The sequence below is a fragment of the Gracilinanus agilis genome, chromosome 2 (assembly GCF_016433145.1).
Source record: "Gracilinanus agilis isolate LMUSP501 chromosome 2, AgileGrace, whole genome shotgun sequence".
Classification (NCBI taxonomy): Eukaryota; Metazoa; Chordata; class Mammalia; order Didelphimorphia; family Didelphidae; genus Gracilinanus; species Gracilinanus agilis.
The window spans coordinates 335,161,006-335,233,094 of NC_058131.1; the positions used below are offsets into that span (position 1 = coordinate 335,161,006).

A 72,089-nucleotide genomic window follows, 5' to 3' on the forward strand; every position below is an offset into this window, starting at 1 on the left:
AGGCAAAAGATTTCCTTGATGGAGACTGGTACAGGGCCACCAACAATAATAAACCCAAGCAGGGCTCTGCAAACTTGACTTTGAATTTCAGATTTCCAACTTCAGGCTTTCTCTTTCTTGCTCTGCCACCAAAGGCTTAGGCTGAGGTCAGCCACAGGCTCTGAGCTAGAAGGGAATCCAAAAGTCATCAAGCACAAACTACAATGAACAAGAAGGTCCTCTACCCTACAACCCCTGGCAAGTAGTCACCCAGCCTCTGCTTGACATCCGTCTGTAAGGAGGCACCCACTACCTCCAAAAGCATCTTCTTCAGACCTTGAGTTCAGGGCCCTTCTCTAGCCCAGCAATCCTCTCCTGGATACCCTCCAGCTTGCCAATGTTCTTTCTAAAATGACACCTAGATGTATATGTAACAGACTGAGATCATATTTGTAAAAAGCACTTAGCATGGGCACCTGGTATGTACATCATAAGCACTTAAATGTTTATTCTCTTCCCTCCCCTCCCACAAATAGTTCATATGTGGTTTGACCAGTGTAGAGGGCAGAGAGACTCGGTGATTTAACTCTAAACTCTATGCCTCCTAAAGAAGCCTAAGATTTCACATTTCTCCATCTTGTCCATGAGAGTAATATAAGACTGTTAAGTGTTTTCCCAAAAATCTTCAGTAAACTGTATCTGTGACAATCCTCAGCTGTTAGTAGTCTAGTCTGTGAGAGACTAGCCTTTTGTCATTCAGTCATATCCAACTCTTTATGATCCCATTGTGGGGTTTACTTGGTAAAGGGACTGAAGTAGTTTGCCATTTCCTTCTTTAGTGGACCAAGGCAAACAGGTTAAGTGACTTGCTCAGGGACACATAGCTAATAAGTATCTTTAGACTAGATATGAATTCAGGTCTTCTTGACTCGGCCTGCTGCTCTATCCACCGAGTCACCTCACTACCATACTAGGAGCTAAATCCATTCCAGTTCCTGAAAAAATTTATTCTCTGGTGTGAAGTAAATAAGCTTTTCTGTCACTTCCCTCCTGGATGGTCAGGGGTGGTTGGACTGGAAACCCTTTGCAAAGCTTCTAGCTCTGAAAGTCCATGACATTTCCATTATGTCATAAACTGTTCATCTTTCAAGAGAAGAAGGAAAAAAAGAATAAAGGTTGCCTTGACATTGTCTGGAGGTGCAAATCAGAACCATTTGAGGATCTAAAGAAGACTGGATTGGATTCAGAAGGCCTGGATTCAAATCCTAACTTTGCAAGTACCTTGAGTAAGACATTTAAGATAAAATTAACTTCTCTTGCTCCTTTCTAGCTCTAAATCCTAAATCTTTGCATAGAAACAATCAATCAACCAGCAATTGTTAAGCACTTACAATGTGCCAGGCACTGTGCTAAGTTCTGGAAATATCAAAGAAAGATAAAAAAAAAAAAAAACAGTCCCAACTCTATAAAGAGCTCGTGGTCTAATGGAGGAGATGACAACAACTAAAACGCTATGTACTATATACTAACTATACAGAATAAAGTGGGGATAGTCTCAGAAGAAAGGCGCGATGATTAAGGAATGCTGGGAAAGGCTTCCTGCAGAAAATGGTACTTTAGTTCTGAGACTTAAAAGAAGCCAGGGAAGTTAGGGGGGCAGAGATGAAAAGGAAAGGTATTGTAGATATAATGGGACAGCCAATGAAAATGCTATTACTTGGAAGTTGGAGTTCAAGAAATAGCCAACAGACCAGGATCCCAGTGTGTGTGTAAGACTGGAGGAGCCAGGTTGTAAAAGACTTTTAAAAGCCAGAGGACTTTATATTTGACCCTAGAGGTAATCAGAAGCCACTGGAGTTTACTAAATAAAGGGCTGAGTTTTAGGAAGATCAGTTTGGCAGCATGGTGGAGAGAGAACAGAGCCAGAGATCAATCCGCAGGATATTACAGTAGTTCAGATGGGAAGTGAAAGAGCCCGCACCAAGAGAGTGGCAGTGGCAGAGGAAAGAAGCAAGGATGTACAGGAGACGTTAACAGATTCGAAATTATAGGACTTGGAAAGCAGATTGGATATGAGTGGTAAGAGAGTTCAGAGTCTAGGATGCTACCTAGGCTGGAGCTGGTACCCTTGTCGGTAATAGGGAAGTTAGAAAGAAGAGAGTATGCGGTAAAAAATGAGTTCCATTTTGGACATATTGAGTTTAAGATTCCCGTTGGACATCCACTTCAAGATGTCTGAAAATCAGCTAGAGATGCAAAACTGGAGATCAGGAGAGAGGTTAGAGACTAGGAAGTAGACTCCAAACCATGAGAGCTGAAAAGCCCCCCCAGTTGGGTCTCCATTTGATGGTGCTTTTTCAATTTTGTGGTTGGGATTCTGACTCCACTACTGAGTAATTGTGTGACCCTGGGCAACTTGATATGATGATGACTGACATTAACATAGTGCCTTAGGGTTTATATATACCTTATGGACATTTTTGCATTTGAACCATTGGACCCTGTGAGATGGCATTACAAGTAGCCCTATTTACAGGGAAGGAAACTAAGGTTCATAGGATCAACTTAAATGTCTTGGCTAGCAGTTGTTAGAAAAAATGTTCATAGCCAGGTTTCTCCTGACTAAGATCTACATTCTTTCCATTTCAACCTCTCTGGACCTGTTTCCTCCTCAGTCAAATGAGGGAGTTGTTTGTTTCTAAAGATGAGGGACCCTGAAAAGACTGAGCTCTGATAAACTCAGGGATCAATCATGATTCAAGAAGATTCATGATGAAGCCACCCTCTTCCTGACATGACAGAGGTGACAGACTCAAGATGCAGAATACATTTTTTTTTTTTGGACATGGCCAATGCTAAAATTTCTTTTCCTTGACTATGCATATTTGCTACCAGGTCTCTTCCTACCTTGTGCCAATTGGAGAGGAAATAAATTTTTGTTCCAAGATAATACCAGAGATTTGTGTTGAAACATACTTTATCTGTTCCCTGAGAAAGAACTGATGGAGTCTGAGTGTAGACTGAAACATCCTCTATGTCACTTTCTACCTTTTTTTTTCTTCTTTCATTTGAGATCTCTTCCACAAAATAATTAATAGGGAAAACTGTTTTGCATGATTGCACATGTAAAATCTATATCAGATTACTTGCCATCTCAGGATGAGGGGAGAGGAAGGAAGGGAGAGAATTTGGAATTGAAAACTTTTTTTTTAATGAATGTTGAAGTGTTTTCATATGTAATTGAGAAAAGATAAAATTTTATTTTCTTAAGACAAAGAAGAAAAAAGATTAAATCAAAGCAAGGCTATTGGACACATGATTTCTATCCATGGTCTCTTCTGGATTTACATCTTATGAGTTTTGCTAACTTCTTTTCTATTTCTTGGGTGTAGCCAAAGGAGAAAATAGTAATGAATATTTTAAAAGTAAATAAATAACAGGCAGTTTGGAGTGGTTTTCAAAAAAAACCAGGTATAATAATGAAACTGCTAATTTAATATAGCAGCCTGGTACTTGTCAAGCTTCAGTTTCAAATGCACCACTCACATTGCATGGAGGCTAGTGCTTCCTAGCTTGTATGCTCTTAGAAATACTGTATATTGTTTATTGTTTTCTTTTGAGGTTAATTTAGGTGGTACAAGTATTATTTTCCTAGTTTAACAGATATGGAAAACCAAGGCTCACAAACTTGCCAACGTTGTAGCCAGGACTTCAAACTGTTTCCTGGCTGTAAATTCCATGTTCTCTTTTATTCCACTAGACCCATGGTGGTGAACCTATGGCACATGTACCAGAAGGGGCTGTTCTCTTTCCACAGGCATCTGAGAACATTTCTCACATGACCTGCCCCTATGCCTAGAAACCCAATGTGAGCTCTTTCTCCCTCCTGTTTGGGGTAAGGCAGGGGGCTCATATGTAGCGTGACAGTTGCAATTTGGGTACTCAAGTCTCTAAAAGGTTCTCCATCACTGCTCTAGGCGATCTTTGACTTTCTTCGTTCTTCAGCAGTGGTGGTAAAGGATTGCTGACTCCCTAAGATCCTAATCAGATCAGAAACAGGCCTATAAAAATCATGGACAGTGTTCAAAAGGATCTTACAGATCTCTGGTCCAACTCTCCTGTTTTTATAAATAAACTAAGGCTCCAGAGAGGTGACATTGTCTTAGCACTTAAGTAGTAAGAGGCAAAAGGGGGATTTGAACTCAGATCTTCTGACTCTCAATTCAGTACCTTTTCCATCGTACTGCACACTACCTTGTGACTTTTTACCCTCATTTTCACCACCCTTTGAGTTCCTTACCTCAAAAAAAATTTTTTTTTTAATTTTTTTTTAACCCCTTGCCTTCTATCTTAGAATTGATACAGTTATCAGTTCAAAGGCAGAAGAGCAGTAAAGACTAAGCAACTGAGATTAAGCTACTTGCCCAGGGTCCCACAGCTAGGAAGCATCTGAGACCAGATTTAAACTCCAGGATTTTCCATCTCTAGGCCACTGGCTGCCGCTTTTACATCAAGCTGTAATCAGCATTCTTTCCTGTAGGCCCACCATAAACTTGGAGGAGTTAGAAACAAGGCTTTTGGTAATCCCTGAAGTTATGAGATCTGTTCAGAGGAGAACTCAAAGTCCTCAGTGCCAGGTAAATGTTTAGCTTTTAAGCTGAAGGATGGAACCAAGCTGTGACCCTCCCCTTCATTTCAGTACTGAAGACACAGGCTTTGAGGAAAATAGTAAAGTCCCACTCTATTGTCCTAATCAAGGCTTGTCTCTGCTGATTACAGTACAGACTACAACTTCTTTACGAACTTTTCTCAGATTTATAAGAACCGGTACAAAGTTCTTTCCCTGACCTAACCTTCATTATTAGTACATTAGCAAACAGGCAAAAAAAAAGTGAGTTTGTGGTCTCAGGAAGAGCAGGGAAAAGCTTCTCAAATTGGAAGAATCTGGTGAAAAGGATTAAAAACCCACCTTTGTAGAGTCTAAGGGATCATTCTATTCTCATACAAATCCATTTTATAGATAAGAACTTGAAAGGACCTCAGAAAACAAAACATCCAAAAAGAAGGAATCTTGGTTAGAACTGTCAGAGCTGGATTAGGCCTGAATGTAGAATTTCAAAGATGCTAGGGATCTTAGAACACAACATTAATATAAGCATTGAAAGGAGCACAGGGCCAAATAATACAAGAACTTGAAGGGACATCAGAATGTAGAATATGGAATAATAGAATTAGAAAACATTGAACATATTATTAGAAATGGAAAGAAACCTAAGAATATCTGACCAGAAAGGAACTTTGGAGATAATCTCATCCAAGGACTCCATCAGGGGGTCAATGTATCCATGAATTTGGGGTGGGGGTGGGAATTACATTTTATTTTCATTAATCTGGTCATTGAAATTTGGTGGTCTCTTTAATTATGATTTCTTGTTTAAAGAAAACCACATTATTCTGAAGGGTACATAGCTTCATCAAAATACCAATAAGTCCCTTACACATAAAAAGTTAGGAACTCCGGGGCAGCTGGGTAGCTCAGTGGAGTGAGAGTCAGGCCTAGAGACAGGAGGTCCTAGGTTCAAACCCGGCCTCAGCCACTTCCCAGCTGTGTGACCCTGGGCAAGTCACTTGACCCTCATTGCCCACCCTTACCAATCTTCCACCTATGAGACAATGCACCGAAGTACAAGGGTTAAAAAAAAAAAAAAAAAAAGTTAGGAACTCCAACCCCCTTATTTTACAGATGAGGAAACTGATTGAGGTCAAGAATTTTAAGCAAATTGTCAAGGTCACACAGTAAGTCCATAAAAGCCAGGTCTTCAATACCGGTGTAGCTATGGCCTGACAATCTATGTTGAAAACTGTATGAGAACAGAATCCAATTCTGGGTCCTGGCTGGGCTAGTTTCCAAAAGATTCCCCATTCCTCTCACTAACCAATTATTCAAAATACTCAATTCCTCATTTTCTGAAGTTAAACAGCAAACATTACTCTGCCCCCAAATAAAATTCTATATATAACTGTGCAAGTCTGCTCACTACACCTTAAGAAAGACATAACAGAGCCATAAATCTACCAATAAGGCAATCAAAACGAACAAAGGAATGAACAAAGGGGAGGGAGCAGGATGGTAACTCATATTTTTACTTTACCTATGTTATTTCATTTGATCGGCAGAATCCTCTTGAAGCAAGCCATAAAAACATTGCTTCCCACTTTGCATGTAAGGAAATTGAATTTTAGAAAGATGGAGTGTCCCAAAAGTATATAATTAAGTAATGAAGGAGAGGGCTTAAATGCCCTGTGTTCTTTTCATTAACTGTTGCATGAGGGCAGACTAAAAGGACTGGGACTCTTCAGCCCAGAAAAGTGAAGTCTGATGGGGTTTAAAACAAAGTCTATAAATAAAAGTCTAAAGAGTTCAACTTGAAAGTTTGGACATGAACATCATCTTCCAACAAATGCCCTTCTTGAAGCTAGGAAGAGCTCACTTTAGGATAAATGGGCTTTAAAGAAGTGGGGGGAAAAGCTTAGTGAAAGACTGACAAGCCATCTCCCAACCCTTCTCAAGAAGTAGTACCCTAGAACCCTACCCACATTTAGAGGAAGAACTACAGGAGTGGAAACACAGAAGAAAAGCAGCTACTTGAACACATGGGTTGAGGCAGGCATGATTAGGGATTTTGATTCGAAACTACCACACCAATGCAACGATCAACAATTTGGAAATAGGTCTTGATCAATGACATGTTAAAACCAGTGGAAATGCTCATCGGCCATGGGTGGGGGGAGGTCGAGGGGTGAAAGGGAAAGTAGGAGTATGAATCATGTAACCATGTTAACTTTTCTAAAAAATGAATATTAATAAATGTTTAAAAAAAAGAGAGAGAGAAGAAAGAAGTAGTACCCAGCTGAAAATACAGTAAAGTTCAAGAAGAGCTTAGATAAATTCCTAAAGGGCAAAACAATAATGGCTCTTTAGGGGCCATAACTGCTGTTCAAATATATAATCTTACATATTAGCTAACATGTTATGCTTTAAGATTTGGAAAAGTGAAACAGATGGATGGATGAGTAGATGGATAGATTTTACGTGATCCCCACAACTCCAGGGTAGGTGCTATAATCACCCCCTTTTTACAAGGTGAAAAAAATGAACCTCAGCCACACCGTCAGTATTTGAGACAGGCTTTGAATTCAAGTGTGACTCCAAGGTCAACACTCTATCCACTAAGCCATCTAGTCACTTCTCTTAACATGTAGAAGAGGGCATGGTAGGTAAAATGGCAAGATCTCTAGTCTTGGAATCAGAACTGGGTTCAAATATAAGCACTACTAGTTATCACTTGTGAGATCCTGGTCAAAATCCCTTAACTTATCTGGACTTAAACTTTCTTCATGTGTAAAATTAGACAATTGGATTGGTTTCTACAGTCCCCTTAATCCTATGATGCTCCAACTTGTTCTATGTGGCCCGCAAAGACAAACCTAGGATCTACCTAGGGAGAAACACAGAAACCAATTTTAGATCATTATGAGGTAAGACTGTTCATGAATGGAATGGGTGGCCTCATGAGGCAAAGTTCCCAGGCACCAAGAAACTTCAAGTGAATTCTAAATGACCACTTCTTAGGGGTGCTATTAAAAGGTATTTCTCAGGTAGGAGTTGAAATAGACAACCCTTAAGGCTCCAACTCTGAGATTCTGTGAATTAGTTATGAAGGAAGCTCATTTGTGCCCCTCTTTAACCTTAGATGTTAACCCTGGGAACAATCCTTGAGGTTCAGATTTTATAACTTTGGATTCCAATGAACAATAGATTATAACTATATATATTATTTTTCTGCCTTTTCCTTGAACCAATTGTCTCAATCGTCAAGAACTGCTTACCCAACAATACTACTACTAGGTCTATCCCTCAACGAAATCAAGAGAAAAAGGAAAAGGACATATATGTACCCAAAATATTTGTATCAGCTTTCTGGGGGAGCAAAGATTTCAAAACTGAGGGAATGCCTCAAAAATGGAATGACAATGGTATATGAATGTGATGAAATGCTATTGTGCTGTAAGAAATAAAGAGGTTTCAGAGAAACCTTCGAAGATTTACATGAACAGATGCAGTGAAAAACCAGAACAATCGTACATAATAATAGCAATGTTGTAAAGATAATCAATTGTGACTTAGCAACTCTGATCAATAAAATGATCTATGACAATTCCAAAATATTCATTTATGAAAAATACTATCCTTATTTTCTTCTTTTTGCAAAATGGCTGTGGAAATGTTTTGCATGACTCCATATGTATAATAGCTATCATATTTCATCTTTTCAATGGGTGGGGAAAAATTTAAAAATAAATTCAAAAAGAAGAAAGTGACATTCTTTAAATTTGTACTCCTGGTCTCCATTCCTTCCTAGATCACTACAGTTCTAAGGTCTGACATATGATATAGTTAGCTTCATTTGCCATGCCTCAATGTGCTGGAAATAGATAAAGTAGTAAGATCACAAGATTTTCACATTGGAAGAAACCTTAGAAATCATCTAGTTCAACCTCTTCATTTTACAAATAAGCACCTTGCCCAAGGTCACATGAATAAAGCAGCAGAACTTGGGACTGGAATCAAACTATCCATCCCAACTCTGAATTCTGTGCTTTTATTACCCTACAACCTGCCTTTTTCATGTAGACAGAGACCAAACTTCTGATGCTCCTGGACCAACCCAAACTATCCTTAGCTCACAGAATCATGGATACTAGAACTGAAAGTGGTCTTAAAAGGTTAGTGAGCTTACGCTCGTTTTATAGATGAGGAAACCGAGGTCTAAAGTTGTCCAAGGTTATAGAAGTGGTAATTAACATTAGCCAGAATCTGAACTCAGGTCTGTGATTTCAAGTTTATTGTTCTTTCCACTGCACATCTCAATAATTCTTGAATGGCTCTAGCAATTTGGGTAGTCTTTCCTCGGAGATGTTTAGATTCAAATTATTCATGTGAATTCCCATGTTCACAAGATCCACTTCCATCAGAACACAGTGTAGATGCAACCATGTGTTAGTGAATATGTCCTGAATCCTATACATAAAGGTCAGTATTACATCACAAATAAGGTGAGAATCAAAGATCTTTCATATTTCCTCAGCAGCTTTACGAGTTATGGTACTTTAATTTCCTTTGGCCCAACCCCTTCATTTTATAATAGAAACTGGTAATGCTGGGAAGGGAAGTGACTGCCCAGTTCTGAACAAAGTAAAGAAGGTCTAGGATTAGTGTTTAAAGTGACTAAAGTTTCAGCTACTGTGTCATCCCAAAGCTAGTGACTGCTTTGTCTAGGATTATAGACTGCACTTAGGAGAGCAATACATTTGCAGACTGAAATGGATTGCAGAATAAGCAAAGCCTTCACATTCACTCTAAGTGGCTCCTGGTACAATGAGTTTGTTGGTGGTATCTATCTGGGTAACAACTCTCATTTCTATGGTAGTGTAAGGCTGACAAAACCTTCCTCCTAAACCTTTGAGGGAGGCAATACAGTACCCATTTCGCAGATTCAAAGTGATTTTACCCAGTCATATAAATGATACATCTTTGAAGCCAAAACTTGAACAGAGTTCCAAGTCCACCTGACAGCATAATCTAGGGCTTTAAGCCCAACAACTTGGGTATTTCATAAGGTTAAGAGTTGGAAAGAATCTTAAAGATCATTTAATCCAACCTGTGAACTTTAGATGATAAAATGAAGGCTGTGAAAGGTTGGGTGACTCCTCCGACGTTACCAGGAGTAATCAGCTATGCTGGAATTTACCCCAGGTTTTGACTCCAAATCCAGAAATCTCCACTAGGCCATGGTGCTCCTCCACCATGTCACTTACCCACACTCACTCCTCTGCTTGGCTGATTGAGAGATCAGCTTGTGGGTTCAGGTGAGAGGTTCCAACTCTTTTCAAGTGTCTCTCCAACCCTTTCCCCAATCAGAGGCTGACAACTTCCAAACACATCATTCAAAGGTTTTTAATAAACAACTTCATTATAAAAACTTTCTTCTTGAAAATGTAATTCTGTAAAACATTGAAAAATCTAATTTAACAAAGATACGCCCTGTGCATTTTCTAATGGCACTTAATATTTTACAATTAAAAACCTTGTTTTATATAAAGCCAAAAATACTCCAATAAAAAGAGGTTATTCACTGTGTATACAAAGTGCTAGAAAGTTTTTCTTGTTTTTTTTTTTCCTTTTTTCTTTTTAAATAGTCCGGCCTTACAAATGGGCAGCTCTGTGGCCTTAACAGCCGGGGGAGTAGGGCTATGAAAGGGGAGTTTGTGCTAGAAGTGGAGAGGGTGTCAAACAACATCCAGATACCAGTGGCAGCCTAAGGAAGGTTTGCTGCCTGTAAAACTCCACTGTTAAACCCCACTTTTCTTTTTTTCCCTGCCCCAGGCCCTTGAAAAGTCTTCTGGGCATCTGGGAGACCCTACTTGCTTGCTCCTCTTGGGGAATACCACCCTCCAGCTGTGAAGGTCACTGGCAGTGTTCCTCCCACAGCAGATTCAGAGCTCAACTAGTTTCAGGAGAGGCCGGGGTGGGGGCTCCAGAGACTCTGGACTTCGCTGGTCACCACCTGCCTAAGGCAAAGTTTCTTATTACATAAATATCCTTGTTAAAAAGCAAAATATTGATCCTGTACAATATAAACTGTTACCAAAAAAAAAAAATCGTGCTAAAAACAGCTCCTAGATATGGGAAAAAAAACAACTACCAAAAAAATGGGGAAAGGGATTTTAATGAGGCACTAAGGAAAGATTGGGAGTGAGGGGGATTTCATAAACTTAGGGCAATATCTACGAGCAAAAGTAATCAAACCTGCTCTGCAGATTTCCACTTTTAACAAAAATGCCATTAGTCAAAGGCTGAAAAAGTTCACTGAAGGGCCTCTCTCTGCCTCTCCATCTCCTGTGGCTATAGGCAGCATTCACTGAGGTACTCAGCTCACACCACAGATCACTCCCCCACCTCTCAAACAGAAACAGGGAACAGCAGGTTACAAAGAAGCCAAACTGACTGAAGTTCCGGTAGCAACAGAATGGCCAGCTCTGCTGCAGAAGGGAGGCAAAACCAGGTTAGTCAAAAGCTGCCATTGTTGAAGTGGGAAATTATTTGGGAATAGGGGTAGAGGCAGAAAAGGTACACTAGGACTAGAATTTGCTCTGCCATTGACATTCCTGATACTCAGTTCCCTTGACTACACAAACTCTTGGCCCTCTTTTGGTCAATGCTGCATAAGATAGCTTATTATCTTAAGATGTCTTTCAGTTTTCACAGGACTTTTCAACAAAAATCTTTTTAAGTCTGGATGCTGAACTCAGGGCAAAGACAGAGTTATTAAGCTACTTACATCTTTAAAATAACTGTACTTTCAGTCAATAAAATGGGATAACTCCCCTTTCCTAATTTGGACCCAAAATGGAATGATCAGATGACTATTGGCCAAAAAAAGCTGCCGGTTTCCCCTGCATAGAACATGCTATAAAACTGACCCTGAAATAGTAATTTCATGGTGGTTCTTGAGGACATTTGGAGAGGTAGGTGTGGGGGAGTAAAGAGCTGATAGGATTTTGGGAGGGTGAAATGAGGTACCAGTTTCAGGGTTAAGTAGTTGCCTTGCTTATCACATGAGGTTTCTGGGAGCCCTTTTACATTTATATCACTTCAGCCAGAGACGGCAAGTGGAAAGCTCAAGGGAAGTGAGGGGGTTGGAGATACATGCGGCGGGAGGATGGAGATGAACACTCACATCTGAATCTTCCACCTGCTTGGGATGAAAAGAAATTTGTATTTTACAGCCAGAGGTCTCATGACCTCTGCTAGTCAAGTGTGCAGTGACCGCAGGGAGGGGGTTGGGGGGTACAGTGGTGAAGACAAAATATAGCAGATGAGTATAAAGTCATGAATGGTAGTGATGAGCCTCAATGACCCTTCATTTACCATTTCCCATAATAGAAATCTTAGATGAAATGAACAACTGGCTATGTGGACAAGGCCAAAGCCTTTCTTTAGAAACATAATTAGTCCATGGAATTCACTTGTTGCTGATTTTTGAAAGCAAACCACCTAGTCCAAACCTAAGGAGGACTAGACATTTCTATATCTGAAAACAGTATTCCAAACTACCCTGGTTTTTTTTTTTTGTTTGTTTTTCTTAAAACATGCTCATTCGATTCTCATCCCTTCACAATTAAGGGCATCAATATGTCTTAACACCTTCACCTCAAACAACTGGTATGCCAGAGGCCAGAGCAGGTGCCCAGCATCACTTAACTGCTCTTCTCCTAAATGGCAATTGAGATAATTCCTAGTAGGGAATCAAAAGACCATGAAAAGTGGACTAGGTTTAAGCAACTGAGGCAGAATCATCTTAGTAGTTTGTCCTAAAAACTGAAGGATGAAGCCAGAGTGAGAAATTAGGTGTGAGAAAATCACTCAAAATGAGAAACCCTAGGGAACTGGCCACTGGATGCGCTTGTGGAGTCAATAGTGAAAGAGGTAGATGTGTGTTTCCTGGGTTGGTAGAGACATCTGGATGGGTTCCAGCAATGTTGGCCCTCGGATTCCTGCCTGCAGGCTGGTGGGAGCATATACTGGGTCACAAACATAAAGGGGCAATGCAAGAAGGGTGTTTGGGGAAGATAGACCAGATTTACTCAAAATACATACAAGAACTGATAGATGGAGATGAGAGGTTGAAAGCTGAAAGGGATCAGACACTAACTGGGTGATAGATACTTTCCTTGGTACTAACATATAAAACTAAGGAAGGAAAAATGAGAGAAGAAAAGATAGCAAGACCGGGGGTGGGGTACGGGTGAGGGGGGCTTTTGCTGAAAAGATCCTGCATACCAAAAATCCTAGATATATCAGTGACAACGAACATAGAGGTGGAAGTGGGTAGAATGGATCAGAGGAATTTAGTGTTGGAGGGAACTGTTCATATATAGTTATTTCTCAATGACAAACCAATCTGGGACTTTCTAATCCTAACTTCCTGAATACTAACCTTCCAGTAAATCCACAGCTTCCTGGAATAGGAAAAGAGCTGGATTGAACAAAAAAGGTGCTCGTTCCCTCTCCTTTGCCACTTTAATCTAGAGTCTAGATGCTTCCTATATCTAGACACAGCACAAGATACTTAAAAGGGTAGGAGGCCCCAGGTCTTGCCTTTTAACTTGTTTCCATCTCCAATTCAAAAGACCAACATGTACTTGAGCAAAAGTGATCCAGACCTCTTAAAAACTGCTCCATTCTCCTTGCCTGCCTCATGGGGTAATGTGAGCTAAGAGAGCCACAGAGGACGGCAGAAACTGAAGTAGTCCAAAGTCAGTTTATTTCCCCATGGGGGAAAAAATGTGACCTCAAGTGAAGAGAAGTCAGTGAAACCTGACTCCATCATGTAAACAGGGCTCCAGTTAACACCAGGTACCCAAAAGGTTCATGCTGGTGTCAACTGGATTGTACTGGTGGGAATGGATTCATGGTGTGTAAACAATGCTCACTGGAATAAGTCTACTCTAACGGCTCTGCAAGGGGAAGTGAAATGATGTGTCTGAATCAACTGTGTAAACGGTATCACTGCTGGCAACACTGATACAGAGTAAAGTAGCGATACAGAGGGCCGGGGGGGGGGGGGGGGGCATTGGGGGAAGGGAACAAGGAGGCCCTTTCTCCTGCCCACTCTGTCCAAGGCAGGTTACTGGAACTGATCTCTCAGAGACTCTCTTCCATCAGCAGGGACTGTTACAGGGTCTGCAAATGCAAACTGGAAGGTGGGTCTCTCCAGCTGGTTTTCTTGAGATAATCCAAGGTGAAACCTCACTGTTCCTGCTTCTCCAAGGAGCCCCTCTCCCCAGAGAGACAAATGAAGCTCTCGAGCCTTAGGAAGGGAGCGTGCTAAGTGTGGCTCCTGATTCAGATTGAAAACAAACAAACGAAAAATACCTGAAGTCCTATTGTATGAAATCTTTTCACGGGGTTAGGGTTCAAGCAACCTCAAGGCTGCTGTGGGAAGTTGAACCCAAGTGCTCCATACAGACACTGGAATCCTTTCATCTTGAACCCAGCTTTGAAAGCTCAGCAGCCTTCACAGGGAACAGAAAGAGGAAATAAGAGTTGGGATTTACGACCTGAGGGCCAAGCCTGGTGCCTCCTTTCAGCCTATTGGAACGCCTGATGAAAACGTGGCAGAGTAGTGGTGCTCAAGCCAGAGGTAAAAACTGGGGGTAATGAATGTAAGGGCCCAAAGTTGAGGGGACCCCCAGGTCCTGGAGCATCTTGAGGTTGAGACTGCAAAGTGGTAAGCAGTGGTTGGGTTTCTGCCTGTGAGTAGCCCATGACCAATCCTCCTGTGGTCCCCGGTGGGTTGCATGGAGGAAGATTCAGGGGGAGGAAGCCCAGGAGGTGAGAAAAGTCCATGTTAGCAGCACAAAGCGCCTCAGAGAGGTTGGCAGGGCTCTTGGAAAGCAGGGCTTCATCCAAAAGGGCTGGCTGAGGTGAGGAGGACTGGGGCTCACTGGATGGGAGAGATAGGCTTCCGGGAAGCTCCGACAGAAAGCTTTCCACCTCTGCTTTGGGTAGTTTCTCCGGCAAATATGAGGTAGATCCAAGCTGGTATTTGGGGGGAAGTTGTGGTGGAGAGGAGATAGGTGAGGAAGATTCCAGAGGATAACTCATTCCCATTGGCAGGGAATTGTGAACCAGAGAATGAGGCATCCCTGAACTTGGCATGGCTGGGAGGTGGGTGCTATACATGCCCATAGGTAACATGCCTGGGAAGGTCTTACCCCCTATCATGTCCCTGGATGCCATGCACAGAACTGGGCTCAGCTCTTCTTTCACTGTGACTGAGGAGCTACAGCTGAGGAGTCCCAACATATCTACTGGTTCTGTCTTAATTTTCAGTAATTCTTGTGAGTGGCTCTTTTTCATGTGCCGAGTTAGATGGTCCTTACGCCCAAACCTCTGGGCACAGTACTGGCAAAGGAAATCTTTGCGCCCTGTGTGAACTACCAGGTGCCTCCTCACATCCTTCCTGGTGTAGAAACGTCGATCACAATGATCACAGGGATGCTTCTTCTCCTTGGCCCCACCTGATGCTCTCCTTGAGTGAGCTTTCAGGTGCTCCAGAAGGACCTGGGTGTTTTCAAAGGTTTGGAGACACACTTTGCAGCTGAGGTCACCACTAGTGGCAGCATGCATAGCCAGGTGGCGCCGATAGCCCAGCTTGGTGTTATAGTTCTTGCCACACTCTGGGCAGTGGAGGGCCTCCTTATGAGGATCATGGGTCTGCAGGTGATTCCGCAAATGGTCCTTCCGATGGAACATCTTTTCACAATACATGCACTGGTGGGGCTTCTGGGCTGAATGAGTGGCCATATGCCTGGATAAAGAAAACAGATGATCAAAAGATCTGGCCACATTGAGCCTACAATCCTCTTTGATCCGAAGGTTAAGGGGAAAAAAGAAAAGAAGAAAGTAAGCCTTAGTCTAGTGACTCAGAAGATAGGAGTCAGAAACAGCTCTCTTTATCTTTAAATGTTTCAGTTCCCTCTTCCATAAAAGATCACACACACACACAAACACACACCCCATCCACCTCTAGAGTGCCAGATTCCACCTGACTTTAAAGTATTACATGAATTTGCAAAATGCTTTCCATACATTCTCTCACTGTATCTCACATCAGTCAGATAACTATCTGCGCAAATTCTCAAGAGAAAGGATGCTACATTCTCCTTTGCCTCAATTCATTTTAGTATTGACAGGAACCACTTGTGCCAAAAATCTACATAAGGTACTGAAGATGAGTTTTAGCTAAAAGATCTCTGCCTCATTAAGCTGACTATCTAATAAGGTTATAAATGTAGCTTACACTGTGTAGAGTTGAGAGAATATTTTATGTGCATCACAGGAATACTTTTTCTCCTTGGAAGGGAGGCTCAGTGGTTCATGCCATCAAATTCATAAAGGAGAAAATTGAGTGAAACACATATAAGGGAAGCAACTTGCCTATGGTCACATGATGACTCAGTAGCAGAGAATCTGTATTTCCTAACACCTAGTGTAGAATTTCTGTCACTACCTTCCCTCCCCATCAGCTCACAGAGAAGACTAATAAAAAAAATGAAAATGAAATGGTAAATGTACAAATAGACAGGGAAAAATTTTGAATTTATTTTAAAAGTGAAAAGACCTATTATCAATTTTGTTCTACAAACAAAAGAACAAAAATAAGAATGGAAACTCAGCTACTACATCATAATTGCCTAATTCATTATAGTACGGATTGGCTTCTAAATTCACTACTACTCTGATGGACACTATGGATGATAATCAAATTTGAAAAGACATAATATCAGGGTTTCTCTATTAATCCAGATAAAGAAGGCAGAGAATTATATAGACCAAAGTAGTGAACATAGACCCTAAGTTGAAATAATTTAAATGACAACATATGTGTGAAAAGAAGACTGGATTAAGGAACAAAGGTTTCAGTTATGCAGTTCTAAAAGCAGGATTGATTCTCATTTTCCAGGAAATTTCACTACATCAATTAATGAATGTGTACAACATAAGGCATCAAACACATAGAAAACAGTCTTTGGCCTCAAGGAATGTATTGTTCTTTAACAAAGATGGAGCCCAGCACGATGTATGGTTTCCTTGGCTTTGTTTCAAAAGAATTTCTGGCTCCGAAGAGGTCCTTAGAATGGATTTTATCACCTACCTATAAAGTTTGTACTTGGATGCAAAGGCCTTGCCACAGTGCAGCTGAGGGCAGTTGTATGGTCTCTGTTCCGTGTGGGGGAGGCTGTGGGTTCTCAGCTTCTCCCCACCTGAGAAGGAGGTACCGGAGATTTCACATTGGCACTTCACTTGACTTTCTGCCTCACGTCCTCTTGGCCTAGGAACTAGTTTCCAGCCTGTCTCCTCCTCCTGCTTTGCATCTTGAATCCAGTTAGGGACACTGGTGAAGAATGCCGTCATGGCAGGGCTAATGGGGGAGGGCCATATTAATGAGAACTTTCCCCCATCAGCAGTGTTCTCACTCTGTTCTGACAGTTTTCAATAGAGCCTCCAGATGAATATCTTCACCTGAAATGTTAGAAAAACTAGGGTTAGGAAATCCAACTTTAGCAGTCTTAATTATCTATGCTAATAGCAACAGGGATAACAAATAGCAATAGATATGGCACTTTATAATTCACAAAGCACTTTCCCTATAACACTTCTAAGAGAGTAGCAATGTGAGCCTTATTTTATTCACTTTAGAAATAAGGAAACTGAAGCTTGAAAGGGTAAAAAGGATTACCCCTGGTGACAGTGGTAAACAGCAAATACAGAATTTGAACTGAAGTTTTTCTAATCCCAGTCCAATGCCCCTTTTCAACTATAATGCTGCCTCTCCAAAATCTATTGATAAATTCCAGATTTCTTTTTTTGGCTGTAAGAATCAATGAATCTTCCCATCAAAACTGTGACCAAAGATTTTGCTTTCCCTTCTTTCCCACTCTTTAATTTTCTTCCTTCATCAGAGAAGTGCTAATGGGTAATATAACAAAAGACAGGCAAAATAAGAAAATCTCTTGCTTGAGAAATAAGCCCTTGGAATAACCTGCCCTTAAAACTGGATTGATAGGGTAGTGTACATGCCAGTATACTCAGGGTGAGATTTCTGCTTCTGGGCATTCAAACACAGGCTATATATATGCTGACTGTGAGGCTCCCCCAGGGATTTACATAATCCCAGAAAGTTTTTATTTGAACAAAGGGTTAGTGACCTTTTGAAAGCTCTATTCACTCCTCCTTTCCTAGGAATTAGCAGGATACCTTGCATGACGTCCTTACAATGTGCTATTCCATACTGCAAAGCTACAGTATATATACTATCTCCCTACTAGATTAATTCCACGAGGTTAGGAATTGTAAGCAATTACTTTGTATAAGGCCTGCCCCTCGTTTAATGCTTAGAGGATACAAAGTTAAGACAGCAGTCCCTGTTTTCAAACTTACAACTGGTAGGGGCAAAGGATAGAGGGGAGAATAAGATACATACACAAATAACCATGATGCAAGATAGATAATAAGCACAAAAGCTCCAAACAAAGTGCTAATGAGAAATCCAAGGGTCAGTCCATTTGGGGGAGGGGTGTGTGAGTCAAGAAAAGTTTCATGGAAGAGGTGACACTTGAGCTGGACTTTGAAAGACTTGAAAGATTTCAAACATGGGATGGAGAAGAGTCCATTTCAAGCAACAGAAATGGCAAAGGGCAGAACAAGCACAGGGGATGGTGAATAGTCCAATTTGTGAGACTGAGCAAGTAGAATAGAACCACCTGAGATTTAGATACCCTTATATCTCACAGGGCTCTGCATAGAGCAGACACTTAACAAATGGTGAATGACGCAGCAATTCTTTTTTTGTTTTAGCGAAGAAATGGAAACAAAGTTGATGCCCATCAATTGGAAAATAGCTAAACAAATTGTAGTACATGAAAGAAATGGAATATTATTGCCCCATAAAAACCAATGAATATGAAGAATTCTGAGAAGCATAAGAGTTTATTTGAACTGGACCAGACAGATCCAGGAAAACATGTATGACTTAAAAAACACAAATAGGCATATAATATGCTGTGTAATTATAATATTACTTAGCTCTGAAGTTAACAAAATGTATCTTCCCCCCCCCTTTTTTTAATTTTTTTTTTTTAATTTTAAACCCTTAACTTCTGTGTATTGACTTATAGGGGTAAGGGTAGGCAATGGGGGTCAAGTGACTTGCCCAGGGTCACACAGCTGGGAAGTGTCTGAGGCCAGATTTGAACCTAGGACCTCCCGTCTCTAGGCCTGGCTCTCAATCCACTGAGCTACCCAGCTGCCCCCTCCCCTTTTTTTTTAAAGAAAGAAGGGACTGAGTATAAGATATTGCATATACTGTCAAACTTGGTATGTTGGTTTTACTAAAATACTCTTAAAAAACTTTGTTACAGAATAGGGTTCACTGAGAAAGATAAATTCAGAAAAGGAAGAACTATTAAAAAAATACCAGGGCAGCTGGGTAGCTCAGTGGATTGAGAACCAGGCCTAGAGATGGGAGGTCCTAGGTTCAAATCCAGCCTCAGACACTTCCCAGCTATGTGACCCTGGGCAAGTCACTTGACACCCATTGCCCACTTTTACCACTCTTCCACCTATGAGCCAATGCACAGAAGTTAAGGGTTTAAAAAAATAATAACAAATTTTAAAAATACCAATAATTTTAAATGATAAAGGTTCTGAATGCCAAGGTTCTATATAATTGGACATAAAAAGGATTCTGTGTGATTACTTCCAGACTACCAACTAATGCGAATGGATGAACTCCATAGATATTACTATATTCAATCTTTTTTTTTTTAAACCCTTATCTTCCACTTTAGAATCAGCACTGTGTGGTTAGTTCCAAGATAGAAGAGTGGTAAAGGATAGGTAATAGGAGTTAAGTGACTTGACCAGGGTCACACAGCCAGGATGTGTCTGAGACCAGATTTTAACCTAGGACCTCCCATTTCTAGGCCTGTCTCTCAATCCACTGAGCCATCTAGTTGTCCTACTATGTTTAATCTTAAAAGCAGTTGGGGAAGAGTATAGTGTAGCAACTACCACCATGGACTGTGCTGTTGAAAAGTTACCTTTGTTACCCCTAGTACATAGATTATAAATTGCCTATCTCTCATGTAAACAGAGGGAGATTTCCCTGTAAGATCAAGCTGACCTCCTGACACAGATGGTATTTCATTAGACAGGCACTTCTCCAGAAGGAATACGTGTTACAGGTTTATGTTGGAAGGGATAACTTATAAGGATCAGGGCATATGTCACCAAATGCTTGCTCATCGTGCTGGCACCTGCTGTTCACAAGAACCATTTCCTGGAAGCCTGAAGAAAGAGACTAGATGGATAGACAGCTTCCACTACCATTAATGTGGAGTATAAAGAAAGAGTACAGACTTGTTATCTAAGATCTAAGTTCGAGTCTCAGCTCTACTAACTACAAGTAACAAGACTAATGGGTAAATCACTAACTCTCTGAGCCTCAGTTTCTTTATTTGAAAAACAGGGATTAAAAAAACAGATCATTTGCCTACATCACAGGATTGTTGTAAAGAATTTATAAAATGCAAAATCCAATAGAAATATGAACCATTAACTGAAAAATAGACCAGCTTCCCCCATTTAGAGAAACTATCCTCTTGTTTAATAAATAGCCAAACATAATACGAGTATTTTCTCATCAGAAGTACAGATCTATCTAGAAAGATCTGCACAAAGGTGGCAGCCTTTTACACCAGTCACATGTTGAGGATGGCCCACTAAAAACCAGTCCAACTTAAGCTCTTGGGTGATCCTGTTGTATTTGTTCACCGCACAACACACCTCAAACTTCTTTAATGTTGAGTTCTCATGCTGTGTGAACCCCTCCCCCAAGGTGGGGGGTGGAATTACCTGTTTATAATACCAGTGATTACTAGAGACCAAGGTATAGTAAAAAGAAACCGATCCGCAGTTCTGGAAGTTACCTTCATTTAAAACCAAACTGGTGCCTGCTGTCTAGATGAGGATGAAAAGCAGAGAAATAAGTCCTAGTCACTTGGTTTTCAGTGATATGAAAGAGAGGGCTGGCTCTGGAAACTCCACTCAAACTCAGAAAGAGAACAGTCCGTCCCCCCACCTCCCACACATCCACCTCATCAGTTCTCCTGAACAAGCAGAAACAGTAGCTGCAAGCAGCTCAATGCCCTCTTCCTGAAAGAGTGAGTAATGGGCTTCTAGGAAGAGGCCAGCGGGGGCTGAGAAGAGCTCACAAGGGCTCTGTCCATACAAAAAGCACATGGTTACGTTCTCTTTGCTTGAGCTGCAGTTAATGGGAATGTAGCTTTCAAAGAAAAAAGAACACCCTTATCCTGCTCTCTGCCAAACTGTTCAAAGTGGCTGTTAAGTTACTTTACACCTACAGTCACATGCTGGTTGTTGACGAAACAGGTGTAACTTGGTCGTACTTTAGGGGGATGAATCCTTTTTTCCTCTCTTTGTCTATACTCTCTCTGACCTGGGGAGATCTCTATGCTATTCAGAGTCCCTGCTCCTTCAGGTTTCCCCTTCCTCAGTAAAAGCTTCAGAAGAATTCTGCCATTCCCTCTGGGCTGCTCTTCTGGTCTTGTGCTTTGACCTTAACAACCGGAGAAGCAAACAGAACCTGTTCCCATAAAACAAACACAATTCTTCCCTCCCAGTTGACAAGACATCTTAGTAAGCTGGTTCCCCATGGTGTGGTGGTTCTTCAACATTTTCCACAGTCCTTTTGGTGTGGGGGGGGGGGGGTGGGGGTGGAATGGAGAGGGGGAGTGGAAAGGAAATGGATGGGAAAGGCCCTCCTTTGATGCCTAAATTTTACTCACTTCTTTGCAATGAGGCACTAAAGAAGGTTATCTCTTCCCCTCGGGTCCCAAAGCCAATTTTGTTACCTTCACAACCTCTCCCACACTTTCATTCTCTCACCCACCCCCTATCTCACAATTAATTGCTGGCTTCTACTCCTTTTCCTTCAGGATATCCTCTGCAACCTCTACTCCTCCTCTTAACTGGCTTCCTCCAAAATTCCACAAGCTTCTCCAAGAAGCACCTACTGGTTACCAAATGAATCAAAGCACATACCAAATAGGATGAGGCTCCAATTCCAGGACAGAGGATCTCACAAATGGAAACTATTTCTACAATATTTTTCCTCTAGTTAAGAGAAATTACTCTGAAACATCTGCATCAACATGTGTGCAATTCAAAATTGTATATTGGAAGTCTAAATCAGAGCCAATTACATACTCTTAATCCTTTAGTTCTCAAAATGCTATTAGTTCCATTCAGATAAAATACTTTTTGTATTTCATAATCTTTATGGAAATGTTCCTGTAACATTATGCCTTCATTCTGTGTACACTAGTCTTGTGATCTACTCTCACCTTCTGCCCAGAAAAGGCAGTTCCTTATGGTTCTCCCTGCAGCAAAGAAAGGGTTAACTTCCATGTGAGTTCTTACCAAATCGAAGACCCACAGAGGATTAGAGTCTCCACTTCAATGACTACCCTAAAATAGCATGAGACTCTCTTATCCCTCTGCTCCAGGACCCAGGGATCTGAGGAATTGGCCCCACCACCTGCTGACTGAAAGCATCACCAAGGGCAAACGTGCAAAGCGGGTGGAAGGCGCCTTCCCCTCCTCTGAGCTCAAAATAGCAACTAAGAAATTATAAATAGACAGAGCAATCAGGCCCTGACCCACAGCACCAGGAACAAATCCTCATGATGCATTCCCACAGCAAAAAAATGCAGGAGTAGGAAGAGAAATGGAAACGGCTACGTTAGGCTCTCCCTCCCTCTAGCCTCTACCGAGAATTACATTACTGAGGGTGGGGGTGCGGGGTGGAAAGGAGAGGAGGCGCGAAGAAGCCCCAGCAGCTTGCACCATTCCAAGAGACATCAAACAGGATTAGCAAGGCCCGGATATGCCTTCTACAGGTCCTTCGGACGTCTGTTCGTGGGAGGCAGGAGCTAGTGTCTCCAGTATGGGATAAGTAATAAACTGTTAACTCAGGAAGGGAGCAGCCGGCTCGGATCCCTACTCCCCCGTTGACCTTGGGCGAGTAGTTTCACTCTCTGGTGCTCAATTTCCCAGTCCACCCGTGGGGCCTGCTGCGTGTTTGTGCGTGTGGTGGGGGACTGCGGCGCCCAAGAGATCGTGGGAGGTCGGCCTACCCAAGAGGAGGAAGCACGCACGGTGACAAACTGCGGGACAGAATGGGGGACGGCTGCACCTGCGGGCGGGCTAGAATCACGTGGGGGGTCGGGAACGCAGAGGAGAACCCACACACACACTATCTCTCCCCACGAAGGGGAAGACAAGGACCTGGAATGGGCGCGGCGTCACCGCCCACGGGGTTGCAGAGTGGACCTCCAGAAGTACTCGTTCCCATTTATCTGGATTGGGTTGGGTTGGGTCGGGTCGGGGCTGGGGGGGGGAGGGAAGGCCTGTAAGAGGGGCGGGAGCTTTCCGGCCCTCGTTCCCCCTCCTAGGGGTCGAGGGGGCTGGGCCTTCGCTTCCCTCTCCCGCGCACGAGAATTATCCGGGCCTCCCCCTCTTTCCCTCCTCCCCCACCCCCTGTAGGCTCGGATTATCCCGGCCTCTCCCTCCCCGCGCGCGGAACGGGGCGGGGACGGAGCTCGGTAGTTAGCCGGCTTTGCCCACCCAGTCCCGGCCCCAGCGCCCCCCCGGGAGGGGGTCCCCGGTCTCGCTCCCCCTCCTCTCGCACAGCACTCACCGCGCTCGGGGCCCCCGCGCTCCGGAGCGGGCCGCGCTCCGGCTCCGCCAGGCCCGGTCAGGCCCCGGTAGTGGCGGCGGTCGGGCCATTGTGCGGTGCATTCTGGGAGCCGCGCTCGGGCCGCCGAGGGGAGGGGGGGGAGGAGCGGGGGCGGTGCCGCGGACTCTCTATGGTCGAGTCGGACGGATAGAAGGGCTCGTGCGGGGCGGCGCGCGGAGCCTGGTGGGAGCGCGACAGGCGGGCCAGTAGCCTCCAGCTTTGGACAGACATGGTCCTCGCGGCATGGGCGCACCTCCTACCCCTACTCGGGCTCCTGCTGCCCACGCGGGCCCTGGCCCATGCCTGGGACCCCGCTGGCTATCTGCTCTACTGCCCCTGCATGGGTAAGGCCTCCTGGACCTGGCGCCCCCTGCTGGGCTCCTGCAGTCAGGCCTGTGCTAGGGGGCACGAGTCCTGGGATGTGGAGCCTGGCTCTGGACCAGTCCATTCTCTTGGGGGCCGGGGGAGAGGGGGTCTCTATGGTCCTGGACATGTTAACTGTGGCCGGGGGAGGGAGGGAGGTCCTTGCTCTAATCTCACCAGATTGGTCTACTTCGGATGGGCAGAGTCTATCTGGGGACTGGACCAGTCCACTGCGGCCTGAGGAGGAGCCCGCCCTGTGGCCCGGGACTAGTCCATTCTGGTCCCTGAGTAGGGAGGGGAAGCCCGCCTGTCCCAGCTGGATTAGGCCATTTCTGCTCCCGGGGGAGACATGTCCCGTCTCCGCAGACAGCTCCCCACACCTGTTCCCCTAGCCAGTCCTGTGTCCCCCTATGCCCAGGGAGAGATCGTCTATGGTCCCTGCCTCAGGCTGTGCAGATGTTGGAGACTGATGTTAAGCTGTCTTGCCGGTTCCTCAGCGGCATGAGGAATGCCTTCTGTGCTGGGCAGCCCCAGTGTCTTCCAGCTCCCCAGAAAATAGACCAAGGATCTTTCTGGGCCCTAGGCCTCCTGTCTAGAGGAGTAGGAGACCTCAGAGAAATGTAGATTGCTAAACCCTTTAAGTTGGAAGAGACTTTAACACCCATCTCCCTTCCTTTTTTTGTTGATGGGAAAATTGAGACCCGGAAAGAATATGTTTTGACCCAGGTCACACAGTGAGTTGGTGGCAGACCTCCAACTCCAGAGTTTGAGACAGGTAACCAAAAAATAGTTATAATCTTCTTAATTAAGCATTTTCTTGTGTCCTCCCCTACTCTCTCCTACTGAAAATCAATCCCTTTGGAAAGATTTGTGGTCAAAATACCTCAAGTCAAATCCTAGTGTTACTACTTATGAATGTGACTTTGGAAAAGGTCTTTCACTTCTCTAGGCCTCGTTTTCCCTATTTGTAAATTAAGAGAGTCAGAAAAACTCTCTAGGGTCACTTCTGGCTTCTCTCATCCATTTAACTCACTTCAGTTCCACAAACATTTAAGTGCCTATTCTGTGCATCCTTGAATTGTTTCAGACAGTACCTCATGACTCCCCCTCAATTTGGCTTCATGTTTCCAGGGCGGTTTGGGAACCAGGCAGATCACTTCTTGGGCTCCTTGGCATTTGCAAAGCTACTAAACCGGACCCTGGCTATCCCACCCTGGATTGAATACCAGCATCACAAGCCTCCGTACACCAATGTGAGTCCTTGGCTCTGCCCTGGCCCTAACCATTCCATTCAAGATTTTAAGGGAATTTATGAATTCCACAGTGGGTCTGCGAGATGCCTTCAATAAACTGTGGCTATTTGAAGATTCCCTAAATTGTTCCTAGTTAACTGACTCTCTGGGCCCACCCCAGAGATTGCAAGCCTATATTCTTCTAACTGGTATCTTGTTCTGTCTTCAGCAAGTATGATTGGATCTGTTATCCCAGTAGTATGAGTTGCACTGAACCATTCTCATTCTCACCACACCTGCCTTGTAACATATGCTGCAAAGGTGAAACTGCATTAGGAGTTTAATCTTCAACTATGAGCCAAAGCAGAGTATAGCCAGCTCACTTAAGTTCAAACTCACAGCCCCTGGCTCACTAGCAGTATATTTTTAATCACTCAACCTACACATAGTCCCAGTAGCAATGGCTGATTTTCATTTTTCTCAAAGAGATGAATACTGCTTGGGGACAAAGGTGGGCAGAAAATGGTTCCTCCTTCACAAGACAATAGTCAAAATGGCTGCTAAATCATTTCTTTCCCCTCTCTTCATTTTCTCCCTTAATTTTTCCTCTCTCTAATTTTTCCCTATTCTTTCCCTCTTAGTTAATTCTCTTTTCTTTCTTACCTCTCCTCTGTCCCTTCTTTTCTTTCTTCTCTTTCTTTGTCCCATCTCTCTTTTCCACAATATTTCTATCCTTCTCTTTCATTCTTACAGCAGCATGTATCCTATGAGACATACTTCAAGTTGGAACCACTCAACAAGTATCATCGGGTCATCAGCTTGGAGAAATTCATGGAGAAATTGGCACCTATCCACTGGCCTCCTGAGAATCGAGTGGCTTACTGCTTTGATGTGGCAGCCCAGCGGAGTGCTGACAAGAAGACCTGTCCAATGAAGGTGTGTCCATGGATGCTCTGGCCTTCACTCCCAAAGTCCTACTCTCACACCTGGAACCTACTATTCTTCCTACTTATGCATGTCTTTTATGCACTTTCCCTTCCTGCTTTTTCTCAGGCCGGACACAGCTAGAAGAAATAGTCTTTCTGCTAAGTTCCCTTATGGTTCCTTAAAAGTACCATCCAGCAAACAGCAATATACCCTATGAAATATGCCCCCAATTGTTAGTACTGGCTTCCTTTTGAAATTATTTTGTATGACTGTGTACTTTGCATTCCTTTAGTTTTGTTTAGTTTCAGACATTCCTTGTCATCTGGAATTAGATTTCTTAGCATGTCCACACTCAACCTGCCCCTAGTCTGTTCCTTTTGTCTTTTCAAGGCCCACCTCCATTTGACCTCCAATTGTTCCCTTAGTGCCCAGCTGCCCATCCCAGCAAGTGCCTAATTATGTCATTTTGCAGGAAGGGAACCCCTTTGGCCCATTCTGGGATCAGTTCAATGTCAGCTTCAACAAATCAGAACTTTTTGGTGGCATCGCCTTCAGCCCTTCCTACAAGGACCATTGGATCCAAAGGTACTGAGAATGGAGGTGGGAATAGAGAGGAATTGGGGGGCACCAAGTATTAGAGATGGAAGGGCAATAGCTGGCTAGTACCCAGTTTACCTCATGATTCTGCCCTGTACTACATAGTTACTTGGGATTAAAAGGAGAGCCAGTATATCTGTTGAACTTGTGAAGCCCAAAGAACAAGGTATAACCTACAGGAAATGGCCACAAATATGTCTGCAGAGTATCTGCTGTCCAATCTGTTCACATTTCACAGCCTGACACCATAGGACATTGACCTGCTGTGGGGTTGAGCAATAGTTTATCCCCTGATAAAGACCATCATAAAAAGAACATTTCATAACCATGTGAACCTGGGTTTCCTGGTCAAGGCGTGAGAATCACTTGCCAGTTGACCTTTCTCTTCAGAAGTTAAAATTGGAAGCTGCTTCTACAGGAGAAAAAAATTTCAGCCCTACTTGAGAAAATTATGTCAGCCTGATAATCATCAGATACAGTATAATTAATAAGCACCCTCAGACATATGGCATCATTTTTTAAAAAGTAGATTAAGTGGACTGACAACTATTTATCAAATGCTTGCTTACTATATGTTAGATACCAGATGGTTTGAGAGATTTAGAAAAGTATAAGACATCATGATCTCAGATTTCAAGGAATTTACATTTGCGTTAGGGACATAAAATGTAAGTAATCCAAAGTCTTCTAAATTACGTGTCTCCTGGTGGCAAAGACAATAATTGTTGCAAAAGTCAGAGGAAAGAAATATCAAGAGATCTTGAATGGTCTTAAGAAAATTTTCAGGAGAAAATGGGCCTGGACCTGTGCATTGAAGGATGAAAAGACTTGAAAAAGGGCAGAAAACAGGGCAGATAGGAGCCTGGTCTCCGCCCTTTCTTCTTAAACAAATGCCATTGATTCAGATGGACAGAGCTGTGTTTCTAACACAACCCAGACCAAGGCAGAGAGATGTGTGATTGTCCAACCTCATGCTTTTTCTTGGGGTTAAGCAAAAGATGTTCCACTGAAATCCTTTGCTGCCACATGCTGAAATGAAGGTGTGGTGAGTCTTGGGTTCCGTTGGAGCCCAAGCCCCATTGCATCCTACCAAGATAGAAAGACTGAAGATGGGCCCAACACTCACTCAGCTATGTATTTGTGGTCTGAAACCAACCAAATGAAATTGGAGACTTAAGAAGGTCAGCTTCCTGGGCTTTGAATTTTATTGGCCACCACAGCAGCTTATAAACACTATCTTCTAAGAGTCAGAGGAGTGGCAGTAGACAGCTTTGAGAGTACTGAACTCAGTGAAATCATAGAGCCTCCAAGGACTAAAGTAGATACTATTTTTTGCCTCTTTTTTTAATACATAGATCAGGACTTGTCATAGTCATTCAAATTTATCAAGAGCTTTAAGGTTTCTAAAGTGCTTTCCCTACAACCTTGTGAGATAGGTCGTGTAAGTATCTTTATTCCCATTTTGCAGATGGATAAACTGAGGCCAAGAGAGTTTGTCTTTAGCTCATAGTCATATAGTTAGTAAACACTGGAGCCAGTATACAGATGTATTTTCATTCTTCAAAACAACCACTGTTCATGAACTTGAATTCCTCTTTGGGAAATAGATTTCCTAGGCAGGGCCCATGGGCCCCACCCAAAAATTATTATTAATTATTAATAAAATTTATTATTTTATAGTCATACTTCGTTTCTGACCCAGACTGAATTTATGTACCTCATCACTCTCTCCTCCTCTAAACTCAGCTCCAAATGACTTTTGGGCATTTGCAAAAAGCCAGTGACACACACACGCACACACGCACACACACACCAGAGTAGGAGATTTGCTCTCACTGAAGAGATTCCAAAGAAGCCAAGACCTGAAGGCCATTTCCAGAGTGAGCAGTCATATATCAAAAGCCTTGTTAGAGTAAGTGTGACTTCTCAGGGGGTTTACTTGGAGGAAAACAGCTCACTTGGGTATGCAAGTTCTATTATGTGTGTGTTTGCTTTTAAATAGCCTCATTATTCCATAGTCACCCTCTTGGCTTTGCGTAGCCAGAGATTTCTTTGCTATTCTTTGATGCCTTCAGCTTCATCCTCTATGTGTCACAAAGAGTAGCCTCATCTCTTATGTTTGTGTATATATGTGTAACAAAGAATGACCTCTTGGGACCAGAGCAATCTTTAAGCGTCTGGTAGACTTGAAATTTGCAGATTTCAGAACTCTAGGAGTTGGAGGACCCGACTCAGCTCTTACTAGATGTAGAACTGTGGGCAAGTTATTTCACCTTTCTGGGCTTCAAAAGTACAATAGAAATGGGAATTCTTTCTGTCCCCCCCTTCTTTTTTCTCTTCCTCCTCTCCTCTTAGCATCAGTTTCCTCATCTAAAAAATAGGGCTGCTAATAATACTTTGTATTACCATCCTCATAGGGTTGTTTCAGGGAAAGAAATTCATAAACTGTAAAAACTATTTAAATGTGTGTCATTGTTATTGTTTAAGATAATAATGTAGCTATTAAGAGAATATAATGACAGGTATATATGCTTCATTAAGAAGAATCACAGGAATTAAAATAGAGGAGAGATGCAAGAAAATGCCTGTGATAAAGGTTTCCAGAAACACTCATAAAATGACCATAATAGTTCAACCAGAAGATGCTCAGGGCTGGAGCAAGTAAAGAAAGACCATGGATTTTGTGGTTGTTATTTAAGCTTGTTTCTCTATCAGAAAAAAAACAAAAACAAAAACAACTTGATGGATCTAATCTTCCTGACATGTTGCTGAACAAGAAAACTATACTGACATTCCTTACAAGACAGTGGGCCTCTGCTCTGTTTGGTCATTTTATCCCCTTGTTCACTGGTCCAGATCCAGCTAGTGGGTGAGATATTCCAGATTTGATAAGAGCATGAACTTTCCAAAATTTACTATCTTAAATGAAGGAGGTAGAACTAGATGACTTCCAAGGTCCCTCCCATCTCTAACATCTCTGAACCCCTCTAGCTCTGAAATTCTGATTTCTATAATTTTTGAAATGTCAAAATCAGGCTTCTTTTAGAGGTATCTGAGCTGGTTGAAATTGGTGATTTTATATTTGGTCCTGGGTAACATCCCCACTGCTTCTGGTGCTTGCAAATGAGTATAATTCAACAGAAGAAAGATATAATTCTGTCTTCATTTTGAAAATCTCCAAGAAGTCAGGACTTTTTAGGTCTTTTTAGGACTATTTTTTTTTTTAATCTTTCTAAGTTAAAGGTAATCTTAGCTAAAGAAGAGGCATAGACTTGTTCTACATAGTCACATTGAATGAGGCCCTGAGCAAAACCCATTTCTTCTCTAAAAGTAGCTACTTGTCCTTACAGCTGAAGTATGTTCATTATTGCCTGGGTCTGAGGCCCAAAGCTTTGTCCAGCACCACACCCAGGAGTGAATTACAGCATCACAGACTGGGAGCCAACATGACATTCACAAGGTTAGAAGACTCCACTGTAAATTTTTAATTATAAAACAAGCAGACAAGATTGTAAATTCCAAGCCCCAGACAATAATGCTTTGAGCTCTGCACCTAGCACTCTTATCAGTTCGTTGGGATTTCAAAACCTCTCATGCTTGTTGCATGTGGCGGGTCTTTTCAGCTGGTCTGAGGTCCTGGCGCAACTTCATCCATTTCCTGTGGGGGTATACTGTAGGCTCGTGGCTTTTCCCTCCATCCTTCTCCCTTAAAGTGCCTGAGCCCATGACTCAGCGGGTCTTCTTCTCCTTCCTAGGTTTCCCCCAGATAATCACCCAGTACTCGCCCTGCCTGGAGCTCCAGCCCAGTTTCCTGTGTTGGAGGAGCACAGGGGCCTGCAGAAATATGTGGTGTGGTCCGATGAGATGATCCAGAAGGGGGAGGCTGAGATCCAGGCTCATCTCATCAGGCCTTATGTTGGGGTTCATCTCCGAATTGGATCTGACTGGGTAACTCTTCTCTTTACCTTGTGACTCTTTCAGGGCCCAGAGCACAGGCACATGGAATATGTGCAATTGCAGGAAGTTGTGAGTGTGTTTGGTATTTGCCATTTGCCTCCATTCTCCCATGAATGAACCTCAAGGATGCTGCTCAGTTGTGATCTAACAGTCCAAATTTTTCTCCTTGTTTTACAGATGGATAGACTGAGGCAATGAGAGGTCATGCATGTGATATCCCCCCAGATCAGGCAACAGGCCAGTGACAGAGGGAAAAATAGAAATCAGGAGTCTTAACCCTCCTTCCCTTGTGCTAGCTTGAGGACTCTTGTGAAAGACAAGCTATTAGAGACTGGGGTAGGACACTTTTTTACCATATCAGGGATCTAAGCAGATGCTCTCAATACCATGTAGATGCAGATTATCACTTCTCTGGGCTCTAGGAAGCAGCTGAATGAGTGACTGGGCCAGACCTCTGTGAATAAGCCTCTCTGAACTTAAGGTAGGCTGTACCACAGCTAATGGATACATGGTCCTGGTGCTAAGCCTGTGCTTCAGACTTTTCAGCCTGGCAGAACCAACCATGGCTGGTGCCCCAAGACCCTCCCTACTTTGGAGAATATGTCTTCATCACAAAGACTTCTAAGGCAGCTGATGTAGAAGAAGCAATCAGAGATAAGCAGAGATAAGGCCAGATGCCCCCCAACCCCTCCCCCCCACACCTCAGAGCATGAAAGCTGACTAGACAAATTCAGAAACTTCACAGGGAAGAGTACAAGAAGATAATAAGAAGGTATATTGTTATTTGTATTGTGGTGTTAGTTTTTCCCTTGTCAAAATGTGTATTTTTTATTTGAATTTTGTGTTACTTTCTTGGAAATTTGGGGGTGGGTTTTAGGTGTTTAGTTTTGTTTTTTAATTTACAGAGAAAGAGGCCATCAGAAGGAAAGCAATATCTCTTTAACCTTTTCTTTTCCTCTTACTTCTTGTCTCCCCTCCCCTGCCACTTCTTGACCCTTCAGAAAAATGCTTGTAATATGCTGAAGGATGGAACAGCTGGCTCCCACTTCATGGCTTCACCCCAGTGTGTGGGCTACAACCGGAACACTGCTGCACCTCTCACCATGGTCATGTGCCTGCCTGACCTGAAGGAGATCAAACGTGCCCTGAGGCTCTGGGTGAAGACTATAAAAGCCCAGTCCATCTACATTGCCACAGACTCAGAGAGCTATGTCTCTGAAATTCAGCAGTTGTTCAAAGGAAAGGTAGGCCTAGGGGTGGGGGAGTGGGGAGCATGTAGGGTTAGAAAGTGACCAAAGACTAAGCTGGGATTACTCTGTCTGCTCAGGGCTTATGTGGAACTGAGACATGGGAGGGAGGCAGGCTGATAAGGAAGACGCTGGACTAGCTCCTTAAGAGATGGACACCTATACCACAGTTACCAGATCTGCTTGTCACTACTTTTCCTTCTAGCTTTTCCTGGCCCTTCATCCTTTTGTTTGTCTTTCTCTCCAATACTTACCAGATTCAGGCAGGGCTCTGATTTGTGACTCCTAACTATAGTCAACATTAATCCTCTCTCTCTGACCACCAAGAGGGCTTGTCTGTTGCTCTTTACTGGATTCTGTCATTGTAAGGTTCTAATTGTTTCCATGTGTGTACATTCTATCTTCCTTCACAATTCTATGAGGTCAGGAGCTATGCCTTTTACAAGAAAAGGATGGAGAGCAGTGTCATAGAGTAGAAAAAATGTTGGAGTCAAGAATCCACATCTGGTTTAATCAATCAATTAACAGATTGATCAGTAAACATTTATGAAATGCTTCCATGTGCCAGGTACTGTGTTAAGTGCTGATTAAGAATTCCTGGCTAGGGGCAGCTAGGTAGCTCACTAGATAGAGAGCCAAGCCTGGAAACAGGAGGTCTTGGATTCAACTTTGGACTTAGACACCTCCTAGCTCTATGATCCTGGGCAAGTCACTTAACTCCAATTGCCTGGTCCATACTGCTCTTCTGCCTCGGAACCAATGTTTAGTATCAGTTCTAAGACAAAAGAAGGGTTTAAAAACAACACACACACACACACACACAGAGAAAAGAATTCCTGGCTTTAACACTTTATACCTCAGGGATGGGATCATATGTAACATGGATTCAATAATTGATGTACCATCCAACCTTTTGGGATAATGGTGAGGAAAGAACTTTATCAGCCTTAACATGCTGTATAAATGTGAATGATCTGATGGTGGTAGTGGTGATGGTGGTGATAATAATTGGTCTTCTTTCTCTGTCCTTAGACCCAAACTGTCAGTGCCACTCCAAAGAAAAGGATGGCCATAAGTTCTATCTTCTTCCCCTATCCTTAGTAAATATGCATTGTTTTGTTTAAACCCTTAACTTCTCAGAATCAAATATGTATAAGTATCAGTTCCAAGGCAAAAGAGCAGTAAGGGCTAAGTAATTGCAGTTAAGTGACTTGCCCAGGGTCACAACAGCTAGGAAGTGTTTGAGGCCAGATTTAGACCCAGGACCTCCCATCTCCAGGCCTGACTCTTTATCCACTGAGCCACTTAGTTTCCCCCTTAGTGGATATGTTGCAGTAGTAGTGGATTTGTCACTTTTTAGAGCAAGTTGACATTTGTTTTCTCAAGACATCATGGGATAGTGAAAAGAACACCAGATTTGCAGTCATAAGACCAGAGTTCAAATTCCAGGTCTGTCACTAGTATGATTTGACTTTAAACCAATGCACTTATTCCTTATTCCATACTGACTTTTTCTCTTTGTCTCATAAGCAATATAGGCCTTGCCTCATAGAACTTATAGTCATGTTATAAAAGATAGATCTGATACATGGAAACAACTAGAATACCATGAAGACCATATCCACCAAAGCACTAAATTAAACACAAGCCAGATGATAGGACAAGATTTGTGCCATACTTATAGTTCAAGATTTACATCCAAAGGACAGGTAATGGGATACACATCTCTCCTCACAATAGAAATATAGGGAATGACAGTTATGAAATAGGTGTGAAATATTGGCTCTGCCTCCAACGAGGTCACCACATTCAGCTTTTTCCCAGCTGTTTTCCTTTATTATAAGGGAAGGCTCTATGAGAGAAGGAAGATTTTGGGAAATGGTATAAAAACCAAAAGGTTTCAGTAAAACATTTTTTAATGAGCTTGTGTAGGCAGTCAAGAAAAAATGCCAGTGGAGGCAACAGGGCCCATGGCCTAGAACCCTGGATTTGGAACTCTTAGAAGCTTCGAGTTCTTGTTAACAGAGAAGGAAAAGTTGACATAACTTAAAGTAGGGGTGATAATACTTGTCTTATTTGCCTCTTAGGGGTAAGGAAAGCCCTTCATAAACCTTAAAGAACCCTAGAAATGTAAGCTGTCTTTGTCTTGGAGGACTTGGAGGGCCTAGATCTGGGTGTTTATGAAACGATAGGGTTTGTAAAGGCAATAAGGAGGGAGAGGCTATTTCCATCAGAATCACTGGTGTGAGAGAAGGTACAGCCTAATTCCTTCTGGAATGTTCAGGAGATTTACCTAGTGGGAGTGGAGGAGGGGCTGGAGGAGGGACTGAAGGAAGGTAGAACTGGAGAAAGATATGGATTCCAGCTAAACTGGCAAGTTCATGGGTGTGTCACACTGGAAAGGTTGAAAACTTGTTTGTGCTAATATGAGGTGGAATTTGATTCTTTGTATTAGTCTTCTCAGCTTTTAAAATTTTCTTTCATGACCTCAGACCCTAGGAAAGATGATACTGTTGATTCTAACTCTTGTTGAAGCCTGCCATTCAAGGCCCTCCACACTCTGGTGCTATCTTACCTTTGATTATTTATTCTTTTATTCTGGGCTTAGAGGCAAAAAGAAAAAAAAGTATTTCAATCCATACTCCAGGAGAATTGGGGGGAAAAGTATTGTGTGTGAAATTGTAAATCTCCATTTCACAGCCTGGCCTTTTCTTTTTAGAGTACATAATAAATTCAACAGGTTACTTTCATTTTTAATATTTTATTTTTTTAGAAAAATTTTCCATGGTTACGTGATTCTTGTTTTTACTTTCCCCTTCACCCCCCTCCACCCCCACTTATCCAACAAGCATTTCCACTGGTTTTAACATGTGTGATCAATCAAGACTTATTTACATATTATTGATAGTTGCATTGGTGTGGTCTACTTCCCCAACATGTCCTCATCAACCCATGTGTTCAAGCATCAACAGGTTTCTTTCAGAACTGTTCCATCTGAACTTTCTTCTGCTTTCTTCTGGGCATATTTTTAAATGGTCCACTTTTCTTTTTGGAATCCCCATTACCACTCTCTTCTTCTCCTTCCCCATTAACCGTAAGAAAGAGAAGAGCAAAAAAAAAGCCTTGGGCCAAATAATCCATAGTCATGTCCAAAAATGTGTGCCCCTCATTACTCTTGTCAGGGGGGTAGGTAATGTGCTACTGTTGCTGCCCATATATAAATTGTTCTCCTATTTCTGCTCTCACAATCCAGCATTCTTTGAATCGTATCTTTCATCACTTCTTCCAATGCAATGATAGTCTCTTACATTCTTATACAATTGGTTCAGCCATTTCCCAGTTGTCTAAGAAGAAAGCTAGGGAACCTCTTAGATTTTAGTTTTCTCTCCCCTCCCCCCTTTTAATCCTTCCTGCAGGATTAGGAAGTTTGTTTTGCTTGTGACTATTCCCTCCTCAGTATTATCTTTTCTCTTAACTGCCCTCCCCCACTTTTCCCTTGTTTCTCTGTTGAGTCTGATGTATTTCTACACCAAACTCTGTGTGTGTGTGTGTTCATGCCAACCTATCTTTCCACCTTTATCTCTTGTTACTCCCTTTTACAATCTCTGCCTAGCTTAACTGCTCTTTTTTCTGCTATTCAAACACACCTCATTTTCTCTGGCCCCCATGCTGTTCCTTGTACCGGGAACATTCTTTCCTTCTCAGCCATTGGAAACCTATCCATCCTTTCAGTCCAACCCAAATGCTATCTTCTCCATTAGGCTTCCCTGTTCTTCCCCTTTGGGAAAAAATTGTCTTTCTCCCATTAGACTTTGACTTCTGCCTTTTTAATGCTCTTTCCTCAATAGTTTAAGGAATTAATTACTCTTCATAGAAGATCTCCTAAATTTCTTGGGATATCTTCTTCTGGTTGTTGTAGTATCTTGCATCTACCAATGAAACTCTTGTCCTCTTTATCCCACTGCCACTAAATGACCAGCTTGATTCTTTTTCTGGTCAGACATGGCCTCATTGATGTCTCTAACCTAGTCTCACAACCCAGGAGTCATCCTGGATTCCTCACTATCATTCCTTGGATACATCCAAGCTATTTCTAAAGCCTATTGATTTCACCTTTGCAGCATCTCTTGAATATGTCCCTTTCTCTCCTCTCCCACTGCCACCACCCTGTTTCAGGGCCTCATCACCTCATACCTGTACTACTATATTGCTGACTGAAGGGGTCTTTCTGCCTCAAGTCTTCTCCACTCCAGTCCAGCCTCCATTCAGCCATTAAAGTGATTTTCCTAAATTGAATGTCAAGCCATGTCTCTCTCATACACACACACATACATACACATACACACATACACACACAGAGTAAACTGTGACTTCCTGTAATTTCCAAGATCACATATGATCTTTGATTTAAGAGGCATTCTTGTATAACCTAGCAGCTCCCACCTTTTCAGACTTCTTATGCCTTCCTACCTACCACATAACTCCTGGCCTCCTGGCTGTTCCTTACTCCATCTCTCAGCTCTGGATGTTCTCTCTCTGATTGTCCCCCTGCCCAGAATGCTTTCCCTCCTCTGCTCCGGCTACTGACTTCCCTGGTTTCTTTTAAGTCTCAACTTAAATCCCATCTTTTCCAGGAAACTTTTGCCAACCTCTCTTAATTACAGTGCCTTCCTTCTTTCTGTTAATTATTTCCTATTTATTCTCATTTTATCTAATTTGTATATGTTTGTTTGCATGTTGTTTCCCCCCATTCAATTGAGTTCATTGAAGGTAGGGATTGTCTCTTGCCTCCTTTTGTATCCTCAGTGCTTAACATGAGGCCTGGCAATCCATTAATCATTCAATAAACATTCATCACCTATTAGGTACCAGGCACTGTGCTATGGGACCCTGGGCAAGACATCTAACTCCCATTGCCTAGCACTTCCTGCTCTTCTGCCTTAGAAATAATATACAATAGAAAAGGACTTGTACAAAAATATTTATAGCCACACTCTTTGTGGTGGCAAAAAATTGGAAAACGAGAGGATGCCCTTCAGTTGGGGAATAACTGAATAAATTGTGATATCTGTTGGTGATGGAATACTACTGTGCTGAAAAGAATAATGAACTGGAGGAATTCCATGTGAACTGGAATGACCTCCAGGAACTGATGCAGAATGAAAGGAGCAGAATCAGGAGAACCTTCTACACAGAGACATATACAATGAGGCACAATCGAATGTAACAGACTTCTCTATTAGCAGCAATGCAATGATCCAGGACAATTCTGAGGGACTTATGAGAAAGAACACTATTTACATCCAGAAAAAGAACTGTGGGAGTAGAAACACAGAAGAAAAACAACTGCTTGATCACATGAGTCGATGGGAATATGATTGGGGATATAGACTCTAAATGATCACCCTAGTACAAATATCAATAATATGGAAATAGGTCTTGATCAATGACACATGTAAAACTCAGTGGAATTGCTCATTGGCTATGGGAAGGGGATGGGAGGAGAGGAGAGAAAGAACATGAATCATGTAACCATGGAAAAATATTCTTAATTAATTGAACTTTAAAAAATAAATAATACACAATATTGATTCTAAAAGGGAAAGTAAGGGTTCAAAAAAAAAGAGAGGCACCCAGATTGCACATAGTTGACACTTAATAAATATTGATTAATTAATTAGTCTTTCACACAGTTTCCCAGGTGCACATCATTATTGGTTATACAGGGCCTGTTTATACGCACCATGTGGCTTACTATTGTTGTTTAAGGCTCTTACAGCTATGATTTTTCTGAAATTGTGGTATTCTGTTATTCAAAGCCAGGAGAACATTGCATTTGTCATGTGTTATATGTGGCAGTTTTTTACGTTTGTATCTTATTCCCCCTACTAGATTATAAGCTCTGTGAGGTCAGAGATAGTATCTTAGTTTAAACTTTGCATCTGTCATCACTAGGCACCATTTCCTCTGTACACAGTAGGCATTTTTTTTTTTTTTAGTGTTAATTAAACTGTTGAATTAACCTGCTCTGCCTTTTTCTGTCTGCAGGTGAAGGTGGTGACCCTCCATCCTGAAGTGGCACAGATTGACCTATATATCCTTGGCCAGGCAGACCATTTCATTGGCAACTGTGTCTCTTCCTTTACAGCCTTTGTGAAACGGGAACGGGACTTATGGGGTCGGTCTTCCTCCTTCTTTGGCATGGACAGGCCCCCTCAGGTTCGGGATGAGTTCTGATCTTCCAACCTCTTCCCCCAGCAATCTAAGCTATGGTGCCAGTGGTGTCATCATATAGCCAGAAAGTGAGCTCAAGTCACCAGCCTGCTTCATCCAAATGCTGGGAAGGAAAGAAAAAAGGTGGCTGTGTCCAGTGTCTGGTCTTAACTTACCTAAATTCCAGGATATAGGCTACCTTCTCATATTACTTCCAAGAGACTATAAAGCAGAATACCTCAAACTGCAAGGGCTTTCTCTAAGAGAACTGCCTTTGTGGTCCATTTCTGGGTGATTCCTGAGCCAATTCTTAGTATTAGGCAATGGAATACCCTGTCTCTTCCATATTTCCCCATGCCCCTCCGTCTTCATCCTGCTGTTTCTTCAAAGGGCCCCTGTGTAATTGGCATTCCAACATTAATGTACAGTGGCTCTCCTGGTTCTTTCTAAGCATCCACTGATAACGTAATATAATGGAGAGGGCACTGGATTTGGAAACACTGGCTTTTCTACTTTCAAGATGTGTGACATTGAACAGGTCACCTTAACTCTGTGGACTTCTCTTATCTCATCTGTAAAGTAAGGGTGTTGGCTCAGGTGACTTCCAAGGTCCCTTCCAGCTCTAACTCTATAATCCTCTGAGTAGCAGATCTCCTGGATTACAGCTTTTCTAGTTTTAATACATGACCAGCCTAGATTTTCCTCCCCAGGTAACTATTTTTATACCAGTGGAAGGCATTCATATGAAGACCTAAAGTGGCCCTTATGGTGCAGGCAGATGAGAAACTCAGACAAGTTTATAGGCTGAGGATTGACAACTCATGCCATGCTTGCCAAAGACAACTCTTTGGTTGCTTGCCACCTACCCCTTCTGCCCCTGCCTTTCTGCATTATCATGGTCATGCCACTTTTTGCATTTCTCCTCCTTGTGAGAGTCCATGTACACCAACATCTGAGAAGGACCATTTTGGATAAGCAAGCACTTTGGAAAGGTTGCTGACCTCTAGCTCAACCTTTCACCATAAGAAGTTTGCTTAGCATGGCTTTTACTCCTCCTGGGCTCCAGAGTGCTGACCAAAACTTTGTGCTTACTTCCTGCCTTCCTTCCTTCCTTTGTACAGTGGGTCCTGAGGCTCTGGCAGTGGGGTGTGATGACCAAGATGCAAGTGGCCCAGCAACTGAAGGGAACTTCTAAATTCTGCCTCTCAGTCTTAAGTGACCCTTACCATTGTCCTTCACTCTAGCTTCTATCCCTTTTGTAGGGCTCTGGAGATTTTCTTCCAAAGAAAATCTGACTAAATCTGGAGGATGTCATTCCCTCTCAGTATATTCTTTATGATCAGGGTGTTATGCAATCATCCTGTCCACTACCCAAGGGTGGAAGGTTTAGCTAGATGCCTTGTAAAATTCCTAGTTTTTGACACCTAGAGATATCCTATCTACCTTTGCCTTTGCTTCTCTTTGGGGAAGGAAGTTCAGATTAGGAGCTTGTAGGCCTCATAGAGGAACCCCCGGCTTGCCACTCATCAGTTTGGTTCTGACGCTTGACATTCATCTTCTGTGGAGGAGTTTAATTCATCCCTTATAAGGTGGAAGCAATTTGTTGTAGAGGTCACAAGATGATCAGAGGACTTGCCTCAGGATGCCAGTCTGTGAAGGAAAAAAAGCATTTAGGAAGATAAGTTTGTGCTGCTCAAATTCTCTTTAAGTTACAAAAGGGCCTTCTGAAATCCTTCTGAGCAAAGAAAATCCCATGGGAAAGGAATTTTTATAATTTTTTTTTCAATAAAATACAGTCAAACATTTTTAAGTCTTGAGTAAATTATTCAAATGACCATCTCTCATTCTTGTCTTCCTGTCCCCAGCCAGCTAGGCAGGTTAACAAGCTAGTAAACATACCTAGCAACCTCCTCTTATCCAAACATCTGCTCTGTCCAAACGTGCTCACGCAGAATAGGGTCAGAAGAACATATTTATGTGCTCCATACTTAAAGCTTGCTTAGTTTCGTGAATCACTATGTAGCTCATATTTCTGTAAGGCTTTTTTCTCTCCTCACAATACCTCTGCAGAAAGGCAAGACAAGTCTTATCTTCACTTTACAAATGAGTTCAATGAAAGACAGAAAGATGAAATTACTTAGTCAAGGTCACATGACTAAGAGACTGAAACTCAGATCTTTGGAGTCCAAATCCAGTGTGCTCCAATTCGTCAGTGGATGAACATTTAACTGTCACCAACTTTGTTTTAGCTGTGTTACACTGAACAACTTACCTTAATTATGGGCCCAAGTTTCTTCATTGATAAAATAGAGCAACTAATATTGCTCTTTATAGATTTGTAAGAATAAAATTAAACAAATACACTAGCTGCAAAGAAACTGATTTTAAAACCAAATCAGAATTCTTTCTATGTGTGTGTATGTAGGTAGATAGACTGAAGTATATCTCCAATGATGACTTAAACAAAAAGAGCATAGAAGATGTCAAGGACATATATAACTGGAAAAGGAACTTGGACTAATTTTATAGTAGTAATAGGGTCAAGCACTATACTGGGGGGCAGATAGGTGGCTCAGAGAGCCAGGCCTGGAGATGGCAGGTCCTGGATCTGAACCAAGGCCTCACACTTCCTAGCTGGGTAACCCTGGACAAGTCACTTAATTAAGCCCTGTGTGCTATCCCTTACAGCTCCTCTGCCTTGGAACCAATATTATTGATTCTAAAAGGTAAGAGTTTTTTTTTGGGGGGGGTGGTAATTAGGTGATTGGACTAAGTGAATGAATAATCTCTAAGATCCCTTAAAATAATATGAGTTTATAAAGCAGAACTAGGAGGGACCAAGATGGGGAGCAAATCGATTCTAAAAAATGTTTTTTTGTAGAATGCAATATGAGGCAAGGATCACAGGAAGTAGAGCCTGAAGGAATCTTTGAAACCATCTAATCTAATCTTATTTTGTAGACTAAAATAAAAGGGAAACTTATATAGAGCAAGTGACTTGCCCAAGGTCATATAGGTAGTCAGTACCAAAGTTGGGAATTCAGCCCAAGCCATCTACCTTCATATTCAATGCTCTTTTCACTACACCAAGACTGCTGAGTGTACATGGAAGTAGGAGGGGAGAGAAGAATACTGGGAAGTTCAGTTTGGCCAAAATTTGGAATATATAACAGGAACCAGTATGAGGTACCTAGAAAAAATAGGCTAAAGCTTCTGTGAGAGACCTTGAATGCCAGGCTAAGGACTGTGGCCTTTATCCTGAAGGTACCAGGAAACCACTAACAAGAGAAGAAACATAAGAAACATGGCTGGTTGCAAAGCAAAAGGTTAACAAGGTGAGGAGACTATTTGGAGACTATTTTAATGTTCTTAAGTGGGAGATATGACCTTAACTAGGAAGATTCCAATTAAACCAACATTAATTAAATAGCTGCTGTGTACAGAGAGCGGCAGCTAAGTGGCACAGTGGATATAGTTCTGGGTCTGGAGTCAGGAAGCTGCTCAAATCTAGCCTCTGACATGTCTGAACTATGTGAGCTTGAACAAGTCTCTTAACCCTGTTTGTCTCAGTTTCTTCATCAGTCAAATGAGCTGAAGCAGGGGTCGGCAACATATGGCTCTTTCTGCAGGAGCCATAAAGTCAACCACGGCACAGTAACTACCAGTTTACGCATGACATTGTGCGTCACGTGATATGTCACGTGATCCTTTTGGTACCCCGACTATCTTCTAAGATAGAAGGCTCCCTCATTGATATTGCCGTGCGAGAAGAATCCTGGTCTTTAGTTCGTCTTGGTAGGTGTGCTGTGTGTTCCTCCTTCTGCCCTCCTTTTACTCTTTCCACACCTATTACTGACATCTTGGGGTTCTGTATAGTGATTGATCACTTTTGTCTACATTCTCTACCCCTCTGCCTCTGATTTACATGGCTTTATCTCAGTACATTCATGGGGTCTGCACTCCCTATTTGTGGGATTGTTATTGTTTTTAACTTTTCTACCTGCTTTTAAAGGGTAGAACTATAGTCAGATTACATCTTTACATATGCTTCATTAGTGAGAAGCATTTTTCCCCAGTAGTTGTTTCATTTGATACAGAATGATTGAGTAGACAGCACTGATAAACACCTGTACCAGGAAATGTGTGTGATGTGTCCTGGCCAGTTTTCCATGAAAAGGTACCCTCCTCCTCCACTACTTACTAATGCCTGCACACGAGTCATGTTATTTTCTATAATCTCCTGATCTACTTAGTTTATGTGGCTTAACCAGCAGGCCGGCAGCTTTTTCTTCTCCTGTTGCCTGACTTGAGAGAGGGAAAGGAAAAAGTATTCTTCCCTGAATTTTTCTCTCTTTATTTCAGCAATTTTCTTAGTGTAAAGGAGTTTTATATGTATGTGTGCAGTTTTATCAGTACTATAGTGCCCCATTAAGTCTTTTGATTAATAATCAGCAAAACCATGCAGCACCAGAAGTCACATTAATGTACTTTATTCATCATTGGTTGGCACATAATAATGTTATTAAAAATAGTTCAGAGACTTATTGTACTTTAAAAGTGTTGTTCTTACATAAAATGCACATATTTACTTGTATTCAGTGTTAAACATATTGTATGGCTCTCATGAAATTATATTTTTAAAAATGTGGCGTTTTATGGCTCTCATGGCCAAAAAGGTTGCAGACCCCTGCGCTGAAGGAAATAGTAAATCATTCCAGTATCTTTGCCAAGAAAACCCCAAATGGGGTGACAAAGAGTCAGACACAACTGAAATAACCAAACAACAATATATGTAGAGAGCACTCTTCTAGGGGTGTTGGAGTCTATCCAAGGATTAGAAAAGAATTGATATTCATCCCTCAAATTAGCCATTCTCACAAAGGCTGGATGTTGGGGGAAGTGGGATGATAGTTAGATACCATGGAGTAGTAAGTAGAAAGAGCCTTTGGGAGAAGTAATAGTGTAAAGAGAGCAATCCTCTGAGTCAGGAAGAGCTGGGTTCAGGTTCTCCTGATAAATGCTATCCGTGTATATGATCCTAGGCAAGTCACTGAGTTCCTCAGGGCACTGTCTCTGGAACTACAGGGTGGAGAATTGTTGCTGATCTGCACTGATAAAGGAAATCTCCTTATTGGGAATTTCCTACACCAGCAAAATTTCAGGTGTGAACAAAGAAAAAGTCAGAACCTGGGATCTGATTTGAATGATTATGATCAAGTTACTGCCCTTCTCAGAAACTTGTCTCTGTATCTTTAAAATGGGAATAATCATATTTGTCCTATGCCTCCTGCATAAGATGTTGTGAAGAAAACACTTTGTTAACTAAGCAGGTTATTTAAACTCTTTGCGCCTTAATTTCCTCCTCTGTAAAATGGGGATTAAAAAAAAATCTTTGAACTACCTACTTCACAAGGTTGTCATGAGGGAAAATGTTAGAAAAATGAAGGAGTTATGGTGGAAAGCAGCTGGCACAGGTGGCACTGATAGAGCACTGGGCCTGGAGTCATGAAGACTCATCTTCCTGAGTTCAAATCTGTTTACATACACTAGCTGTGTGACTCTGTGCAAGTCACTTTAACCTTGTGTGCCTCAGCTTTTTCTTTTGTAAAATCAGCTGGAGAAGGAAATGGCAAACCAGTCCAGTATCTTTGCCAAGAAAATGGGGTCACAAAGAATCAGACACAACTTAAGCTCTGAATTGGAAGGCAGGCAGCCATGGGTCCAAATTCTCTTCCTAGCTCTTTGTCCCAGGGAATCACTTCTTGTCTCATTATTTGAGGGGGTTGGCTTCAATTGCCTCTCAAGTCTTTTCTGGTTCTAAATCTATGATCCTCAGATTTATGAGCTGTGTGACCTTGGGCTAGTTGCAATTTCTCTGAACCTCAGTTTCCTCTCTGTGAAATGGGGATAATATTAGTACTTACCCCCCCAGGATTGTTATGGATCAAATAAGACGTGTACAAAGCACTCTACAGACCTTCAAATCCTATATAAAATGTGAGTTATTATTAAACTCTAAAGCCCCATGGACAAGAGCTATTATTATTAGTGAGCTTATTACAGTCTTGCCAGTAAGTTCAAAGAATCCTGGTAGGTCAATAAAACAGCTTCCACCAGCCTGAAAACTCCTCCCCATCCCCACTCCTCCCTCCCATTTGCCATGTCAGAGTGGTGATGACAGAGAAAAACAGTGGCCTGAAGGACTGTGGATTATGTTGTCAATGTTCATTCAGATTCTTGCCTGAAACCTGATTTATTTCAAGCTCCAGGCCTTCTCCTTCAAATAACATTATTTAAGGGCAAGCAGGCTCCCTTTGCTTCAGCATCTAATCCATTATGAAGAGTCTAGGATGTGGGGCCTCTGGAGCCTCAAGTGAGGACCCCATGCAGAACTGAGTAAACACCAGGAGAGGAACAAACAAAAGAGATTTCCCAGAAGTTCTCCCCATCCCCCACAGCTAAATAGCTCAGCTAGAAATGGGAAAACAATGCCATACAACATGGTGAATCTCCAGACACCTTGATTGAGCAAGCTCCATTTACCCTCCTGATGTGATGATATATGGGACATGCTGAGGTCCCCTGCCCCAAAAAGATCTCTTTATACCACACCTCCTTTCCCCTCCCTGGCCCATTCCCCTGTCAACAGGGATCTGAAAATCCACCTTAGAGCTTCATTCCTTTGGGTTATTAGTCTTCAAGAGTTGTCTGTTCAAAGGTAAATACCCCAGGAGGGGTCATAACTGAAGAAGCTTTAAATATTGTAAAAATCCATGAAGATGTATTCTTCATTTGAGCCTTTAGATCCTAGAATGCCAGTGTTGAAAGGACCTCAGAATTGAGAAGATGGAATCTCAGAGTTGGGAAGGAGCTCAACACATAAAATAGGGAAAGTCAAGGCTCAAAGTGATGGTAGATGGTAGATGGTAGAAGGAACCTTAGAAACTATCTAGTTTAGTGATGGTGAACCTATGGCAGGAATGCCAAAGATGACACGCACAGCACTCTCTATGGGCACAAGGCTGCCCTTTCCCTCTCCTCCCCACCCCAGTTCATTACTAAAAAGGCAGAGGGACTCTGGTGGAAATGCTCCCTTCTCCCTCTCCACTGAGCCTGATGACAGTTTTTCACATGCCTTGCCCCTCTGCCCAGTATCCAATGGGAGTGCACAAGAGGTAAGGTGGGTGGCTCCCAGGCAGCAGAGCTGGAGGGGAGCAGAGAGCTTGGGTCACTCCCCTCCCCATCTCTACACTCACTGAGGACATTTCTCACTTCACTCACCCCTCTGCCCAGCAGCCCAATGGGAGTGCTTTCTCCCTCCCCTATGTAGAGTAAGGGGGGGTGGGGCAGGTGTGCCCAGCATTCAGTAGGAAGGAGGGGCACAGCATGTGGTCTCTTGTGGGGGAAGGGGGAAGACATGGCACTTTATCTCTAAAAGGTTCACCATCACTGGTCTAATCTATTTTACAATGGGAGAAACCAAGGCTGAGGGGGGAATAAGTGACTTATCAGAGGCTCCACAGGAGAGTCCAGCCTTAAACCCACTCCCCAGACAGAGGCATAGCCCTGGACTTTTCCCTCAATACCTGAAGTCTCCAAAAGTATATTAGTTGGAGGACATCTAGGTGCCTCAGTAGTTTGATAGCCAAATCTAGAGATGGGAGGTCTTGGCTTCAAATCAGGCCTCAGACACTTCCTAGCTATGTGACTCTACATAAGTCACATAAGCCCCATTACCTAGCCTTTACTGTTCTTCTACCTTAGAACCAATATATAGTATTGATTCTAAGACAGAAGAAAATGATTAAAAAAAAACAAAAGACAGTGTATTATTAGGGGCAGCTAGGTGGCACAGTGGAGAGAGCACCAGGCCTGAAGTTGAGAGGACCTGGGTTCATATTTGGCCTCAGACACATCCTAGCTGTGTGACACACCCCATTGCTTAGTCCTTGCACTTCTGCTATAGAGAAGTTACTAGGCTATAAAGTTAAGGGTTTAATTTTTTAAATGTATTACTGAAACTGTTCCCCTCCAGTCTGTCAGTGGTAGTTCCATACCTGAACCCCAATACTTTGGAATTTTTTTTAGAATTTGCCAGATATTTATTAAACACCTGCTATGCTCAGGACAGTCTTTAAAACTCTGGAGATAAAAAACAAAATTAATGAGCCTTTTCCCTCAAGGAGTTGAGAAACTCTATTGGGATTTTAATGAGCATCTAGCCCCCTCATTTTACAGATGTGGAAACTGAAACCCAGAAGGTCACACAGTTAAATAATAGCAGGAAGAATTAGAACCAAGGTCTTCTCAATGCTTTTTTTTAACCATACAACTCTTTTTCTAAAAGGTGGAATAGGGTCAATTTGCTTCAGTTATGGAAGACAGTTATGGAAGACATAACTGAAGCAAATTGACCCTATTACTGTGGAGTCTTTTATTATCTACTCCTTAACCTAAAAAGTCTTGGCAAACTTTTTTCTCTCTCTGCACCCCTTTGGTTTTCAGGCTCCTCATCTTTTTCAGCCTTGTGTCCTAAATAATAATTATCCTTTTAATCATAATTCATAGGTAAATGTCACTTTAAGGCTGGCACAATAGAAAGCACTAGGCTCAAAGATAAAGGATCTAGGTTTAGCTCCTCACATGGCTACTTACTTCTCCTGAGATTTGGGCAAATTACTTAACCTATCTAAGTCCTCAGTTTCCTCACCTATAAAATGAGAAGGTTGGACTAGATAATCTAGACGCGGTAAGGTCCTGTCCAGCTCTTGATTGATGATCCTTTGTTCCTCCTATGAGGTAAGTGCTATTATTACCCCTATCGTACAGATGGAGGCACTCAGAAGGCTCAGAGGAGCTGAGCCACTTACTGAGTTATTTAAAATGGAATTCAAACTCAGATCTTCTTGGGTCCAAATTTAGGGCTCTATCTACTATACCTATATACATTAACACTAAGGTAGTAGCTCTTTATGCATTACCAATTTCCCAGGCTTCAAATCTGACCCTGGGCAAGCCACTTAACCCTGCTTGCCTCCTTTTTCTCATCTGGAAAATGAGGAGGAGAGGGAAATGGCAAATTACTCCAGTACCTTTGCCAAGAAAAACCCAAATGGGTTCACAGAGACTTGACTGACTGAAATTATCAAGGCATTTGTATTTTGAATATAGGAAGATTATAAATAATGACTCTCTTAGCAGTGAAATTTCAAAAGGCAAGCACTGATCTTACCTGTAGGCAAAGCAAATGGGTAGATATATGGATTGGCTTAAACAGTGCTGGGGAAAGTCCCCATCCCTTGGATCTTCCCCTTTCTTTTACTTTTACTGAGCAGTAACCTGGAATAGTGGAGAGAGAACTACCTTTTAAACCAAGAACCCCTGAGTTCAGGCTCCACCTCCATACACCAACTATATGACCATAGGAAATCATTAAGTCTCTCAGTGTTCTAGGTACATAACTATTTTGATGTCATGGTCCACTTGGATAGTCTTGTGAGAACTATTGTCTGTGTTTCAGAATGGTTTTGATTTTGAAAAATTCAGTTAGAGCTTAATGAAAATAGAAATCAAATTAATATTCTCCCCATTCATAGCTGCTTCCTTCTCCCCCAACTCCCTGAAATCTGTCTTAAGAGCCCTTATGGGTCCATGGACCTCAGGTTAAGAACTCTTCCTCCCCAGTGATTTTAAGTTGCAGAAATAGGGCTGACTTGCATAGATAAAGGAAGTTTCCTCATCTGGGGATTCCCTTTGCCATTTGAAATCACAAGTCCAAACCCTATCTGTACAGCTATCTAAGTTTCAGGCTCTAACCTTAGATCAAACACAAATCCCTGAACAGGGGTGGGGTGTTAGGGCTGTAAATTCTTATCAGTAAGCTCTTTTTCCCCCCCTTAAAACCCTGACCTTTCATCTTAGAATCAATACATTGTATTGGCTCTATGGCAGAAGAGCTGTAAGAGCTAGGCAATGGGCATTAAGTGACTTGCCCAGGGTCACAGGTAGGAAGTATCTGAGGTCAAATTTGAACTCAGGACCTCCAATCCCTAGGCCTGGCTCTCTAGCCACTGAGCCACCTAGCTGCCCCTCAGTAATTTCTTATCTGCTGACAATTTAATGTAAATGGAAGTATTTACAGCTTTGCCTAAATAGGAATCTGCAATTAATATGTTATAATATTATGATAAGATATAATCGAATGAAAGCTCCTTATATCTTTTCCTATTACATAAATTGTAGCTTCTTGAGGGCCAGAAATGTCTCTCACCTTTTTTTGTGTACCCCACCCCCTGCTTAGCACAATACCTGACATATAGTAGGCACTTAATAAATGTTTATTGATCCATTAACTTGTTGATTTATTTGTTGAAAATGTGCTTGTTGCAAAGGTTAAAGCTGAGCACAGGACTCATAAGTATGGCTAACTCTTGGACTCTTATTAGTGAGCTTGACCTGCTTCTTTTTTGTGGTATATGGTGAAAAGGATCCTAGACTAGAACCCATTCTACTTTGGTTCTCCTACTATCTATTAATGTTGGCCTAGTCCCTTCATCTCTGTGTCTCAGCTTCCTCATTTGTAAAACGAGATTGTCAGTCTCTAAGATCCAATCTGGTTAGTTCTGGTACCCCGTTTTCTATGACTGACAATCCCTGTTGTAATATTTCATATTCTTTGTTCTAAAGTGACTTTGAATTCCCACATTCCTTGTTCTGTGTTCTAAGGTTCCAACTTTGGTATTCTTTAGGATTAAAAAACACTTTTAGTGATACTTTTTTAAAAACCCTTATCTTCTAACAATATTAAGTATCCCTTCCAAGGCAGAAGAGCAATAAGGACTAGGCCTATGATGGTGAGCCTATGTTACACATGCCAAAGATGGTACACACAGACCTTTCTATGGGCACACACACCATCACTTGCCAGATTTAGTTACTAGAAAGGCAAGGACTCAAATAGAGCTGTTCCCTTCCCCTTCTCCATCAAGCTTCCCCACCCCTCTGCCCAGCAGGCCAATGGAAGAGCTTACTCTCTCCCCTCAGCAGAGTGCTGGGGTCACTCTTCTCCATTTCTCCCTCCCCTGTGCTTCATAAGGGGATGTATGACACTGCATGCAGTCTGAGGAGGTGGGGGAGACACAGCACAGTGGTCTCTAAAAGGCTCCCTATCACTAGGCTAAACAATTAATGACTTGCCCTGGGTCACACAGCAAGGAAGTGCCTGGGATTAAATTTGAACCCAATACCTCCTGTCTCCAGGACTAGTTCTGAGTCTAGCTACTCCAATTTTGTTGTTTCTTTAGGATTTTGTTTTGGTTTTGGTACTGCTATCATCTCCCAATATGTTCTTCTTCCACTAAGCACAAAGACAAACAAGTAAGCAAAACCAACTAACAAAACTATTGGTTCTTGGTTTTGTTTTTTGTTTTTTTTGTATTTGCAACATTCCATTCTGAGACCTATGCACCAAGGCCCCTTCCAGTTCAAAATTTTGCATTCTATGTTTTAAAGTCCCTTTCCATCCTTAATGTTCTGTGTTCTAAGTCCCTTCCTCTGATAGTCTTTCATTCAGTTTTCTATTCCAAGGTCTGTTTTTAAAAGTTTTTCAAAAATACTGTTTGCACAGAGTAAGAAAATCCTTCTAACTGCTCCCTGGATGAGCAAACAGTACCCACCCAGCACTTAAAGATTTGATTAGCTAGGAAGAACAAAGCCCAGTCTTGGGCAGAATTAAGGAGTATACTGGTATAACACTGAGGTTGCAAGATTTCCAGAGGTCAAAGGCAAACATATCAACAAAACTCAGTTGTTCAACAACCATTCAATTAAGGGCCTGCTCTGTGTAGAGCACTGTGCTTGGAGCTGGGGAAGATAGAAAGGCAAATAAACCAGACTTAAGGAACTTACACCTTGGCAAAAACCAAAATTGCCAAGCTGCTAATCAAGTATATTCATTGGCAAGCTTGGTATGGTTTTAAAAAATTGAATTTAGAATCAGAATACTGGGTAGAAATCCTAGATCTGCTACTATCTACCTGACCTTGAACACACTGGTTAATCTTTCTGGGTTTCAGTTTCCATATTTATAGGGGTTGGACTAGACCAGAATTTTTCAAACTGCAAGGACACCCTTTTATAAGGGGCCAAGACCCTGGGTAGGGCAGGGACACAAAGCAATTGTCAAAATTATTGGATATTTTCAAGTACAATATAGCCAATTTTTTTCAGTGAAAACAAAATTCAAGCCAAAAGCAACCCAAATAAGACTAATCCATAGGAAGCAACTCCAACATGGGATGAACGCTATGCAGTCAATTGTTTCCTATGATCCACATACATTCTGAGAACTTTGAATTAATCCAAATGTGCTCTGTCTTGGCCAAAGTCATTTCAGCATAGGCTCATGGCACAGATGAATTGTGTTATTGTGGTCCTTGGTGAGTTTGAACTTGAAGTATATAAAGTCCAAGTCAAACAATCTTTCTGTGGAAGCTAAAAACGCTAGAATGTCTGTTCTATTTCTCAACATCATTTTTTTAATCATCTAAAAAACTATTTTTTAGAAGCCTGAAACTTAAAAAAATTAAATTACTTAATGTTTCTAAATAATTCTTTAAAATTTTACTTTTTGAAATTTTTTATTTTTTCAACAAACAAAATCTACTTTCTCTTCCTTCTACCTTCTCTACAAATGCCTTATTAAAAATATGCATAGTCAAGCATAATAAATTCCGCATTGGCCAAGTCCCAAATATATACTTTAAAAAAAACAAAAACAACCTTTACTTTTCATCTTAGAATCAGTACTGCATATTGGTTCCAAAGGAAAAGAGTGGTAAAAAAAATAGAGTGTCAGTGGAGCCAGGAGGACCTGGATTCAGATATGACCTCAGACACTTCCTAGCTGTGTGACCCTGGGCAAGTCACTTAAACCTATAAGCCTAGCTCTTGCCCTTCTATCTTAGAGTTGTTAACTAGGATAGAAAGTAGGAGGAAAGAAAGAAAGAAACAAAGAAATATTGGCTTTTTCATGCTAAAGTACTTTGAAGGGCATTTGAACTAAAAGAATAAATTGCTATTTTTCTTAGTGATATTTAATAAAGATTAAACAAATTTATTTATAACAGAAATTTCTTGAAATTTGACAATTGGTGGATTTTTGAGCTCTAAAATAAATCAGTTCAGAATTCTCAAATTCATGCTCTGATCCAGAAAGATAAATAACTAGATTTGTGACAGGTGAGTGCTATGGGATATAAATTTACAAAATGATATTTTTCTGTTTCTAATCTTTAAAAGTACCTATCTCATAAATGAAATAGAAGAAAGCATTTGATTACCTATAGAAGCTTTCTCATTTTGTTTTAAAGTCCTCGGAATTTATTTCTCCCCCAATTCAGCTCCTTTAACAGACTGAAACACTACCAAAAAAAAGTCAGAGTATCCTCTGCCATACTTTGTATATAGATACAACTGGACCAAAAAGAACATAAAAACAAAACCACCAATTCCAAAATAAAATAGTACCACAAACATCAGAAAATGTTAAACTGTAGACCACTGTATAGACCTCAACTTAGTGTGTTACAATTTGTAACTCTGCAATGAATTATTATAAGAAAGAACTACATGTTTCTAAATATGGATGAAAAAGAAACTTATTTGCCACAAACAAATATGATACATTTGGTTTTATTCCATCTGAACAAGAAATCACTGAACTAGATGATCTCTAAGACCTTCCATCTCTAAATCTTATGAACCTATGACAATATCAGGAGAGAGAGTTCTTCACTTATTTCAACACTTTAAAAATCAGTGATTTTGTCAATTTGATGGTTCCCTGTGTGAATACAGATTCCACTCCTTTCATGCCTTAAAAGTCAATTTTCATGAGTTACTATATCCCAAAATTTCATTACCTGGTAGTTATTAGCCTTTTGTGTTCATTTAAATTGATCTTGGAAGGAAAGATTTAATCTCTGCCCCATGCATGGTTCATATAAATCAATTGAAATAATAATTTCTAAAAAATGATTCAGAATGATTAGCTGGATAGTTTACAAATGGCATATCAAAGGCACTCAATAAACATTTAATAGAATCATAAATCTCCCAGATGGGAGGTACCACAAGAGCATTTGGCCTGGCCTTCTACCTCTAGGCAGATAAGAAAATATTTCCCCTATTTTATATTTTATGGGGGTCTTCTTCTCATTTCCTTCTATTCTATTTTATTTGGTGATCACATCAGCTACCATAAATTCAAATATCATCTTGTTGCTAATGCTTCTCAGATCTACTTATCCAGCCCTAATATCTCTTCTAACCTTCAGACTCTCATCTCCAATTGCCTATTAGATATCTCAAATTGCATGCCCCAAAGAGATCTTAAAATTAATACATTCAAAACTGAACTAATTTCCTTTCCCTGTGACATCATCTTCCCTTCTGAACTTACCTCTTACTATTAAGGAAACCATCACCTTCTCAGTCATCCAAGCTTATAGTCTAGATATCATTCTCAGCTCCTTACTCTTTCTCACATTTCCCTACCATATGCAATCTGTTGCCAAGCCCTCACATTTCTACCTTCCCAATGTCTTTGGTATATACCCAATTCTTTCTTCTGAGTTTGCCACCACCACCTTGGGGGAGGTCGTTATCACCTCATGCCTAGACTATTGCAATAACCAGCTGGCTGGTCTCCTTATATCATGTCCCTCTGAACTCCAGGCCATCCTCCACTCAGCTGTCAAATTAACCTTCCTAAAGGGGGAGATCTGACCATGTTGGATCTGTACTCTGCAGGATTCAATGATTTCCAGGAGCTCTCTATCACTTATAAAATAGAATATCAAATCCTCTGTTTGGCATTCAAAATCCTTCACAACCTGATCCTCCTTTACCCTTTCCAGTCTTCTTACACCTTTTTCTCTCAATATACTTTTTTTTTTAAATTGCAAAGATTTTTTATTTTTCCAATTACATGTAATAATAATTTTCAACATGTTTCCCAAAAGTATATGGTCCAGTCTCAGTCACTCCCTTCCCTCCCTCCACTCAGAAATGGTCAGCAACTTGATATGGGCCATACATGTATTATTGTGCAAAAAAACACTTCCATATTGTTCATTGTTGTAACAGCACATTCATACAAAACCAAAACCCCAAAATAGAACTGTAAATAAACTGACATGAAAGATAGTATGCTTTGACCTGCATTCCACTTGAACAGTTCTTTCTCTGGATGTGGAGAGCATTCCCCATCATAAGCCCCTCAGAATTGTCCCAGAACATTGCCTTGCTGAGAGCAGCCCAGTTTTCACAGTTGATCACCATATAATAGTGCTATCACTGTGTTCAGTGTTCTCCAGGTTCTGCTTATTTCACTCTGAATTAGTTCATGTAGATCTTTCCAGTTTTTTTCTGAAATCATTCTGCTTGTCATTTATAGCACAATAGTATTCCATCACCAATATATACCACTATTGTTCAGCCATTCCCCAATTGATGGCCATCCCCTCTGTTTCCAATTCTTTGTCACCACAAAAAGGGCTTCTATAAATATTTTTATATGAACAGAGTCTTTCCTCTTTTTTTATTATCTCTTTGGGATACAGACCCAGCAATGGTATTACAGGATCAAAGGGTATGCTCAATTTTATGGCCTTTGGGGCATAGTTCCAAATTGCCCTCCAGAATGGTTGGGTCAGTTCACAACTCCACAAACAATACATGAATGTCCCAGTTTTTGCCACATTCCCTCCAACATTTATCACTTTCCTTTACTGTCATATTGGCCAATCTGATAGGTATAAGGTGGTACCTCAGCATTGCTTTAATTTGTATTTCTCTCATCAAGAGGGATTTAGTCTGTGCATCCTAAAGAGTCATCTAAACAGATAGAGAAAGACACCTAACTCTTCTTTTTTTTATTTTTTATTTTATTTATTTATTTTTTTAAAGCTCTTACCTTCCATCTTGGAGTCACTACTGTGTATTGGCTCCAAGGCAGAAGAGTGGTAAGGGCTAGGCAATGGGGGTCAAGTGACTTGCCCAGGGTCACATAGCTGGGAAGTGTCTGAGGCCAGATTTGAACCCAGGACCTCCTGCCTCTAAGCCTGGCTCTCAATCTACTTAGCTACCCAGCTGCCCCCACACCTACCTTTTCTTGATAGAGGCTAGAGGGCTCCAAAGACTGAGTTTTGCATTCATTGTCAGGTGTGGTCACTGCATCTTATTTTTGCTTACCTGTTTTTTCTTTGTTATAAGGGAAAAATAATGATGATGATGATCATAGTGTAGAAAGGCATCCATAAAACTTTTTTCATAGTCTTCTAAAGCAGGGGATTTTAGGGATTATCTTGTCCAGCCCCATAAATTTTACAGTAAGTTAATTGAGGTCTTGAGAGGAGAAGCCCAAGGTAATACAACTAGTGGCACAGACATGAGGAACCTAAGTGACCCAGTTTAGGGCTTCCAACTCTTTCCATTTATGCTGCAATGTATCTCAACCTTTCTGGACCTCTTTCTTCCCTTGTCAAATAAGGTTTGGAGATACATGAGGCAGCAGATATAGTGGAAAGAGGACTGCATTAAGTGTGGACAACACATCTCCTAGTTTGTAATCTATTACTCAAGATAATAAATCATGGAGACTCATGGGATTCAGAATCCTAGTGGCAAGGAGCTGGACTGAATAATAAGCATGTACTGTACTTTCTAGCTCTGAGATATAAGATCTTTGACTCCTGCACAGTCTAGGATTCCATGGCTTTAAATTTTTACAAAGGTGGCTCAGTGGGTAGAGAACTATGCCTGGAGGTGGGAAGTCCTGAGTCCAAATCTGACCCCAGACACTTCCTAGCTATATGACTCTGGGTAAGTCACTTAATCCCTATTGCCTGGCCCTTACCTCTCTTCTGCTCAAAACTGATACACAGTATTGACTCTAAGATGGAAGGTAAGGGTTAAATTTTTTTTCACAGACACCTAGAATTTGTGAGTCAGAGTGGCCCTCTGGGAGACCCAGCCCAGCCTGTGTTTAAACAGGTGAACATCCTCTTTAGAACATCCCTAACAAATGATTATCCAGCTTCTACTTGAAGACCTTCATTGTTGAGGAGTCATTCACAGTTTCCTGAGGCTATTTACTTCACAATAATAAATTGTTAGCCCCAGTTTGGGGGATATGGTCCTATGATTTCACTAGTGTAGGAAACTCCAGGTGAGGAAATTCCTTCTACCAATACAATGGTTCTGGAACTTGGACTCTTACAGAGTTAACGAGGGCCATGAGAGGCTAAGTGATTTGCTCAGAGCCACTCTGTTTCAGAAGCAGAATTTGAACCCATATCTTCCTGACTCCAGAGTAACTTTCTATCAGTTATTCTATTCTCTAATTTCTTAGGTAATATTAATTCATCGAACTGATGTCTCTATTTTCCTAGGTTAAGAGTGGCAAACTGACGCATGAGAATTCTTTTCAGTGATAAGAGCTCCCCCTGGGAGGATTTGTAAGGGAAACTTACCTCCTTGTTTTCAGTTCAAACACATTATGTTTGAAGAGGAAATGGCAAACTACTCTACAGCTGAGTTTGGGAGAAGGAAGGTGTTGGTTTGTGTTGTTTTCTTAAAGAATTGGCCTCAGGGTATCAGAGGGCCAAATTGGTTTGAACGCCTCGTTGTTGACAGAGGTCCTCAAAATGGCTCTGAAAGTGTAAGAAGTGTGGGAATAAGAAGTCCGCCTTGGGAAGGAGGAAGCATTTTTGCTTCTACTGACTCTGCCCCCTCCAAATATCCTCCCCATTTCTTGTGATTAATTAATTAACTTAGCCATTGATTCATTTATCTGAGGGGGTTAGAGAAGGATTCTTGGATGAGGTGGCCTCACACATTGGAGGAGCTGTGTGACCTTGAACAAGTCACTTTACCCCATTTACCTTTACTACTCTTCTGCCTTGGAACTAAATACTTAGTATTGACTCTAAGATAAGGTAAGGATTAAAAAAAAAAAAAAAAAAGACTACCTCGGAGAGAGATCAAGAGAGCCCTGGCCCTAATACTTCCTTAGCTGTGTGATCATGGGTGAGCAACCTCATTTTCCTTATCCGTGAAATGAGGCAAGCCATACCTATGGCCCCTACATCATAGGGTTGTTGGGAGGATCAAATGCAATAAAGTCCCTAAAGTGCTTTGCAAACTTTAGAGACTCTATAAAAGTCAGCAATTATTATTGCCCCAGGGCGCCCAGTAAGTGACAGAACAGGGAGATCTTCCGGCCGGCCGCTCCTCCAGTTGGCTTTCTACTCTTCTGCAGCAGGGCGTCTCTTTCTGGCTTTTTTATCCCTTGCACCTTATCTAGCTCTTGAGGGCTAGCGAGCACCTAGCGAATGGGGGCTTGTTTGGTCCAGTCCGTGTGGCCCGAAGTCGGCGCCTAGTAGGTCTGAACGTACGCAGCCCGCCCAGACCATAGCCGCCAAGATTGGGGGCATTTTTGCTGAATGCCTTGAATACTCACTCACGCAGGCTTTTTGTACGGATGCAGCTGCCTACTGTGTCCCAAACGGTCTAAAACTTCGTGAAGAAGGATCTGGCAGGCTCCAGCGAGCTTATCTTATAAAACGGACCGTTCATGCATGGACATCAATGAGGCATGGCGATTCTGCTGGAGGAGGAACTGGGACAATACCCGCCCCTCCACTCACATTCCTGTGGCACCTCCGAATTTACTTACTAGCTACAGAGCAATGGCAGTCACTTCCCCCTCCCTGTGCCTGTTTTTACATTTGTCAAAGGAAGGTGAGAATATTTGCACTAATCCCACACAGGGTTGTTGTGAGGGAAGCAATTTGGTTTTTTGTTTGTTTGTTCCTATTTTTTTTTTAATTCAAAGATATTTTCTTTTCCCAATTACATGCAATAATTATTTTCAACCTGTTTTCCAAAATTATAAGACCCAAATTGGCTCCTTTCTCCCTTCCTCCTGGAGATGGTAAGAAATTTGATCTGGGCCATACATGTATTATGGAGCAAAACACACTTATTGGTCATTGTAAGACCACAATCTCATATAAAACCAAAACCCTCAAATAAAACAGTAAATAAACTGTGATAGATAGTATGCTTTGATCTGCATTTGATTCCAACAGTTCTTTTTTCAGAAGGTGGATAGTTTTCCACATCCTAACTCTCTCAGAATTGTCCTAGATTATTGTATTGTTATTAGTAGCAAAGTATATCACATTTGATCCTTCTACAACATTGCTGTTACTGTATACAATGTTTTCTCCGTTCTGCTTATTTCACTCTGAATCAGTTCACACAGATCTTGAGGAAGTCATTGTAAACCTTCATAAACTTTCTCACCTGTCTTCTCATTCAAAGATCGGCCATTCTGTCTTTTTGTTGTTCCGCAGTGTTTTAGTCATGTCCTACTATTTGTGACCCCTTTTAGGGTTTTCTTTGTATGACTTGCCATTTCCTTTTCCAGTTCATTTTAAAGATGAGGAAAATGAAGCAAACAGGGTTAAGTGAATTGCCTACTTCCAGCTAATAAATGTCTTGAGGCTGGATCTGAACTCAGAAAGAGGAGTCTTTCTGGGCACTCTATCAAACTATACCACCTAGTGTAATAAAAGGTAAATAAAGAAAGGGGTAAATAGGGGGTTTTGGTCCTTTGGTGGGAAAGGAGGGTGCAATAGTGGATTGAGGTGGTAAGGAGAGATGTAAGGGAATGGCTGAGTTTAGGGAAATAGAGGACAAGGCAGTATAATGAACAGTAAGGGAGATGATGAGGTAATTAGGGGAGGCAGCTGCAACAGGGAGACACTCAGACTAGAGACAAAGGTTACTGGGGGAGGAAGGCTGGACTCTTCCAGGAAAAATGGTATTTCTACAGACACAAAGGTTAGGGCCAGTCAGAAGTGGTTTGAATCTGACTAGAGGGCTTTCTAGTCAGTTTCTCAAGTCCACAAAGAAGGAGTCGGAAGGCTCCTCCCTGTCAATGAAACTGAAGGGTTTCCAGGAGGAAGTATAGAGACAACTACTTCCTCCCAAGATGGATGCCTCCAGCTTCCCTCAGGAATAATTCCTTCCCTCCTTCAACTGGCACTGCTCTCTCTCAGGCCAGGGAAGTTAGGCTGCCCTTGAGGTTAGGGAATACTAAAACAATGAAGTTTGTTTGTTTCAAGGGTAAGCCCTACTTGTCTAAGGGGAACTAAATCCTCAAAGTCTAATTACTACAACCCAAAAATCCACCCTTCTCCCAAAGCCCACAGGAAATCAGGAAGGTAATAGGGGAATCATATAGGGAAGATCAGGGAACGTCCAGAGAAGTTAGCTAAGCTCCAAAAATCCAAAGACAGAAGCACAGATTCAAGGCAAGGTTTCAGCCCGAAGGCAGAGCCTAGTTCGCCCTTCCACTCTTCACAAGCTTCTGGGACCAACTGAACTTTGTCAGAGTTCTAAAGCTGGCTAACTGCCAGAAGTTCTATAGTTAGGTTTTGCAAGGGTAAATGCCTTGACTGCATCTTTGCATTACACTAGCTGCCCTATCTTTTTACCTATTGTTCAGTTTTGTAAGTGAGTAATCTTATAAAACCAAAACCCCCAAACATAAACCCAAATAAACAAGTGAAAAATCTTATGCTATTATCTGCATTCTGATTCCAACAGTTCTTTCTCTGGAGGTGGATGGCATTCTTTGTCATAAGTCTTTCAGAATTGTCCTAGATCTTTGTCCTGTCTTTTTATAGAGAAGGAAACTGAGGCCTGGAAAAAACTGACTTGCTTAAGGTCATTTATATAGTTTGGAGCTGGGTCTAGGACCATGGTCTCCTGACTCCCTAGTCCAGGTGCCTTTTCCTTATAACAACCCTAGAAAAAGTAGATGAGACAAAGTATTACTGTTCACTTTTCACAGATGAAGAGCGGAGACTAGGAGAAGTGAAGATGAAATAGCCACTAAGCTGTAGGTCTGGGATCACTGGAATGTGGATCCCCAAAGCCTCAAACTCATTCTACTCTTCCATACTTTCATGGCTTTTCCAGCTTCCTGCTTCTCCCCTCTCCCTTCTCTTCTCCCTATATACACACATAGAATTCCACCTTTTGGTGATTTTTATTGCTTATGTCAAAGGCTTCATTGCAGTCACTTAGTTCAGTTTCATACCTACAGTGTGTATTTACCGGCAAGATTTCTTCATTTTTTTATGCTAGTTTGCTTAGTCCAAAAATAGAAGTCCAATTATTTCATGGGAGATGGACTCTTTCAGGAGGGAATATGCTTAGAGAAAAACTAGATTTTTTTATTTTTCAGAATAGACTCTGTTGTTTAAATTAAGCCTAAGCTATTTACAGGATCTACTGTTAAATGATAAAGAAAGGGGTCAGAGGACCTTTCTTTTCTCCAATCTGATAGGACCATTATGAGAGGGTGTTTACTAATGAGTAAATACTCAGTAGCCAACTTAACTCCAGATATCCTCCAGGGCACTCAGTAGATGGTATCATAGCACTACTAGAGAATTAATTCTCTTTCTGGAGAAAGTAGGGATTAGCCCTTACAGGTCAAATTTAATCCGGAAGCTTTCCCCCATCTTATCTGTATGGCTGCCTTTGTATATAGATGAAGGGGGTCAGCAAGGGTAGGTGTTATGAAGGAGGAGCAAAATTTCCATAGTTACACTTCAAACCCTGAGAAATCCTAATTGGTATCTGGCACTTGGTGATTGGCCTGGAACTTGTAAATGGTGTCACTTTTTAGTTTTTATTTTTTTCATTTTTTAAAGATCTTTATTTTATTAATTAATTTAGAACATTTTTCCATGGTTATAGGATTCATGTTCCAATACACAATTCCACTGGGTTTTACATGTATCTTTGATCAAGACCTATTTCCATATTATTGATATTTGCACTAGGGTGCTCCTTTTGAGTCATTATCCCTAATTATATCCCCATCCTCCCATGTGATCAGGCAGTTGTTTTTCTTCTGTGTTTCTACTCCCATAGTTCTTCCTCTGAATGTGAATATCATTCTTTCTCATAGGTCCCTCATAGTTGTCCTGGATTTTTATTTTTTTTAGTATTGTTGCTAGTAGAAAAGTCCATTACATACAATTTTACCACAGTTTATCCATCTCTGTGTATAATGTTCTTCTGGTTCTGCTCCTTTCACCCTGCATCAATTCCTGGAGGTCATTCCAGTTCACATGGAATTCTTCCAGTTCATTATTCCTTTGAGCACAATAGTATTCCATCACCAACAGATACCACAATTTGTTCAGCCATTCCCCAATTGAAGGGCATCCCCTCGTTTTACAGTTTTTTGCCCCCCACAAAGAGCTCGGCTATAAATATTTTTGTTGGTGTCACTTTTTAAATTCCCTCTTGGGGGTGCAGCTAGGTAGCTCAGTGGATTGAGAGCCAGGCCTAGAGACAGGAGGTCCTAGGTTCAAATCTGGCCTCAGATACTTCCCAGCTGTGGGACCCTGGGCTTAACACTTAACACTTAACCCCCATTGCCTATTCCTTACCACTCTTCTGCATTGGAACCAGTACACAGTATTGATTCCAAGACGGAAGGTAAGGGTTTTAAATTAAAAAAATAATAATAAAAATAAATTCCCTCTTGGAATCTCTTTCAGGACCATAGCTATACCCATGACTTGGAGGATCAATCTCAGACTGGAGTTCTTAGAGAACAAGAACTCAGTAAATAGTCATGGAATCAATTAATCCATGCAAGTTTTTAGTCTAATGTTTATCAATTAATCAATCAATAAACATTTATTAAATACTTACTATGTGCCAACCATTGTGCTAAGGTCTAGGTATACAAAGAAAAAGCAAAAACAATCCCTGTCTTTAAGGAGCTCACATTCAAATGGGGAAGACAACATAATCCTATATGTCTGTATAAAATGTATATGTATATATGCATATATTAAATTATTTACATAAAAATAATAAATATATTTAAATGCATATATGTATATATAAAACACACACACACATATACACATAACCTGGAATTTGAGCCCAGGGTGTTTACTTGCTGCTACTTATGCATGACCTCAATTTTATTGGAAAGAACAGGAGGCAAACCTGCATAACTGTATGAGGGGTAGGGAGGAGAAAGAGAAAGACTTCTCCAGACATGTAAGGAGAAGCCAGCTCCTCGACATGTCCTGATTTCCAGCTTAGCTCCCTAGAAACTTTAGAGGATTTCCCCTTAAGTGAAAACAGGATCTCTTTAGATTGAGTTGTATTGCAGTTGGTTTTCATCTAAAGAACTCATTTACTCTTGTGTATTTTCTAGTCCGTTCTAATTTGTAGAACTCCAGTTCTCTTTGTTATCTACTTGGATGAATGAGTTTGCTTGCTATTCACTGTTTGTTATGGTATTTTGTATAATTAGCATTTAATGAGAAAGAGTTAAGTTTGTACCTCTGTACTTTTTAAATTTAGTTTTGAAACTCTTACTTTCTGTCTTAGTAACAACTCCAGAACAGAAGGGCAAGGGCTAGGCAATTGGAGTTAAGTGACTTGCCCGGAGTCACACAGCTAGGATGTATCTGAGGCCAGTTTTGAACTTAGGTCTTCCCAATTCCAGGCCTGGTGCTCTATATTCTACTGAGCTACCTAGCTGCCCTATATATAATCTTGAGGTAACACACACATACACACACACACACACACACACACACACACACACACACACACACACACGGTATAGTGACCAGGGAAGCTAGCAGTTTTGTGGTCTTGGAACTTAAAAAAAAATAATTATCTTAGACTAATATTTAGTAGAGTTAGATATTGTTAGGGTCTGTTACCTCCACTTAAAGGATAAAAAATCGAACAGCCTCATGATCTCTTCCATTCTTCTCCAGGCAGGAATCAAAGGTTCCATGTGGATATATACAGTTTAAAGAGGAAGCACATATCCTATACATATATCAGAAAATAAAAGTCAGATACCGACTAGATGGAAGGGATAGCATTAATAGCTAAGGGAATGAGGCTTCTTGGGAAAGGTGGGGTTTCAGTTGAATCTTAATGGAAGCCAGGGATTCTAAAAGTTAGAAGTGGAGATGAAGAGAGAATTAGATATGGATAAAAACCACGCAAAGATACAAAGATTGAAGATGGAGTTTCATGAGTGAGGAACAGCAAGGAGGCCAATATGGGGTGGATCCTGGAGTATACTGAGCATATAGAATGCAAGAGAATTAGAAAGGTGGGAAGAGGCAAGGTTATAAAGAGCTTTAAATGACAAAGAACTTTCTTTTTGTCTTGGAGGCAGTAGGAAGTCACAAGAGTTTATTAGGTGGGAAGGAGGTAACATGGTCAGATGTATGCTTTAGGAAAATTACTTTGATGTATTTGTGCAGAATAGGTTGGAATGGGAGAGACTTGAGGCAGGAAGAAGGCTTCTTCAACAGTCCATGAAAAAAGTGTTGGGTTCTTAAATGTGGATAGTAGCTATGTAACTGGAAAGAAAGAGATATAATTGAAAGAGACTGTGGAGAAAGAAATTATAAAATTTAACAACTCTATTGGATTTGTGAGGTGATCAAGACAGAAGAATCAAAGATAATATCAAGATTGTGGACCTGGGTGATTGGAAGTATACTGATGCCCTGTAGAGAGTAATAGGAAACTTCAGAAGAGATGTGGATTTGGAGGAGGGTTTCTGGATTCCCTAAGAACTCTGATCATTTTCTCCTTGCAAGGAGATACTACCCAAGGGAAGCCTAGAGAGTCTCATAGGTCCTTTGGAAAGATGGCATTCCACCTTGAAGTAAAAGAGGTTGTCTTGCCCATTTTTACAGTTGGCTATTTGCTGATAAGATAAATGAAACCAGTCATATATATATTTCATTAGCCTGAGTGCTTATATAATAGCTGAGGGTCCTTTACCTTTTGGCATGGAGACCTAGATATGAATCAAGTTCTGAAGTTTTTCTAAAGGAAACCCTGGGTGAGAGCATGAGTCAAAGACATTTTAGAAAGAATCCCATAAGATTGAATCTAGTCAATATTGAAATTAGAATTATGGTTCTAGGCCATGGGTTACTATAAAATGAAGAGTTTGTACTAATTAATTTTGAAGATTGTTTCCTATTCTGAAATTCTATGAGTCTAAAAAATGTTTGCCCCATGAAGACTAGTCTCCTGATTGGTCCTTGAAAATCCCCCCACCCTTTTGTTGTTATTATTCCTCACCTATTACAGCAGCAAAGGCCTGTTATTTAATATGAAATATATGCATGTATATGATGTAGTTAATATTGTTTTTTTAAAGAAGCAGATGTTTAAAACAAAGAAAGATAAAAGACAGTCCCTGTTCTTAAGGAGTTCATAGTCTAATTGGAGAGACATCATATAAATAACTATGTACAAATAAGATATATACAAGATTAATAGGAAATATTCCAGGCAACTAGGTGACATAGTGGCTAGAGTATCAGGCCTGGAATCATGAAGATGTGGGTTCAAATATGACCTCAGGACTTCCTAGTTGTGTGATCCTGGGCAAGTCACTTAACTCCATTTGCCTAGCTACTTAGTTGCTTCTAAGAAAGTAAAAATTGAAATTAAAAAAAGAAAGAAAGAAAGAATCCACAATAGAATTAAGGTGGATCTGGAAAAGCTTCCTGTAGTACATTAGAAGGATTTTGGTTAGACCTTAAAAGAATTTGAGGAAGCCAGCAGGAGGAGAGGAGGAGAGAGAGCATTCCAGGCCTGGGGGATAGTCAGTAAAAACATGTCATGGAGTGTCACTGGAAACATTTGTTGCTTGATTGAGCCTGCGTGAGTTGAAACAAATAATTTCTCACCAACTGGATTGGATTTAGGAAGTAGGCCAATTAAAGGGCAAGCAACCCTGAGAGAGAATATTTATCCTGTTCTAACCATCTCAGCCAGTGTATCAGGACGAATTAGCAACTACCTTCCTGGAGGGATTTCTTTGGGAGGCATCTAAGCTGTGAAAATGGAAGCCATTAACTGGATCCCTTCCCGCTAGAACCCTCATTAGAGAAGAACAACTTCTCCTGGAAGATGAACCTCTGGCAACTAGCCAGAACAAATCCAGCAAGCAGGACTTGGGGCCAGGGCCTTCAGCCAAACTACTAATGGGAGCATTTTATTTTATTTTTTAAATGCTTTGAGATGCAATTTCTTTGATGGTTCCTGATTTAGTAAATAATTTATTTATATGTCTTCCCTCAAATATCCTTTAACCCTACTGCTTTCCTTTCAGTGATATTGAATTATCATTAAAATAGTTACTTTAAAAAAAAGCCAGTAGCACAGCCCTCGTCTTTAGAAACAATGGCTTTTGGACTTCAGTATAATGTTGAACATGCCATACTATCATGGCAATGTCAAGGGTGATGGTAAACCTATGGTACAGGTGCCAAAGATGGCACACAGAGTGCTCTTGGTAGGCATGAGGCTATTCCCTCCCCCCAGTTCATTACTAGAAAGGCAGGGGGACTCCCCTCTCCCTCTCCACCATGTCTGATGACATTGTTTCACATACCCTGCCCCTCTGTCCAGCAGCCTAATGGGGGAACACAATGGGGAAGGTGGGTGGCTCACAAACAGCAGAGCTGAAGGGGAGCAGAGCACTCAGACCACTCCCCTCCCCCTCTCTACACTCACTGAGGACATTCCTCAATTCCCCTACTCCTCCACCCAGCAGCCCAATGGGAGTGCTTCCTCTTTCCTCTGTGTGGGATAAGGAGGGGTAGGGCATGCCTGGCACTTGATAGGGGAGTGGGCATGGCACTCCATCTCTAAAAGGTTCACCATTACTGGTATATTAGAATATAGAACTAGAATGTCACAGATGAAATAACACAGAACTAAAAGCGTTTAGAACATAGACTATAGAATGTTAACACTGAAAAGGATTCTAGAAATCATTTAGTTTAGTCCTGCCATTTTATGAGTGGGGAAACTGAAATTTAGAGAGAGGAATTGACTTGACAAAAGTCATACAGCAAGTCAGGTGGCAGAGGACTAGAATTCAGAGATCCTAATTCCTACCTTTTGGGGGAAGTTAGATGATACAGTGCATAGAGCACCTGACTGAGAGTCAGGAAAACTCATTTGAGTTCAAATCTTACCTCAGACACTTGTTAGTTGTATGATGCTGGGCAAGCCACCCAAACCTGTTTCTCTCAGTTTACTTATCCATAAAATGAGCTGGAGAAGGAAATGGCAAACCATTCCAGGATCTTTGCCAAGAAAACCCCAAATGGGATCATGAAGAGTCTGACATAACTGAAATGACTGAACAACAACAAATTCTTACTTTAGGTTTCTTCGAAAGCTCTGTATGGATATTGGGATATCAGAAGAGACATCCTTTTAGTGGCTCAGCTACTTTTCTTCTACTCTGTTCCCTGAGGTCACAGGGCTCTCACATGTGGCAAAAGAGAACTAGATATTTGTTTAGAAAAGAACATTCTGGTTGTGGCCTCACACAGCTAATTGGATCAGCTAATTGTCCCAAGAATATGGATATGTTCATATAGTTGGGTTGACCCCAACAACCAGTTTTCTGAGTAGATACATTCACTTGGGAAGGACTAAGAGAATTGTGGCATATGGATATAATAGAATGTTTATTGTAGTAGAAGAGAGGATACATTTGAGAAATTCAGAGAAACAGAGATTTATATGAACTGATGCTGGGTGAAGTAAGCACAACTTAGAAAATATTTATTGTTGTTGAATTGTGTATGACTCTGTCACCCTGTTTGGGGTTTTCTTGGCAAAGATAGTGGAGGGGTTTGCCATTTCCTTCTTTCAGCTCATTTTATAAATGAGGAAACTGAGGCAAACAGGGGTAAGCTTTGGCTAAACTTGCTATAGCTCTGTTACAAGGGAAGTTCTGCTACATGGGGAAGGGAGACAGGAAAGACTAGGTTGTGTCTAACATGATGGGATGTTAGGAGTGTATAGAAGACCCTTTGTCTCAAAATATACCCCTCGTTGAAACCTACCCCTAAGATTTCATTCTTAGAGGTTGTGTTCCTTTTATATGGAACTGCAAATTCCCTCAAATGGGAAGTAACATTGTTAAGCAGGTTATCATCAATTAACCCCTTGGATTGACTGGACCTCTCAGCCCTTTTTTTCTTTTTTCAAATACTCAAAGGAGTGAAATCCACTCTTGAGAAGATTTCATAGGAAGTAAAGAAGTTCAGAGCCCACGGGGAAGGTTCCACATCTGGGGCCTCACAGTGTGGGGGATGCTGAGAAGTTAGGTTAAGGACAAAGACACTATCTTCCCCCTCCCACCTAAGACAAAAGAGTGGTGGAGAAAGGGGGATGAGCACTGAAGATACTGTGGCCCAGTAGCAAAATTATTTAAGTGACTGTACACTTCCAGAAAGACCTGGAAGTCATATTCCATCTCTGGACCTCAATTTCCTTTTCCTATAAAATGAAGGGGTTGGACTAAATGACTCTTGTGTTCCCTTCTAACTCAAAATCATATAATTCTTCATTACTTACTGTATGGCATAGGCCATCTTTTAATCTCTTTGCTTCCTCATCTGTAAAATGGATATAATAATGCCTGAACTACTTAATCCACAGGGTGGTTGTGAGGAAAGTACTAATCTAACAAGTGTTGTGGGACAAATATACCAAGTTTGTAGGAGGGTCTCACCCCGGGTATGGAAGGCTCAAACTCCCTTCAATCCAGAAGAAATAATTTTATTTGAAGAAGAGGTTCTTAAGATGGTATAATAGCCCAATAGCTGCTAGAATAGCCTGGGGGCTAATCAGATAGCCTTAGGGCTGATGGGTTGAGGGGTGGCTAGTAGAGTAGCCTAATAGCCCAGGTTGATGGAAGAACCTCTGAGCTGGTAGAGTAGTAGCTCCTCTGGTGTGGAGTAGCAGTCCCTCTGTGGATCAGGATTTGCATATTTATTGAGGGTCTGGAGGTTTGTTACCTCCCATTGCAGGAAAATCTCCACCTTTTCTCAGAATAAGCCACCCACCCTTGGGCTTTATGGAGCATTACAGGTATGTTTTGGGTCTGACTCATAATAGGTAAACTTGGGAACACCAGAAAGGGAATAAGAAGCATGTACAGGTTTGGGATATTTCCCTGGACTGCCTGAGCCTTTAGTGTGCATGTCCCATGTTCCCCACATTGTCCTATTTATCATTTGTCAGTGTAGGAGGGATCTCCCTAACCTTCTGGAATGTCTTCATCGAGTATGGGAACATGAGAGTGGGATATGGTACAGTAGACAACCACTATAGGTAATTAGTAATGCCTAACAGTTCAGAACTCAGGTAAATACAGAACAATATGAGTAATTAATAATACCAAACAGCACAAAACAGCCCAGTATAGAATATACAATGATTAATAATTCAAAATGGTCCACTGATTAATAATAAAGATTCTGCAGTTTATGCTTGACTGATGTTGAAACTATAGATTTTGCAGTTGATACTTAACTAGTGTTAACTGGTGAGAAATATAAGATTTCAGAGTATGAGACTCCTGTTTCTATTACTACCCCTCACTGGCCACTGCCCATCTCCATCAGAAATGTGTTATTGTTCTAAAATTTTTTTAAATTATTAAAAAAAACTAACTCTTACCTTTCGATTTATTTTTTTTTAACCCTTAACTTCTGTGTATTGGCTCCTTGGTGGAAAAGTGGTAAGGGTGGGCAATGGGGGTCAAGTGACTTGCCCAGGGTCACACAGCTGGGAAGTGTCTGAGGCCTGATTTGAACCCATGGGTTCAATATATTAAAAGATGGTCGCCAGGGGAAATTTCCCCAATTAAGGAATAATCTCAAGTCAAAATTGACTTTTATGTTGATTGATTTACAATTAGGAAGGTTGAAGGTAGGGAAATTGAGAGAGAGAAACTCTGGCCAGTACCAGAGGCCCAGACCAGGTAAGGATTTAGAGGCCCAGCAGAGGGGCACAGAGGTTAATTAAATAAGGCTTCTAGCCACAAGGCCTTTTATAATTAGAGAGGCAAGAGAGGCCTCCCTGAGGGAAGAGCCTCCAGAAACACCAAAGGAAGAGAAGGAGAGTCAGCCTAACTTACCCATGTGGAACAGTCTCTATCATGAACCAGCAAAGCTCCCTCAGGTCCCCTTCATGGCATCAGTTGCAGCCTCACTCCCCCTCCCCTCTACACTCATGTACATATAAAGTAAATGGTTTGTAATAATCTGGGATGCCTAGACCTCCTGTCTCTAGGCCTGACTCTCAATCCACTGAGCTACCCAGCTGCCCCACCTTTCATCTTAGAACAGTGTATTGGTTCCAAGGCAGAAGATCAGTAAAGGCTAGGCAATGGGTGTTAAGTGACTTGCCTAAGGTCATACAGCTAGGCAGTATTTAAGGTCAAATTTGAACCCAGAACCTCCGGTCTCCTGATCTGGCTCTCAATCCACTGAGCTACCCAGCTGTCCCATTGTTATTGTTCTTATGACTAGTTTGACATTTCTACAGCTTATTAAAGTTTAAAACATCTGTCCCATTTTTACTGATACATTTTTGTTTTTGTATTCTATTCATTTCCAAATATGTCCTTCTTTCCTCCCTAGCAAGCCTTCTCTTGTAATAAAGATTAAAAGTGGATAAAGTAGGCTGAACAAACTGTGGTATATGCGGGTGATGGAATACTATTGTGCTAAAAGGAATAATAAACTGGAGGAGTTCCAGGCGAACTGGAGAGACTTCCGGGAACAGATGCAGAGCGAAAGGAGCAGAGCCAGAAGAACATTGTACACAGAGACTGATATACTGTGGTAAAATCGAATGTAATGGACCTCTGTACCAGCAGCAATACAATGACCCAGGACAGCTCTGAGGGATTTATGGTAAAGATGCTACCCACATTCAGAGGAAGGACTGCAGGAGAGGAAACATATAAGAAAAGCAACTGCTTGAACGCACGGGTCGGGGTGGACATGATTGGGGATGTGGACTCGAAATTACCACACCAATGCAACCACCAACAATTTGGAAATAGGTCTTGATCAAGGACACATGACAAAACCAGTGGAAATGTGTGTAGGCCATGGGTAGTGCGGGGGGGGGGGGTGAAGGGGAAAGGAGGAGCATGAATCATGTAACCATGTTAAAAATGAATATTAATAAATGTTAAAAAAAAAAGTGGATAAAGCAGTTCAGTCAAACCAACATGTGAAGGGAAAAGAAGGGATAATTATTTCTAGAACATCTATGATATGCTAAGCTCTTTTTTTAAAACATTTATTAATATTCATTTTTTTTAAACCCTTGTACTTTGGTGTATTGTCTCATAGGTGGAAGATTGGTAAGGGTGGGCAATGGGGGTCAAGTGACTTGCCCAGGGTCACACAGCTGGGTTAATATTCATTTTTAACATGGTTACATGATTCATGCTCCTCCTTTCCCCTTCACCCCCCGCACTCCCCCCATCCATGGCTGATGCACATTTCCACTGGTTTTGTCATGTGTCCTTGATCAAGACCTATTTCCAAATTGTTGGTAGTTGCATTGGTGTGGTAGTTTCGAGTCCACACCCTCAATCATGTCCACCCCGACCCATGCGTTCAAGCAGTTGTTTTTCTTATATGTTTCCTCTTAAGCTCTTTTTATTAAGATTCTATCATTTGATTTTCACAACTCTTCAAGGTAGATACTGCCAATACCCCCATTTTACAGTTGAGGAAATGGAGGTAGACAGAGGTTAAATGATTTGTCACATAGCTAGTAAGTCTGAGGCTGAATTTGAACTCCTTTTCCTGACTCCAGGCCCCAGAATTCTATTCACTGTGTCACCTAGCTGTCTCTAGGCTTTAAGCGAGTTTATATTCACCAGCTGGAATGATAGAACTCTCTGAGGCTTTTCCCTTTTCTTCTTTACTTGCCCCCAACATGCATCATTCTCTTCTTGCTGTAGTAGCAGAGTGGGAGTAAGTGTGGCCAAGGAGATGGTAACTATGGCAAGGGATCCATGTGTGGGCGGGCAGACATTTACTTCATTCATTTACTCATTCAACAAACATTTACTAGCTGTAATGGATGGTACAAGGGCAGCTAGCTAGTTGGTGAAGTGGATAGGATATGAGGCCTGGAGTCAGTTCAAATCTGATCTCAGACACTTAATAGCTGTGTGACCCTAAGAAAGTCACTTAAAAATGTTTGCCTTAGTTTCCTCATCTATAAAATGAGTAGGAAAAGGAAATATCAAACCACTCCAGTATCTTTGCCAAAAAAGTCCCAAATAGGGTCTTGAAGAGTTGGGCATGTCTGAATTACAAGGATATTACTTGGACAGTGCTCTCTTTTAGCCACGTTCTAAGAAAAACTAATCATGTTTTAAAGTTCACAAAGCACTTTCCTCACCTCAATCTTATAGCATAAGGCAGGCAGTGGTGCAATAGAAAGAGAGTACCAAGAGTGGGATTCCCAGGAAAGCCATATCCTTTGTGATTTTTGGACAAGTTCACTGCATTTCTCTGGCTCTGATCCTCAGTTACCTTCTCTGAGTTTACGTTATGTTCTAAGGCTCTTTCCAGTTCTGATACTTAGGATTTTATTAAAAGTTTAATAAAGTTTTCTAACAATAATAATCACTGACATATCACTTTGAGGTTTGCACTTTTCATATATTACATCTTAAAGCACTTTGCTAGGTCCTAAGAAAAGGGAAAAAAAAAATCAATTTACAAGAAGTAGTAGGACCCCTGGAAGGATTATAATTGGAAGAACTGTCAGGAGTCAATCAAGAGCCTTGGAACTTTAGTTGGGGCATTTGGGTTTTGGTCTGGTCTCTTATAACTGCCTGTAGTATTTTGGGTAAATACTTTTCCCAGTTTGGGTCTGCCTCCCCCTTTGTAAAACAGGAATAATCTCAGTACTCCTAGCTCACAGGGTTATATAGTTATGATCAAAGAAATTGATGTATGCAAGTCATTTTATTATTAGGTACTTTTCGATTTTATTACCATCATTTGCTCTCTCCTACTTCACCTCTCCTATTGAGAAGCAAGCAAAACAAAACCTTTGTTTGCTCATCACTTCCGAAAATAGAAATGTGGGTTATTATTAAATTCAAACCCTTAATTTTACAGAAATGAGAGCCAGAGAGAGCAAGGGCCGTGTCCAAGATAACACAGCATGCTCTACTGGTAACAAGGACTGGCCTCCCGCTGTGGTCAGCTTCCTCGCCTCTGCGTCAGTCTTTTGGGGCGGGGTAGGGAGGAGGAGCACTTTCCTGAAAATAGCACCTCAAGGTAGGAAGAAGGGGAAGATAAGAGTGGGGCAGAAGAGTTGAAGATTATTCTCCCAGGCCCAAAAGTAGTAGGAGCGGACCCAAATCCCAGAGTGCAGAAAAGCCACACGCCCGGGCCCCTCCGCCCGGAGCCTCAGGCGCGCGCCCAGACTTGTGCTTCGCCCTCGACCAATAAAGTTGGTTGAAAGCGCGGCGGGAGCCGGTAGCGCGTTGCTAAGGAAGTGCGCCGAGGAGACGGGTTGCTAAGGAAGTGCGCCTCCGCCGTCTCTCCCCATCCGGGGCAGCGGGGAATGGCTGAGCCCAGCGACCGGCCGCCGCCGCAGCCGATTCGTACGGCCCCGGCCCCGGGCTTCGGCCATAGGTGAGTCAGTCCCTCAGAAGCCTCGGTCAGGCCCTGCGGCCTCGGCCCGATTTCTTCCTGAGCAGGTGCTGGCATTGGCCACCCCAAGTAACCTCCTTCAGGGCCAGGGAGAGGGAGAAGGAGCCGAGCATCCATCCCCGAAGGGAGCGCCCGGCCCTGCCTGCCCCTGAGGCAAAGAGAAGCCTGGCCGGGCCTGATACTTGCCTGGGACGAGGACCTGATCGCAGCTGGGGGACAGGTGCTGGGAGCCAGAGCTAGCTTGGCAGGGAGGGCAGGGTAGGGGGGACCCCGCGGGAAGACTGGGATGGGGGTGGGGGAGGCCGTGGTGTAGGGGGAGCTGTCCAGGAGGGGGTGGATGCCAAAGGGAGAGTATGTATGGCAGGGACAGAGATGAGAAGCTGGCCAAAGGGGTTCAAGGGGAGGGGAGAGTCGGGGAGACAGAGACAGAGACAGAGACAGAGAGACACTACT

General features: G+C 41.7%; 2 protein-coding genes across 2 annotated transcripts; one reads left to right on the forward strand and one right to left on the reverse strand.

The window, feature by feature from the left end:
- Positions 1-13,658: 13,658 nt before the first annotated feature.
- PLAGL2 (PLAG1 like zinc finger 2) lies at positions 13,659-17,023 on the reverse strand. Its single transcript, XM_044661551.1, has 2 exons — positions 16,764-17,023; positions 13,659-15,416 (listed from the first exon to the last, which is right to left on the reverse strand). The coding sequence occupies exons 1-2, from the start codon at positions 17,021-17,023 to the stop codon at positions 14,195-14,197; spliced, it is 1,482 nt and encodes a 493-aa protein (XP_044517486.1). The 3' UTR covers positions 13,659-14,194.
- Positions 17,024-23,658: 6,635 nt separating this feature from the next.
- POFUT1 (protein O-fucosyltransferase 1) lies at positions 23,659-39,770 on the forward strand. The gene is made up of 7 exons (XM_044661552.1): positions 23,659-23,773; positions 24,924-25,045; positions 25,778-25,960; positions 26,424-26,536; positions 30,304-30,496; positions 31,507-31,749; positions 37,801-39,770. Exons 1-7 carry the CDS (start codon positions 23,659-23,661, stop codon positions 37,987-37,989), a joined length of 1,158 nt encoding a protein of 385 aa, XP_044517487.1. The 3' UTR covers positions 37,990-39,770.
- The last annotated feature ends 32,319 nt before the right edge of the window (positions 39,771-72,089 follow it).

What these genes read in the sequence shown, in the direction of transcription:
- POFUT1 (XM_044661552.1), top strand. Translation starts at nt 23,659, where the DNA reads ATGGTCCTCGCGGCATGGGCGCACCTCCTACCCCTACTCGGGCTCCTG. An exon ending in AGAAGACCTGTCCAATGAAG is followed by an intron (nt 25,961 to 26,423) that starts GTGTGTCCATGG and finishes GTCATTTTGCAG; the next exon opens with GAAGGGAACCCCTTTGGCCC. An exon ending in TCCGAATTGGATCTGACTGG is followed by an intron (nt 30,497 to 31,506) that starts GTAACTCTTCTC and finishes TTGACCCTTCAG; the next exon opens with AAAAATGCTTGTAATATGCT.
- PLAGL2 (XM_044661551.1), bottom strand. Translation starts at nt 17,023, where the DNA reads ATGACGGCATTCTTCACCAGTGTCCCTAACTGGATTCAAGATGCAAAG. An exon ending in TCCAAGTACAAACTTTATAG is followed by an intron (nt 15,417 to 16,763) that starts GTAGGTGATAAA and finishes TTCTTTATCCAG; the next exon opens with GCATATGGCCACTCATTCAG.